We start from the raw sequence: 69,715 nt of genomic DNA, 5'->3' as shown, positions 1-69,715 counted from the left end.
CTGGCTCTAAGAAGGGGGAATTTGCCACTGGCCTAAAGTTGTTAAGGCAGGGAACCCCAAACTAAGGCCCAGGGGCCGGATGCGGCCCAATCGCCTTCTCAGTCTGGCCCGCGGATGGTCCGGGAATCAGCATCGTTTTTACATGAGTAGAATGTGTCCTTTTATTTAAAATGCATCTCTGGGTTATTTGTGGGCCCGCCTGGTGTTTTTTACATGAGTAGAATGTGTCCTTTTATTTACAATGCATCTCTGGGTTATTTGTGGGGCATAGCAATTCGTTCATATTTTTTTCCAAAATATAGTCCGGCCCCCCACAAGGTCTGAGGGACAGTGGACCCCCTGCTGAAAAAGTTTGCTGACCCCTGTGTTAAGGTCTTCCAGGTCAGATGTTTTTAGCCCAAAGATGGAAAGAAGACAGAGTCCCTACCAGAGAAGAATGGCAGATTATGTTGATGGACTATGCGAAAATTGCAAAAATGACCGAAAGAATCAGAAATCGGGAAGACCAAACTTTTAATAAGGAATGGGGGAAATACATAGCTTACCTTAAAAACCATTGTAAACAATTAGAATTATTAGTAGGATTTGAATAACACTTGTATCTTAGTGTTGATTTTTGGTTATAATGGAGATTTAATAGATTTGGATTAATAGACAAGATGCAGGAGGAAAAGGTTAATACATTATAAGGACCCACAAAGGGGAGGAGGGAAGTCCAGGAGATTCTTTGGGTTTCCTCTCTTTATTTTGGTTGTTTGATGACGGTTTGTCAATTTCAAAATCTGAAAAAAAACTAAAAAAAAATTATTAAAAGGGGGGGAAAGGTCTTCCAGGTCCAGGGAGGGTTTCTTTAGAAGTGGTCTTATCACCTCCCCCTCCCACAAGGAGACACTGAGTCTGCTGGCTCAGCCGCCTGCCCTGTCTTGGCTGGTTGTAATAATCCACAAGAGGCAAGGATCCAGTATACAAGTAACTGCGCAAACCTGACCCAGCACTTCGTCCTTAGGCTTCGCTAATGAAATTCATCCAAGTAAAACCAGAGAGGAGAGAGCGCACTGGATCCCACACCCAACTCTCACCTGTTGAAACAGTGGGGTTCAATTCCCAGCATGCGCAAGCAGTTTTATCCTCAAAATGTATGTCAGGCACGCGGCTCAAAGGTCCAACTGGATGGCTTAAAGAGGATTTAATGGGGGTGGAGGAGAAGGGTTTTTTCCACCACCTCCATTGCTACTGAGCAGACTTGAACATGAGCGCATACCAGTGAATGGTTTTGTTCACAGTGAATTTTCCTCTACCTGAGCTCAGGCTGTTTCCCAACCTGCTTCCTCGCTCTCAGCTCTGGGGCAGATCAAAGAGCTTTCTGAGCATTGCCAGGCAAGGAAAGGATAGCCGCTTCGGAGCAATGGTTTCAACTGCCTCGCAGCTCAGTTCTGCATTCCACAGTTCAGCCAGGGCTTCGGCATTTTCTGCTGGAATAGTTTGCAGGGCCCTCTGGAAACCCATATCCTCTCTCGGAGGAACATAACTGGGCTCCAACCAAAGAGGATGGCCAACTTCTCAAGCAGCAGATCTCCCATCAACTGCAACATCCGAAAAAGGAAGCGGAGGGGGGGGACTCCCAGGAGAGATGTTAATGGGATGGTCTTCATGACACCCTCAAGGGTGAACTGCCCTTTGTCACCCTTTCTGAGGTTGTCATTGCCCAGGTTGGCCAGAAACACCCCCTCCCCTTGAAGAGCCAAGCTCAAAGTAGTGGGATGTTGACTATGTTTTTCTAGTGTCCTCCTCACCTGCAAGGCACAGCATGGCAGAGCAGGACCAGGTGAAGAACAAATGGACCTGCTCTGCAGATTGTCCTGCTGCCGCTATGCCTGCTTGTTCCTGGACTCCTCTTAGCAGCCTGGTGAGACCCCCACCCACCCACCCCCAGGAAGTTCTCCTGACTCTGTTCCAGGCACACTGGAGCAAATCCTTTGGTGGTGGCAACCATGTTAAAAGGTAAAGGGGACCATCAGCCAATGGAAAATCATAATAGATAAACAAGATTTATATGTTTCTGATAAAGGGAAAAAATGGGATTGTTGTATATTGGAAAATGAATGAAAAAAGTTTTTATTTTTAAAATGAATTGGAAGCAGTATACTTTGGGGAAAATAAGGGACTTGGAAAGGAAGGGACGGGGAAGTCGGAATTGGTTATAATTATGAATTATAAAATAGATTGTTTATTTTTTTTCTCTAGTAAAGGTTTTTCCTGTTTTTCTTGTTTTTTCTTTTTTATTGAGTTTTTCTTCTTTTTCTTTTTTTGTATTGTTGCTTTTTTATCTGTATTGGCTATGTAAAATTGTGTTTTTTTCCTATTTTGTATGAAAAAATCTTCCAATAAATATATTATGAAAAAAAAAGAGAGGAGACCATCAGGTCCAGTCGTGCCTGACTCTGGGGTTGCGGCGCTCATCTCGCTCTATAGGCCGAGGGAGCCGGTGTTTGTCCGCAGACAAGTGGCCAGCATGACAAAGCTGCTTCTGGCGAACCAGAGCAGCGCACGGAAACGCCGTTTACCTTCCCGCCGGAGCGGTCCCTATTTATCTACTTGCACTTTGATGTGCTTTCGAAGTGCTAGGTGGGCAGGAGCTGGGACCGAGCAACGGGAGCTCACCCCATTGCAGGGATTCGAACCGCCGACCTTCTGATCAGCAAGCCCTAGACTTTGTGGTTTAACCCACAGCGCCACCTGGGTTATAAAGTCAGTTATACTTCACAAAATAGCAAGCAAGCATTCGAGTTACTCAGAACTCTTCATCAAGTTGGATGCTAAACAAAACAGGAAGCTGAGGAGGAAGCAGCTGGGACTGGTGTTGACCTCGTAATCTTCTACTTATCACATCTCTGGAGTTGGAATGCAGGGGAAGTTTTGCAGATGTCGTTGGATCAGGTGCTCAAGGAGCTGCGACTGTAAAAAAGAACCAGGTGCTGATGTGTTTCACCGTTTTTGAGAATATAAAATAATGTTACTGTATTATGGTGACAACAACAGCTGAGTGAAGCCTGCAGGAAGGGAAGCCTAAGAACTCAGAACCTGAGTGGGAAGGAGACTCTGGAAGCAGAGGCCATGGATTGCATGGGCCAAGGGGAGGGGGAAAGGTTTGCTATAAGAAGGTGGCAATTAGGTGAAGTCTTGGGCTGTGAGGCAGGGCTGACCCAGGGCATTTTGCTGCCTGAAGCGAGGGACAATGCACACAACCCATCCCAAAAGCAGAACAGCACTGGCCGTGGCCCTCAGCCACCCATGAGGGCAGACGGCTAGTTTAGGGGTTGCATGACAGGTCTGATCTCTGATAGGGGAGAAGAGGCCACCACTGCCTCTCCACCAGAATTTCCCACTGGAAGTGATTGCCCCATGGTAGGGTTGGCCCTGCTTGTGGGGAGCGAAAGGGGAGCGAAGTGATGGAAGCAGGGAGCTGAAGGAAGAGGGTTTGATGAGAAAGGGTTGAAATCAAAGCAGATCTTAGGCACAGAAAGGGATGTCAGACCCTCCAAGTGTCCCTATTTTCCAGGGACATCCCTGATTTAGTGAAGCCTTTTCTGATTTGATCCCAGAATGTCCCACTTTTCCTTAGAATGTCCCTATTTTCATTGGAGAAATGTTGGAGGGTATGGAGTTATCTAACCCCCAAGCTGTCCAAAGGCAATCTTGTATACGGAAGTTTTTTTTAATGTTTAATGTTTAACATTATATTTTAAAATATGTTGGAAGCTGCCCAGAGTGGCTGGGGCAAGCCAGTAAGATGTGTGGGGTATAAATAGTAACATTATCCTTATGGAATGGGAATGTCCCTGTTTTCATCAGAGAAATGTTGGAGGGTATGGGATGTACACCATAAAATGAGATTTCTTTTTTTGGTGGAGGGGAGGAGAGGAAGACAGGACAAGGGCGAGTCAAACTGAGATGGAAATTTGTTTGTACAGTGCCATCAGTGTGCATGGTATATTGCAGAGTACAGGAGGGCAGTTCCCTGCCCTGAGGAGCTTACAATCTAAATTTTCCACAGGGGAAGCGCGGGGGGTGGGGCGGTAAAGCAGCGAAGCTATATGCAGTTGTTTTAGTTGCAAAGTGCCTCATTACAGGCTGCGTTACAGAAGGGCATGGGAATGAGTAGGTTGTGTGTCAAAAGGGCTTCATGCAAAAGGTGGGGCTTGAGGTTCACAATACGGCTTTGAAACAAACAGGCAAATATTGGGCTGCAGGCTTCTAATCTTTACAGAACCAGGAACTGCCACTTTTCCCAGCCTTACAATGAAAAGATCTGTGAAGCAGGGCTCCGTCAATATTTGCTGACTCCTGTGCCCTCTGCTGGAAATTCGCATGGCGGCACCCTTTCTGTAAACTAGTCAGCAACTAGTTTGGTAAAGGGAGTCTCAGGCCGGTTTCTCCACCCAGAATCCCTCTCCTAGCAGCTTCTGTTGCAGTAGATGCCACTTTTCTCTGTACACCTTTCATTTTGCCTTGTGCTTGGCAAATGGGAGAGGGCCAGGGGGCACTCCTTAGAAGGCTTGGGGGTGGGTCCAGGAGGCTCCAGTTTCCAATTCCTAAAGGATTTGCCTGCAATGCAATCCATCCTGAAGGAAAGTTGCAAGTCTTGTCTGCTGTTGTACCTGACACTTATATTTGTCAGAATGGCAGCCAGTTATAAATAAAGCCTAAAAGGTAAAGGGGTCCCTGACCATCAGGTCCAGTCGTGTCCGACTCTGGGGTTGCAATGCTCATCTCGCTCTATAGGCCGAGGGAGCCAGCGTTTGTTCGCAGACAGCTTCCAGGTCATGTGGCCAGCATGACAAAGCTGCTTCTGGTGAACCAGAGCAGCGCACGGAAACACCGTTTACCTTCCCGCCGGAGCGGTCCCTATTTATCTACTTGCACTTTGATGTGCTTTTAAACTGCTAGGTGGGCAGGAGCTGGGACCGAGCAACGGGAGCTCACCCCTCACAGGGATTCAAACCGCTGACCTTCTGATCAGCAAGCCCTAGACTCTGTGGTTTAACCCACAGCGCCACCTGGGTCCCTTGTAAATAAATAAAGCCTATGCTTGCACAAAAAGGATATCCAGGCGTTGGCAGTAGGGTTTCCTCCCTAATTCTTTGTTGACGGGGTTGGGCGTTCCTATTCTCTGACACCTTCTCTGACACGAACGTTGCCATTGCCAAATAACTCCACTTCTCTGGCACTAATGGGTAATACCTTGGCATTTCCCTGCATGAATCAGGGCTGAAGCCTACAGGTGGTGGGCCTTGAATATGTTATCTGTGAAATTTCAGGTGAAGATTCAGCCTGGGTGTTACCTCCCAGATCTGCGCAAAGAAGAGAGTTGCAGAGGGATGATCTCACAGCAACAGGCCACCACAAAGCAGATCTTTAACCATGATCTATATACACACTTCCAGATTGCTTGCTGGTCTGAGCAACTAGAAACTGGGGCGGGGTGGGGGGTGGGGAGCAAGCAAGCAAGCGATCTGTTCCCAAACCTGGATCTCTGCTACTCCTCCCGAACATATAACCCACGATATCACCAATTTTCTGACTGGGGCTAGATGCACACAGACGTGGGCAACTGTAAGAACTGTGTCCATGGCACCCATTTGGCCTCACTGGATCAGGTCAACTATGGATTCGTAAGGGGGGGGGGGGTAGAGTCATGCAAAAAACTCGTAATTCAAGAGATGGGTTCCTCCTCTGTGGGAGTGGCTTGCCTTGAACCTCACTTATAAGGTAGGTTTCTTGTGTGACCGGACACCAGATGATCGGCAGGTGGGAGGTTCTGCCCACCTGTTAGGAAGGCCTGTGAGGGTGCAGGATTTGGACTCCTGCCCACTGGTCCAGACCCTTCAAGTACAGTATCCCGATTTTCCAGGGACAGTCCCGGAATTATGAAAGCTGTCTCGGCTTCTGATTTGATCCCAGAATGTCCCTATTTCCCCTGCCAACGCCGCCAGCTGTGAGCTCAGGGTGGAGGGTGAGCTGGCCCTTGCCCTGAGCGATGGCAGTAGGGACTGCGAGGGAGCGCCCCGTGTCTGCCACTGCCAGCCTCCTCTCTTGGGCAGCTCGTGGCGGCTGCTGGAGAGCAGGTGAGGAGGGAGAGAGGCTGCAGCCCCGTGTAATGCACTTTCTCTGAGGTACAGTCAGAAGTCGAACGGAATCCATTCTGGAAGTCTGTCCAACTTCCGAAACATTCGGAAACCAAAGCACGGATTCTGATTGGCTGCAGCCAATCGGAAGCCGAGGAAGCCACGTTCAAAAACCAGAACACACACACTTCCGTTTTCTGATCGTTCGGGAACCGGAACGTTTGACTCTCAAGGCATTCGGGAGCCAAGGTAAGACTGTATATATATATAGACAAAGGACAAGGCCGCCCTGAGCAATAAGAAATGGGGAGCGGAGCACAAGGAGTCTTGATTTAAACAAACAAAAAATGCTTTGTGCATCCGCGTCTAATCTTGCCCCTTAAAAAAAAATAATTGGTGGGTGTGTGGTTTTTTGTTTTGTTTTGTTTTTGTAGCTCTAGCAAAAATCAAATTGGGAGTTGGGAGTCGGAACAAAAAAAACAGGGTCGAGGGTGTCAAGTTTTGGGGGAGTGAGAAATGCCCCTATTTTCATCTGATGAATGTTGGGAGGTATGCTGGTCAGATCCTATTCCTAACCCGTTTTAGAACTGGAGCCAATTCTATGCCTGAATATATGGTTTCCTACTTTGGGAGTCAACAGTATATCAATATAGCATAACATAAATGTCTATTTAAAAAAGGAATTGGTGGAGAAGTGAACAGGTGTCACCCGTTATATTACCGTAATTTTTGCTTTTCTCTGACTAAAGTAATCAACTTTAATACAGTGGTGTTAGTGATTTACTGCATTCCCCAACCCCCCACCGCAAAAAATGCTCCACAATTCTGGCCCATTTTCTTAAATTGGAGTCCCCCAAAATAGTGGGAGTGTTATACACGGGGGCATGTTATACCCGGAATAGTACGGTAACTTTGCTCTGCTAAATGTGTATTCTGCAGTTGACCTCCTTTGCAAATGTTTTAAGTTGAAATCTTTAGGATATTTTAATTTCCTGTTAATTGTGTTGCTTTGTATGTTTAATTTTCATTCCCCCCCGGTAATGTTTTATTATGGATTGTTCTATTTGATGTTTTAATTTAGGTTGTAAACCGCTTTGAGATTTTTTCCCCTTAAAAATAAGAGTGGTATGGAAATGAAATTGATGATGATGATGAAGAAGAAGAAGCTTGCCCAGTCTCGTGCCACTACCACCTGCGGAGGCTGCCGGTGGCCTTTAATGCACCTGCCAATTTTTCTTGCCCAGGATGTTGCCTATGCAAGACCTTTTACATGGATTGGTTGGAGTGGGCTCTTCCCCCCCCCCCCCGTGTCATCTTTCCACTGACGCACACACCCAGAAAGCTATTTACGCTGATCTTGGCTTAACAACTTAGGCCAAAACAAACTGTGTGTATAGCAAATTATTGCCGGGGGGGTGGGGGGGAATGGCGCGGGAGGGAAAGGGTTAACCTGGGACTGGGCCAGCTGCAAGCAATGATTTTAAAATGTGCTTGAAGTCACATCTAGTTTGACCCCAGAAGCAGAAAATCCAGTTGGCACTCCTCTAATGCAAACGTGGCCTGTGTATGTAGCAGCATGATCATAGGAAATTTACTCTGCAGCTGGGAGATCACATTTTTCAGTACTTCCTACACAAACACTCGAGGTCAAAGCCGGAAACAGGACAGGGAGCAAGCTGGGCCGCAATTTTCATGTGCTAGGCATTCCCTGCTACTTGTGTGGAATTTAAGAACAAAAAATGGAAGTACCCGTATAGTCCGGCATATAAGACGACTGGGTGTATAAGACGACCCCCAACTTTTCCAGTTAAAATATAGAGTTTGGGATATACTCGCCGTATAAGAAATGACACACCTCCAGCAATCTGAAGTGGTACTCTAAACTGCCATCTCAGGCTGATGCCCATTCACCTTTCTGCTGTTCTTTCCAGACACCGTCCGTGATTTAAAGCTCCGTGTCTGAGCGTGCACCCCCCCCCACACACTTCTGAATATTACTTTTTCAGAATACTGAGGGAAATATTTAGGTTGGCAGGGGCCAATAGGCCTCAGGAAGGCCACGAGTTCTTATGCTTCTTTCCTGTTATGTTTATTTCAGGAGCCTCTTTTGATTCTGGCGTTTGCTGCGACAAGGAATGAAAAAGCAAGAGTCTTCCCTTCTATAGATGTGTGGTAACTTTTGCTTATTTTTAAAAGTTGCGTTTTTTCTCAAAAAAAGAAAAAAAACCCGAGCTCATTATTAGATCATGGCAATACACAGATTTATTTAAATCACCAAAATGATTAGTTTAGAAAGTAGACGGTTAAAATCAACCGAAATCTGAACGTTCTCAGTGGCAGGGTTCCACACTGAAGCATGACCAAAGAATCAAAAGGAGAGCTGTTTTAAGCATGTGCAAAGTGCCTGTCCTCCATCGCAAAGTGTCCACAGTAAGGGTGGTCAGAGGGTTTGGCTTCCAGGCGGCACTAGGGGAAGAAATGAAAGAGGCAAGGAAAGGTACAAGGAATGGAATTGTTGTCCCAGCGGATGCCTCTCCTTCACCCCAGGCTTTCAGCCCATTTCCTCTCATTCGTTCACCAGGTCAGGTTCTTGGGCTGGCAGTTTCTGAAAGGGATATCAACACCCACAGACATCTGGGAACTCACCTGGTCTACTTCAGTTTTCCAACCTAGCAAAAACCACCACCACCACCAAACAGGGGTGCACTAATCGCTTAAAGCAGATCTACAATTCCCCAAGTGGTTTAACAGAGGGCCTTCTCGGTGGTGGCGCCTGCCCTGTGGAACGCCCTCCCAACAGATGTCAAAGAGGAAAACAACTACAGTACCAGACTTTTAGAAGACATCTGAAGGCAGCCCTGTTCAGGGAGGCTTTTAATGTTTAATAGATTACTGTGTTTTATTTTTCTGTTGGAAGGAATATTATTATTATCCCTCTTCCGGTTCCCAGGATTCTTTTGAAGCGTACGGTCCAGATGAGATCCCCATTGTGGTTGAGGAAACAACTAGGGAGTCAGAACTAGATAAGATGCACTGGGGTGGTCATTCTCATGCTTGTCTCCCAAACTGTTCTCCAGAACCCTGGAAGCTTGTTGAGGTCCCTCAAATAAAAAGACAGGCAAGTGGCTGATGAAATTCTTGGAAGGACCGATGGCCATGTCCCGCCCCCCTCGAACTTCCTCAACACAGAACGGGCATTTGCTGCCCAAAAGCTGAGTGTTCGTCACCTAAAAACACCTCCCAGAATCTTCCGAAATGCACAAGGGATGGGGACAAGAGAAGGTCATGCAGCTAGAAGATAAAGGTTCCCTGAACGTAAGGAAATTTGAAAGTCACTAAGACAGGGCCACGGCGATGAGGAACACATATTCTAAAGGAGGGCTGTTGGCTGTTGCTTGAATTAATTTAAACAGATGAAAACTGACCACACAGGGCCAAATTCTATACAAACACAGAATACCCATTTATATATATATATAGTTCTGGAGATGGGGAGGGGGAGATTAACCCCTACGATGCCACCCTTCAGTCTTGCACTCCGCCCACCCCCAGCTCAGTTCATCTTGATCAGGATCTGTTCAGCGAAGAGCTTTTTCAGCTGAGCCACTTCAGCTGAAAGTGATGCCAGCTGGTTTCGCAAGGTGCTGTTTTCCGCCTGGTACTCAGGCCCCAGCGGGGCGGGCAGCTGGGCGCCGGGAGCCTCCACCTCACAGCAATTCTCAAAGGCCATTGTGCCCACAGGGCCGGCGACATTCCTCTGCTCCTCCCGTGCAGCTGGGGCCCTCCAGGTTCCTACCGGTGGAGATGACGTGTAAGGTCCAGATTGCTCCCCGCCTGTCTCCTCTGCCCCCCCGGCCATTTTGAAGCGCAGCTTGTGGGGGAGGCCTTTGACACTCTCCCCGGACTCATAACGGCCAACCCGACCCACGTCAGCTCCCTCGCTCGGGGCATCGGGCACCAGGCAGTGCCCGTCGTAGGCAACCCCTTCCTCTGCCCTGTCGCGCTCCTCGAAAAAGACAGGGCTGCCCATGCTGGAACTGCCTGGCGTGGAGAAGCCAGAATCCTCAGAGCTGGTGGCTGGCTCTGGGCGGAAAGGGCAAGCATAGTGGGGTGCTGCGTCAGGAGCCACAGGGTAGTGCTGGGGTGGGGCTGGTGGGTGGTGGATCTCGGTGGCAAGAGCAATCACGGGCTGGTGAGGCTCAGCCGGATCCCGAATCAAGCCAAAGCGGAACTTGAGGGCCAGGAGCTCCGCCTTGAGGCGGGCGTTCTCCTCCAGCAGCGCCAGCACCCGGCCCTCCAGCGCCAGGTCGCTGACCCGCCGCTTCTCCCGAGAGCGCTTGGCCGCCTCGTTGTTCTTCTTCCTCTTGTCCCAGTAGCCGTCATCTTTCTTGTCGTCCGGGGTGAATTCCCGCTTGCGCCGGGCCGTGCTGGAGGAGCCCCCTGGCTCCCTTTGCTGCGGCCCAGCGTTGCCTCCTGTTCTGAGCAGGGAGTGGCTTAGCAGGCCGTTGACCGAGAGCAGCGAGACAGTCTCCTCAGCAAAGCAAGACACCGCAGTGCGCAGCTCACACACCTGGGCTGGTGGAAGCGGCTGTGGAAGCTCCGGTTGAGGCTGGGCTGGAGGGTCCTCCAGGGGCAGGTCCATTCCCTCAAAGTCTGTGGGGTGGGAAGAAAGGAGAGCAAGTGATTGATTGATTGATTGATTGATTACGGTTCTTGACCAGCACACATAAATATGCAATACATAAAACAATAAAAGAAAAACAGTAATAATCTAAAAAATAGGCAATAAATATAGGCTTTAACAACTGTTTGAAAGAAAACTGATTAAAAGGAGTGTTACTACTTAGGGAGGTAGACTACAGCAATTAATAACACTGGGTCCTCTTTAGCTAGTCCTGAAGATGTTCTGAAGATATTTGGACACTGCTAATTAGATTAGGCCGAATTTTCATGACTCTAGCACAGAATTTGGCTACCTCCGCTGACACATTAGAGTTAGCGTCAGAAAGAAGCCACTCTATATAGAAATTATCCGAGCGTCCAGGTAGCTCTGCCAGTATAGTGTGGATAAGCTCGCCTCGCACCTCCTCGTAGAAGCAGCATCGCAAAAGTATATGGCCGATAGATTCCATTTCTCCTGATCCGCACAGGCAGCATCTCTCACATAAAGGGATCCGTTTGTACTTCCCCTGGAGAACTGTTGAAGGCATTATGCGGTTACAGGCCAAAGTGAATGCTCTTCTATGAGAGGGTATTTCCAGGTGGAATAAATATCTGGCTGGGCGGGCCAAGTATCTCCTTTCCTCCTCAATTAGAAAGTGAGGTTGTTGTTTAGTCGTTTAGTCGTGTCCGACTCTTCGTGACCCCATGGACCATAGCACGCCAGGCACTCCTGTCTTGCACTGCCTCCTGCAGTTTGGTCAAACTCATGTTCGTAGCTTCAAGAACACTGTCCAACCATCTTGTCCTCTGACGTCCCCTTCTCCTAGTGCCCTCAATCTTTCCCAACATCAGGGTCTTTTCCAAGGATTCTTCTCTTCTCATGAGGTGGCCAAAGTATTGGAGCCTCAGCTTCACGATCTGTCCTTCCAGGGAGCACTCAGGGCTGATTTCCTTCAGAATGGATAGGTTTGATCTTCTTGCAGTCCATGGGACTCTCAAGAGTCTCCTCCAGCACCATAATTCAAAAGCATCAATTCTTTGGCGATCAGCCTTCTTTATGGTCCAGCTCTCACTTCCATACATCAATACTGGGAAAACCATAGCTTTAACTATACGGACCTTTGTCGGCAAGGTGATGTCTCTGCTTTTTACAAAGCAGAGAAAGTGAGGTACTTTACTCAAATCCTTCTGTCTTTCTATATCTATAATCCGGAGAGCAAGTGATTGAGAGCTAGCATTGAGGGCTGTTTTCTCTCAGTGTGTGCACCTGGGAAATAAAGAGGACCTCGGGGCAGAAGGAACCTTTTCACAGGTCCAACCATGACCTCTGCAGGTTTCCCTGTGCCCAGAATCACAGCAAGAGTTAACATTGCCAAGAGGTTGCTTAGTGTTCGAACAAACCCACACGTATGTAAGGCAGTGCCAAAGTGGCTGGAAATGTCAATATTATTAGTCATTCCTAAAGCTGTTTTTAGCTACGCATTCCACATTTATCCTTACAACAGTCATGTAATAAGGCAGACTGCTATTTATGATTTGTTTTCAGAGATGGGTCGCTGAGATCCAAAAAAGACTTGAGAAGCAGGAGTTCAAACACACCAATATCTCCTGCGCTGGAGAAATACTTGGCAATACTAAGAGACTGAGCTGCAAAATCAAGACGTCCCCAGTTTGAATCTTGCGCCCGCCAAGAGCTCATCCATCTGCATTCTGGAGATAAAAACCCATGTCTACCTTATGTAGTTGTTAGAAGAACCACAAGGGAACACATGTGACGTGGTCAGAGGGTGCCAATGTAATGTAAGCGCTGAGTATTACTGTTAAAAAAGGGTGAACTTTTAAAGGGCAGAGGCAGAAGCTGATGTTACGCCCAAAATTTGAAGCAAGTCAGTGGCGACTTTGGGGCTCATCCAGACTTCCTTTTGTGCCATGCTTATCACAGGTCTGTGGAAAACCCAATTGTCCTTTGCTCTGATTCAGCAGTAACATGTGGGTTTTCCTGGGGAAAGTGCCGGGACAAACAAAAAACAAAAAACACCACCACTCGGACATGGAGTTTTAAAGCCTGGACGGGTGCCTAGAAATGTGGCACAAAAGGTAGTCTGGATGGGATTTAACAGATTGATTATTTTTTTGGGGGGGGGGGAGCTTGTGTAGTCTCATGGCCACATCATAAGGAGCATCAGACAAATCGGATGATTGCTCCCTGCAGCTCAGAATTAGCAGTTGCTGTCCAGGGTTGCAACCGGCAGGAGTATTCCCCCCCCCCCAGTTCTACCTGGAGATGCTGGGGGGTGGCCTGCAAAACATGAGCTCTCCCACCTAGCTGCAGCCCTTCCCAAATATTTTTAATGGTGTTGCCAGAGTGGATAAAAAAGGTAAAGGGACCCCTGACCATTAGGTCCAGTCGTGACCGACTCTGGGGTTGCGTGCTCATCTCGCATTATTGGCCGAGGGAGCCGGCGTATAGCTTCCAGGTCATGTGGCCAGCATGACAAAGCCGCTTCTGGCAAACCAGAGCAGCACATGGAAGCACCGTTTACCTTCCCGCTGTAGTGGTTCCTATTTATCTACTTGCATTTTGACGTGCTTTCGAACTGCTAGGTTGGCAGGAGCTGGGACCAAGCAACGGGAGCTCACCCCGTCACAGGGATTCGGACCGCTGACCTTCTGATCAGCAAGCCCTATGCTCAGTGGTTTAACCACAGCGCCACCTGGGTCCCCAGAGTGGATAGGGAGTTATAATTGGCATTTGGCTTTATTGCTGGGTCTGGTCCCTGTTTTTTGTTACGTGGCCTGTAGTTGTTTTAGATCAAGGCTGTTTGTAAGCAAGGACAATCCAGCGTCTGAGACCTACAGGAGAGAAATGCCATTTTTCCAGGTGGATGATACATGGAAGACAGGAAACTGCCCTTATATAGAGTCAGACCATGGCTCCATCTGGCACAATACTGTCTACACTGACTGGCAGCAGCTTCCCAAGGTTTGAGCCAGGAATCTTTTCCCAATCCAACCTGGAAATGCTAGGGATGGGCCTGGGGTCTTTGTGCCTGCAAAGGACGTGCTCTGCCACTGAGCTACAGCTCTTCCTCCTTTTATAGAAACTTTGCCCTGGCCCACACATACCTATTTTTTGGGGGGGGGTACCACATACAAGGCAGTACCACCAACATACATGGGAGTGTCTAATGTTTAACCATTCTTATGCGCTGTAAGCCACCCAGAGTGGCTGGGGAAATGCAGCCAGATGGGTGGGGTATAAATAATAAAATTATTATTAATTATCTGGGCAGAACCTCATTGTTAAGGTGATTTATTTTCTAACCATCCATCTCCACAGAAGTAGCTGGATATTAGTGAGTGAGCCTGCTGTGCCCTAAAACCCTCTATGTTTTACTCCTTCTTCCATGGTCATCCTCAAAATAGTGGTATTAGATCAGGGCCGGCCCTACGTGTAGGCTGGGTGGCGCAGGGCACCATGGCGCCGGCCTGCCAGGAGGGCGCCGCGAGCTGCGCCCGCCCGCTGCCCGGCTGGTTCGCTGCGCAGCTGCGCCCACCCGCCCACCGTGCTGGGAAACGGGCGGCGCCAGGGGCGCTTAAGACGGCCCTGTATTAGATCAGGCATCCCCAAACTGCGGCCCTCCAGAGGTTTTGGCCTACAACTCCCATGATCCCTAGCTAACAGGACCAATGGTCGGGAAAGATGGGAATTGTAGTCCAAAACTTATGGAGGGCCGAAGTTTGGGGGTGCTTGTATTAGATGGATAGGTTACATCGGTGTTCCCCAACTTTGGGGCTCCAGCTCTTTTTGGACTACCACTCCCATAATCCCTAGCTAGCAGGACCAGTAGTCAGGGATGATGGGAATTGTAAACAGCTGGAGACTCAAGGCTGGGAAACACTGAATTACATGCAGTGATTTTTTTAAAAGGAAAAGGGTGCCGTATTCACCATGAACTTGTTACAGTAAGTGCCACACTTTTAACATTTGGGGGTGAAAGGAGCAAGTACTGGGTACCCTTGAGTAACCCTATGAAAAAAAGCCCTTGGGCATGGATAATGTGCCTGTGCATCTGACTCAAGGTGTCCCGGTGAATTTCATGACCATTTTGAACCCAGGTCTCCTCCTATGCCCCAAATGCTAGGCACTACATCACACTGAACATACTGTATATAAGGGTACCTTTTACCATATGTGGTGGGAATGTAAGAAAGTGAAGGACTTCTGGGAAATGATTTGTAATGAGATAGAAAATTTTTTGAAATATACATTTGTTAAAAAAAACCAGAAGCCCTTCTATTGGGTATGGTGGGTACAGAAATTCATAAGAATGATAAAAAATGGTTTGTATATGCGTTAACTGCAGCAAGGATACTATTAGCCCAAAGATGGAAACAAGAAGAAATACCAACTAAAGAAGAGTGACAAGAGAAACTGATGAACTATGCTGAGATGGCGAGACTAACAGGGAAAATTCGGAACCAGCAGGACCAGACTTTCCTAAAGGAAAGTTTTCGATTTATTTGGAAAGCAATTGTAACCAATTGACATCACTTGTAGGGTTAAAATAAGTTTTTGTAAGGAGTAATTTATAAATTATTGTGAATAGATGTATTGGAAATTTGAGTTTATAGCAATAATTATAGTAACAAAATGCATAATTAGAAAGACTTTAGAAAACCATCAGTCGAAGTTGAAGGAAGTCTTAGGCTGTGATAGCCAAAAATTTCGAAAGGATGTTTAAAACGATGTTATGCAGGAAAATATGTGTAAAAACCAATAAAAAATTATTTTTAAAAAAGAAAAGAACATACTGTATATAAAAATACAGGAAACAACCCCCACCACAGATTACAATTGTTATAGGTGGAGATCAGATTCTAAAACAATCAAGAAGTAATCCGTCTCCAGCCCCTCCTCCTCAAGATTAAGTCCCACTGAGCTCAAATGGGGCTTACTTCTAAGCAGACATGCATAGGATTTCATTGTATTTCTCTTCCTGGGCTGAAGGAGTGAGCCAGTGACCTCAAATCCCTTCTTCCTTCTGCCCCTCTTCTAGGTACTGCTGTTAACTAGGTCACTCCGCCATAATAGTTCCCTCCCTCCCAAAGAACTCCCATTTACCCGATTTGCTGGGAACATTCCAGTCCGCGGTCAGGACTGCATGTGCCGTCCTGCCAAAGGAGGAAGGCTGGGAAGAATGCGCAGTTTGTTCCAAGAAAAAAAAAACCAGGAAAACTCCCACAACAACAAAGCTCACCCACAGCTACTACACAACTACTATACAAGATGCACAAAAAGCACACTTTTGGGTTATGTAAGATACACCTCTCTTTGACAGGTAAAAGGTTGCTGTGAGGTGTCAACACTTCCCTGTCGAGGTGAGGCTGAAACCAGAGTTTTGTTTGAGCACGTTAAAGAGAAGAAGCAGTTTTGAAATCGGATGAAAGGAAAAGGAAGAAATCAAGCTAGCTGTGCCAGAGTTATTGGGGGGAATAGTGCTGTTTAAAGTCATGTGTCAGTTTAATTAAATAATTAATACAATAATTAGCACAGCTCTCTTTATCTTCACAAATTGCCAGATCTGTAACAGGTGGCTCTGAAACTTCCTAACACTTGGAGATACAAGGAGTATGCAAGCTTTTGAACTACACAGAGTTCTGCGCAAGGTCAGGAATATAACTGCAGAGCAAACAGAAAGATATTTCTTACATCCCCCTATATTAGGTCTGTTATGTGGAACAAACAGAGCTGAGCAACTACTTACTGCCAGCCTTCCTCAAAGACTTGCACATCCATAGCTGACAATTCTAACCTCGCCTACCTGGGAGTAAGCCCCAATGAACTCAACAGGACTTATTTCTGAGCAGACATGGTTAGGACCGTGCTGATAATCTCACCCATGTATGTAGGTGCAACACCCTACTAAGGCCAACAACCCCGGATTTTTTTGCTGCCCCACATAATTCAAGGTGTGCCCCAGAATCCCTTGCCATGTCATGTGGGAGGCTGGGGAGCACCCAGTGGGGAAAGTAGGCAAGTTGAGACTCAGGACTGTAATTGTCTCTTGCATGTGCATACCCTTTGGATGGAAATGTACATTGCTTCACTTACTTCAAAATGTGCTAAGGGACGCCGTCCCCTGTTCACTCTGTTCAGTCCTGCCCCACATACCTGTCCTGATGGTACCCTAGCTGCCCATTGGCAACACCTGTTGCACTACAGCAACAGGGCCCATCTGAAAGGAAGTTTTTGATGTTTTATTGTGTTTTTAATATTTGTTTGATGTCTGATGTTTTATTGTGTTTTTAATATTCTGTTGGGAGCTGCCCAGTGTCTAGGACAGCCCAGTCAGACAGGCAACTAACAACAACAACAACAACATTGTACCCAAATACAATATTGCTTGTGCAGCCGCAACAATACACACTATTATTATTATTATTATTTGTTTATACCCCGCCCATCTGGCTGGGTTTCCCCGGCCACTCTGCATGTTTACATTGGGGGTGGACCCTCCAAAGCCCTACAGGATTACAACAATCTTATATACAGTTTCAGAAATATTCATTGTGTACCCTGCATAGATCAAAAATTCCATTTTTTTTGAAGAAGAAAAAATGTGTGCGTGAAATACGGAGCATGTGTGATGGCTGATCTCCAGTCTGCGTGCAAGCCCTCGCCTCTCCTGACCTGGGAAACCCTTTCCCCGCAGATTACAGGTGGGAGGAGTACAGTAGTTGATCGTTCAGGGAGGTGGAGGCGAAGTGCACTCTGCACGTGCTCAGAGGCTCCCCGTGATGACGGCACCTAAAACCACCACTGAGAGCGGCTGGGGTGATGCAGGCCCTGCGCGGAGAGACGCCCCGCAAAAAAGCCACCTTCGCGTCAAGGCGCGTGAAAAAGAGCTGGGTTAAAGAATTGGTGCAGCGGGCCGGGGGGGACGGGCCGGGGACGTCTCTCGCACAAGCCCAGGACCCCCCCCCCCTCCGCGCACCGCCACCCCCTTTGTCTCAGTGTATTGACCTACCCCCCCGCCCCCGCCGCCTGCCAAACCTCCCCCGCGCCCCCCCTCCAGCCTCACCTCGACGCAGCCGGGAGGGTCGGGCGGAGAGACGCGCGCAACCGGGGCGAGGTGCAGGAACGTCCCCCTGGGGCCTTCGCGTGGCTCCCCGGCCTGCTCGCTTCTGCTCGTGCGCTGGAGGGAGCGTCCCGCGCCGGTGTCTGGAGCAGCGGCGGCCGCAGCAGCAGCAGCTCCGGCCCGAGTCGCGAGGCGCCTCCCCTCGGCGCGCCAGAGCCGCCCTCGCCCGAACCCGGGTCAGCCGAGGACGCCGCCTCGCCTGGCTTCACCCCGGCGGCCGCGAAGGAAAGCAGGAGAAGGGGCCGCCGTCAGGCCCGCTGAGGCCAGGAGGGAGGCATCGCTGCTCTTCGCTCTCGGAGAACGAGAAGGGCCCCGAAGAGCCGAGCTGGCGCCAGGCAGCCGGGCCCGCGGTGTTGCGCGCTGCTGCTCGGCCTGCCTGGGGCTGGGGCTCGTCCGGCCTGGCGCGCCCTTGGTGCTTTGCGTAGCGAAGGTGCCAGTCTTGCCCGGGTGCCAGTCTTGCAGCCAGGTGGGCTGCCGGCCGAAGTTGGCCCTCTCGTGCCGCTGCCTGTCTTGCATTGTAGGATGCGTCGCTTCATCCCGTTCTTGTGCGGTCTCCTAATCTGAAGCAAGAGAGCTGTGTCACGCACACACCCAGCGAGAAGGCCAGAGACGGCGCTAAAATGGCTTGACTCCCTTTGGATGAGTGACGTGCGGTACCCTAGTCAGAATTTGCCTTATTTTCAAATATACAAGCAAGCAGGTCACAGCAGAGGCAAACAAACCCCTTCAACAAGATCTCAAGGAGAGCCACTGGCACTATAAGGATGATTCAGATTCAGGCAGTTCCCTCCACAGCTCTTGTGTTTTGTCTGATTCTTCTTTATACATGGCAAACTGCGTGAAAACTATTTCTCTGCCGTCTCCCAGGACAGAGGGTGTTGCGTTTGCAAACTCTGCTAGGTATTTCATTCTAAAAACTAGAGAGATATCCTCAGCTATCCTATCAAGATAACCTCACCTATCACTAATGCCCATTGCTAAAATCACAGCCAATCATCCTGGACAAAGCCATCAGAATAGCAAAGGATGGCCAGCCACCCTCTGGGCAGTGCTTTAAAACAAGATTGAAGTACTGCCGTCATGTCTGGTTTGGCCCTTACTAGTACATTTAGACTCTGTAAAAAACATGGACTCTTAGAAAGATTGCGATAAATAAGGCACAAGACAGGCAAGAGTGTGCGTAAAGAATTGCTCCCAAGAAAGCAGAAGAGAAGATAGAGAAGACAGGAACCGCTTGCAGCAAAAACAAAAACCCTCAACAGTGGAATACTCTTCCTCTGAAGACTTTCTGAAATGACTGGCCTGGGGTGGCCAAACAGATGATAATTTAAGGCCAATGTTGTTTTATATATTTTATTCCAACTTGTTAAGTTACACATTCCTAGTATATTGTTACCTGCCTGGAGCCTTTTGGATGAGGGACATTTGTTGCAAGAAAAATACTTGATGGTCTGCAAGAATTATTGCCTATTTCACAGCAACACAATTCATATGCATAACTCTCCAAGGCACATCACCATTATTTCCATTTTATATATGAAAAAACTGCAGTTGGGAGAGAGAGAGAGAATTATTTGTCCAGAGCTATCTAGTATTTCCATAACTGAACTTGGATTTGAGACTGAGGTTATAACATCCTTGATCCTTCCTGTTACAGTTTGTGGGGAGGATCCCCTCTAAATCCTGGAAATTAATAAATGGTAGGATTTTGATTAACTGGGATGAAGGGAGAGATTCAAACTGCAGATGAATTTCTAGGCTAGCCTATGCATAAGGACTCCCTTGATCTAAATTCAAGTGTAAATAATGTGAATAAATCATATTTCTTAGAGCTACAACAGTCTCTGCAGTGTATTCAATTCTCCATGACAGCTGGAATCCTGTGCACAGCTTGGCAGGGACTGGGACGGCTTGTAACAATCTGCAAATAAGGGGAGGTCATTGTATACTAGGAGGCCCCTACCAACTATGTCTCCCGAATCTATGTGCACACTGACCAGGAAGCAAGTTTAAATTAATTTTGTAGAGCATACTCTAAAATACGAGTGTATAAGATTACACCCATCACCTGCTCCTGAACCAGCAACGGTTATAGATTGTTGTAATTGCACTGGAGGCCATGAACTGTAGTCAGCTCATTGACTCCTGTAATAAAAGATTATACATTTTAATTTCCAAGTGTATCTTTTAAAGCTGCTACGTTAAGGCCAAGGATCAAGAGTCTTCTTACCTTAGGTCACTAGAAGATAATCTTGGTCTGCGTATAGCTATGACTCGCTTCATAAAACCTAATTGTTTTATGAAGAGGTTTGTGTAACAAAACTTGGCCCAGTTAAAGTTATCAGCACCATGCTCTTACCATCTGTATCATCATATCTGTTTTCTTATTTTCTCTCTCTGATCAGCACAGTAACAAATATCTACCAATAACTTGTCCCCCCCCCAATGTAGCATCCTTGTATTAAAAGGAATGGGTAGGGGACTGCTGCTTGATGCTCACATGTTTGCATTGGGTGGAAAGAATAATAGAAACAGAATTGTAGAGATGGAAGATCTAGTCCAACCCCCCTACTATAGCTCTTCTTCTTCTTCTTCTTCTTCTTCTTCTTCTTCTTCTTCTTCTTCTTCTTCTTCTTCTTCTTCTTCCTCTTCCTCTTCCTCTTCTTCCTCTTCTTCCTCTTCTTCCTCTTCTTCTGCGATCATTCATAGCTGAGTAAGATTGTCTTCCATAAACACGGTTTTAACAATGGGTCCGTAAGTGACTGTGGAGGCCAATTCTGGATCCACACGTCCTTCCACATTGTGGGGGCATTGGTTTCCAGGCAGGAGTTGATCACGGTGTGGATTTGCCAAGCGTGCCTTCCTCTTAGCACGTTTCTCCCTTGCGTCCTGAGATCGAGTGTCTTCAAAGCCCATGACACCTTTGGTAAAGGCTGTTCTCCAACTGGAGCGCTCGCAGGCCAGTGTTTCCCAGTTGTCAGTGTTTATACTACATTTTTGTAAGATTTGCCTTGAGACAGTCTTTAAACCTTTTTTGTTGACCACCAGCATTACGCTTTCCATTTTTAAGTTCGGAATAGAGTAGTATACTATAGCTAAGGAATCCCCGACAGGTGGCCATCCAACCTGTGTTGAAAAAGCTATTGCCAAACAAAAAACAAAACAAAAATGAAAACACACACCTCTGAATCCATAAAGGAAGGGACAAACAGATCTTAATCTGTGGCAGGGCTTGGCAATGAAACCTGGTTTCGTTAACAGGGCTTTTATTTCACAACAGCTGAGACTTTCTCCCTATACAGTGGTACCTTTGCGAACTTTTTTTGGAAGCCAAACGTGCTCCTTTTTGAGTGTTATGCATCCAATTTGAGTGCCACACTTCCGTTAGGATTGCCACACTTCTGTTTTGAGTGTTACGCTGAGGTTTGTCTGTTTTTGCTATTTATTTTGCGTTTTTGTTTTTGCAGCTTTGCTGTTTTGTTTTTGTGACTGTGTGGAACCCAGTTCAGCTACTGATTGATTGATTGTGAGACTGCAGAACATTGTTTATTGCTTTCATTTTATGGATCAATGGTCTCGTTAGATAGTAAAATTCATGTTAAATTGCTGTCTTAGGCGTTGTTTTATAAAGTCTGGGACAGATTGATCTATTTTAATCTATTTTGCATTACTTTCTATAGGAAAGCGCACCTTGGTTTTGGAACACTTTGGTTTTGAAATGGACTTCCGGAACGGATTAAGTTTGAGAACCAAGATACCACTGTTACTCTGGTCTGCTTAGAGAGGAGAGTACTTCTGAACATCTGCAGAGGTTTTCCCCGCATCCCCCAGTGAATAACCACTGTTCTGTCAGTACCAGCACAGGTTCTGGGCCTGCTTGAGTTCAGTGACTTAGCTTGTCTCTCTCTCTCGCTACAAATTAATAACTGGGAACAGCATTTATTGGGAAATGCTTTTGGCAGACGATGCATTGCATACATTCCAACAATGTTCTAAATACTTATTTTTGACTGTTCTTTACTGACAATGTTATTGTTTTTTTCTTTCTGCAAACCTCTTTTAGGTTTTATCACAAACCCGGTTCCCCAGATTATGAGTCTACCACTCTTAACCACTACACCACACTGAAGCCTATTAACTATCTCAGACTCTGGGCTTGGGATTGCTCTACCTGTTGGCAAGCCTGGTTTTGATTCTCTCCCAACTCTGACTTGCTCTCTGGTAGTGTTACCTCGGCCCTCTCCTTTTCCTGTACTGTTGCTTCGCCTCCTCCACTTGGTCAGCTGGCAGCGTTCCTGTGAGGTAATAATTTACTCTGACCTTCTAGGAAATTGTTGTAACAGACAAGCACATGTGCGAGCAAAGTGCAACGAGGGAGGCAAAACAAGATGGGGCAGGTCTAGGGCAGCGCTGAAGTTACTGCTGTTCACCTCGGGTGGCCTTGGGGGCATATCAGGGCATCTTATGTGGCTGAATCACTTTCTCCAGAATAAATCTTGGTTTTGTTTAAATGTTTTCCCCTCTAGCCTGGGGGCATGATGCAACCAAAAGCGAGGCACTTCTAAGTGGCCACTGTGTCCTTGTTCAGAAAAACTCTGGCCCACAAAAGCTTGCCTTAAGGGCATGCTGTTATTGCAAATTCACTAAAGTAATCACACATTACATGCCACTTTTCCATCTTCCTGGGCACAACCTGACGGTACCTTGCTGTAACATCAATTTGGTGGTGGTGCCTCAAAAAGAATATAATTTTGAAATCCAGAGCGACAAATGCTTTGACAAAGAATGAATTCGAGAGTATTTGGACTGAAATTGTGTGTGTGTGTGTGTGTGTGTGTGTGTGTGTACAGCAAATGCATCTCCACCCTTCTCCAAGACCACTACTGTATATATTTCTATCCTAACATGGCCCAGGTTTGTATTTGTTTTGGTAGTGTGGTTCCAGTGAAGCTCCCTGCTTCAGAATTGCACCAAAGATGTTGATTCTGCTGCCTTATCTTATCACAATTATATGAACCCTAAGTACGGTGAGACAAAGCGAGGTTTTGCCAGGTGGGAAGTACTACGAAGCAGGGTGCAGGTGCACTTGACATAACCTCCCTCTTTCCCAGCATCCAGTGTTCTTCATCCACGCACACACTACACAAGCCACTCACTGCTGTTATGTAAGGGGCTGGCATCAAGCCAGGCTATCTTGGTGCTCAGCCCAGAGATCCCTCTTACGCCAGCCAGGCAGGATCAACAAACCCAGCAAGGACGATAAGGTGGGGAGCAGCCAGATAGGACAAAGCTTAGTGCATGTGTAGTACCTTTGTCTGGGCAAAACATGAGGTGGGGCAGTGGGAAGATGGCTCTGTGGCTGCTCCAGGGGCCTTAGTTTCTCTGGAGCCCAGGACCCACACCTCCTATTGTCCTCTGATTTGACCCTTCATATCCTCTGGCTCTGTGTGAATGTAAAAAGGGACCCAGGTGGCGCTGTGGGTTAAACCACAGAGCCTAGGGCTTGCTGATCAGAAGGTTGGCGGTTCGAATCCCTGCAATGGGGCGAGCTCCTGTTGTTCGGTCCCAGCTCCTGCCCACCTAGCAGTTCGAAAGCACATCAAAGTGCGAGTAGATAAATAGGTACCGCTCCGGCGGGAAGGTAAACAGTGTTTCCGTGCGCTGCTCTGGTTCGCCCGAAGCAGCTTTGTCATGCTGGCCACATGACCCGGAAGCTGTCTGCAGACAAACGCCGGCTCCCTCGGCCTATAGAGCGAGATGAGCGTCGCAACCCCAGAGTCGGACACGACTGGACCTGATGGTCAGGGGCCCCTTTACCATTACCTTTATCCTCTGGCTCTGTGTGAATGTGGTAGCCCTAGCTCATTCTAGGAAACCCCCTATGGATTCACATCTTTATCTCTGGTGACTACTCCACAGCTAAGGAAATATGTATGAGATGGGAATAATCCTTTCTGTGATAGTAAATCCTTAAACTGAACCTGCCACTAATCTGGAAGGCAGGAAGAGGAGCCCTGCTTTGAATTGCAGCAAGGAGTCAGTGTATAATGTTTTGGATGGGGGGGCAGGTAGACAGGTAGTAGAAGAGACAAATGTGGCAGCTTTGGGGCCTCATACTGAGCAAGGAGCCAGACCAGTCTGACCCCCCCCTTTTTTCGCACATATAAACCAGGAAATACTCCCAGCACAAGGCCCATTGAAATGAAGAGCATTTCAGCACAATAACTTCCTTGCATGTGCAAGGCGACAGCTGGTTCTGTTTTCTGCCTCAGGCATCAATATGTCATAGATCAGTTTTGGAAAGAGAAGTTGAAAGGAATAAGCACGCAGATAAGGAAGGAGAGCAAGGAGGCATAGAAGCACAAAGGGAGAGGGAATTAAGTGCAAGGGGTGGGTGTGGGTGTGTGCTGGGCCGGGGTCGCTGTGTATTAGTTGTGCAACATGCGTCAGCAGAGCACTCAATGTTCCCAGATGGTTATTTATAGCGCTTGTTGCCACTGCTCACGGCCTGCCCCCTCTTCCCTGTGCTGAAATCAGTTGTTCATGGCCAGCACAGCTGGGAAGAGAGGGGGACTGGATCCCAGGTTCTAGTTGCAAGCTTGGGAAGGATTTAGTGGTCTATGCAGCACAAAAGAGGTAGTTTGGGCACATTTATATAGACACAGGGGTCCATGCCTTTTATAACTGAAATTCCAAAATCTGTAGTTGGGCAGTATCTTTATTAGGTAAATTAAAATGTCACAAAATAGGCAGCCATCCTTTGGGTTCCTCCAGAACTCTTCACCAGGCTCAGCATGAAAGACAGTGTAGAGGGGGAAAGCTGCCTCATGTTGAAGACAGGGAGCCTGCCTTTGGTCATGGTCTGAAGATTGAATGTGAGAGGTAACAGACACTGCCTTACTAGATGCTACGCAAGTTTAAGGTGGCACATAAGACTGCTCCAAGGATGAAGAAAATACCATTGCAGTGGTGTAGCGGGGTGTGTGTGTGTGCTTGTGGCCCCGGGCACATATTGAATGAATGAATCTTTATTTGTATCAGCCACCAGCCATAATAGCAATAAAACAAGCAGAATGCAGTATACAGAGGATAAAGGTAAAAAATCAATTATATAAAATACTGTACATTTTGGGGGGTTGGATCGATAGTCAAATAATGGGTCTTATTCTAATTGCCCCGGTTAAAAACTTTGCAACCTTTGCTGTCATCTTGCTGTAACAGTGGTTGGGTGACCCAGCATGGACAATAATAGAGGGGTGATAACCTCATTCCTCAAATCTTTATATAGAGTGCAAGCCAGAAGGACATGAGCCACCGATTCAGTACGGCCATCTCCACAGGCACATAACCATTTTTCAAGTGGAATTTTTTGGAATCGTCCCTCGAGTACAGCCGAAGGCAGTATATTCAATCTTGTGATAGTAAAAGCACGTCTATATTTTGGAATTACTAAGTTATACAAATACGGAACACTGTCCAACACTGTCCAACCAGTGGACAGTGTTCTCGAAGCTACGAACATGAGTTTGACCAAACTGCGGGAGGCAGTGCAAGACAGGAGTGCCTGGCGTGCTATGGTCCATGGGGTCACGAAGAGTCAGACATGACTGAACAACTAAACAACAACAAATACATTTTATAATTATAATTTAACCACATAAATTTATTCATAGCTCCCAGGCACTGATTGAGCACCAAGGCCAATCTGTTTGAGTCAGATGAAAAGGAGCAGAGCCAGGTGCCAACATTGTACTTACCACATCTCAGCCCACATCCCCTTACAATCTCAGACAGTGGTTTCCTACAGATGTCAAACAGCACAAGGAAAAGCCACAATCATGGGCTGAATAGAAACCCCCTAGCACCACCTTCTGGAATCTAGCATAACATACTGTGCATCATTATGATCTCAGCGTATTGTATTGTACCGCCTCCCCCTTTCAAATAATATATAGCAGCTTTGGAGGGATACATAGAAAAATGGCACAGGGAAAAGGGTTAAACCCCTCTTCCTTAGTTGTGCAATCTTAATCTAAATATCTCCCTTGCTATTTACTCTTTTAAAAAATGCGGGAAATCCCACTTATGCATTTCCTGTATCAGGTCTTGTTTAGGCCTTGAGATAGACCATTTTACTCAGTTCCTATCTCTGTTGTCATGGGGTCACCTCATGTTCATGTAGGGATAGATTACTGCAGCTGTCATCATGCCCCTCACCACTGTATACCCCAGCCTCCACTGAGAGACCTGGGGAATGACACCATACAGTAATATATTATGACCCTCCAGATCCTTGCCTTCTCTCTACCCAGTTTCTTCCCCCATCATATTGAGCATCTTATCTAATACAAGCACATTTCTGTCACCTTTAGTGTGACAAAGAGGCAGAATGCAAGACTAACCTGAGGCCTCCCCATCTAGCCTACAGCATCCCCTCCGCTTCTTCCCTACTTTAATTAGGCAGCTGGAGCAGTGGCAGGTATAGTAGTATAGAGGAAATTAGGAGATTCCCTTACTGGTTTGGCCACCCCAAAGATGATCCTTATATAGCTGTTAAGTTTCATGTAAATCTGGAGGCCTCAGAACGACTAAACAACAATCCTCCCAGTACAGTACTGCACAGTCTCAACCTCTAGAGGGCATGCACACAATGCTGCTTTTTCTTTCCTCCATAGAAGTGAATAGCAATGACCCGAGTCCGTATTTATGTGAAATGCTTCCACTTAAATTGTCTCTAATACTGTATTAGCCTATTTTCCCCAAGGAGGGAGCTGCAGCTCAAGACAGGAAAAAAGGTGGTAAGGGAACACCAAGCTTTGTTGTTGTTTAGTCATTTAGTCGTGTCCGACTCTTCGTGACCCGATGGACCAGAGCACATCTGGCATTCCTGTCTTCCACTGCCTCCCCCAGTTTGGTCAGACTCATGTTGGTAGCTTCGAGAACACTGTCCAACCATCTCGTCCTCTGTCGTCCCCTTCTCCTAGTGCCCTCCATCTTTCCCAACATCAGGGTTTTTTCCAGGGAGTCTTCTCTTCTCATGAGGTGGCCAAAGTATTGGAGCCTCAGCTTCAGGATCTATCCTTCCAGTGAGCACTCAGGGCTGATTTCCTTCAGAATGGACAGGTTTGATCTTCGTGCAGTCCATGGGACTCTCAAGAATCTCCTCCAGCACCATAATTCAAAAGCATCAATTCTTCAGCGATCAGCCTTCTTTATGGTCCAGCTCTCACTTCCATACATCACTACTGGGAAAACCATAGCTTTAACTATACAGACCTTTGTCGGCAAGGTGATGTCTCTGCTTTTTAAGATGCTGTCTAGGTTCGTCATTGCTTTTCTCCCAAGAAGCAGGCGTCTTTTAATTTCGTGATTGCTGTCACATCTTTAGTGATCATGAAGCCCAACAAAGTAAAATCTCTCATCCCCTTCTATTTGCCAGGAGATGATGGGACCAGTGGCCATGATCTTAGTTCTTTTGATGTTGAGCTTCAGACCAAGCTACTTTAAATGAATTCAAATATTGAGGGCCTGATGAGCTGCACCCAAGGAACAAAGGGAGCTTGCACCCATCTGTCATGGATGCTTTAGTTGACATTCCTGCATTGCAGGGAGTTGGGCAAGATGACCCACGGGGGGTCCCTTCCAACTCTACAATTCTATGATTCTATGTAAACTCAGAGCCTCCTGTCTATAATCTTTGGTATTTTTTTGAGGTGGGTAAATGCTGTCCACCAAAGAGTTCCTCATCACATATTCTCCAACACTCATCTGATGAAAATAGGGACATCCCATTTCATAAGAATATTTTACTATTTATATATACCCCACACATCTTACTGGGTTGCCCAGCCACCCTGGGCAGCTTCCAACATATACTGTATAAATACATAATAAAACATTAAACATTTTTTTAAAACTTCCCTATACAGGTTTGCCTTCAGATGGCTCAGGGGTCGGATAATTCCATCCCCTCCAACATTTCTCCAATGGAAATAGGGACATCTTAAGGAAAAGTGGGAGATTCCGGGATCAAATCAGAAACCGGGGCAGCTTCTCTAATTCAGGGACGCCCCTGGAAAATAGGGATGCTTAAGAGGGTCTGTCATCATCCTGAAAAAACAAGGCATGTGGGATGTTGCAGGGTTCTATCCTGGCCCCTGCTGGTGTCAAATGCTTGCGCCAATGGGTGTGCTGACAGACGTGCACATCCCTTCCACGTACACAGTCCCAGCATGAAAATTTGTGGGGCATGTGATGGGGGCTGGGTGCCCCCCCCAGTGCCTATGCCCCCTATTTTTTTTTCTTTCAGAAATTTAACAACGCTTGCCCCCTCAACAGAATATGTCCCCCTATTTATTTTTTTGCCCTGGCCTTCATGTATTACTGTACAATACTGCCTATGTGTCAAGAGTCATGTATTTCTGCTCTGGGTAGCAAAGCACAGACAGATCTATCTATAAATTCATGTGTATGTGTGCATACGTGTGGCAAATTACAGAGGGGCCATCCGGTTCGGCTGCAGTAGACTGTAATGGGTTGCTTTGAAGTTATTTCAGCACCAGTGGGGGTGTCGTTTCCTAACACCCCCCCCCCCGCCATCGCCTGCCTGCCTGCCGCCCTCCTGTTCTGTATTTTGCCAGGTCAAAGGATACGAGTGAATCCGCCCGTTTCGATTTATCTTAAGTTTCTGTTTCCCAGTCTTAAATTCAGTTCCTCGCATTTCCACGTCATTTTCGATTTTGATTTCATGAGTTGCAACTTTCTGAGGAGAGGCAGTGTGTTTTTTGAGAGGCGAAATACGCTTCGCACGTGCTTTAAAGACAGCGCTTTTTATTATTTCATCTGAAGGGAAAGCGGGCCTTGTATACAGTATACGTGGCACTTCATGCATTAGCCTGACTCGTCAGTCGGCGCTTAAGTGAAGTTGCCACGGCAACAAGCTGCCGGCGGCGGATGAGACGCTGTCATGGCGGAAGCTGAGCGGACCCATTGAGACAGGCAAAAAAAAAAAAAAGTAGGGGTGACAGACAGCCTGAGCCTCCACTGAGAGCCGAGAGCTGGAATTGACAGTCGCGTCAAGCGGACGCAGAGGAACGTTTCTCTGACCTTTGACCCTGGAGGCAAGGGCGGGAAAAGTCGACTGCTGTAAATGCCGGAGCTCTGATTGTAACAGGCGCCTTGTCGGCCACCGTAGCAATCGCTGCCTTAAATCGCATGGCGATCTGGAGGAGGGGTTGGGAAAGAAGCTGGCTCGGCCTGCGGTTGGTTGAGCTCAGGCACCGCCCACTCACTCGTGGAGCCCCTCAGGAAAGCGGGGAGGGGGGCAGGGGGCAGGGAGAAAGAGAAGGCGCGCGCGCGTGGCCGAGCCTCGCTTCAGCGGACCATGGCGCCCAGCGGCGATGTAATGGGGGCGGCCGAAGACCTGGCCGATCAGGTGAGTTCCTCCCCTCCCTTCCTCGGATGGAATTCCGCGGCGCGGCCGGCCTAATGAGCCGCCTGATTGGGGCCGTACCATCTTTGCCTGAGAGGAGGGGAGGGCGAGCTGGAGGAAGGTACCATTTCCCTCGCTCTTTAGTCCCTTCCCGTTCGCCTGCCTTTCGCGAGCGGGGAGATGGCGGCGGTGAGGAGGAGCAGCGTTTCAGCCCGAGGGAGGGGCGCCCTCCTGAGAGAAGGAGGCCGGCAGCCCTGTGAGCCGCTCGCCGCCTTTTTCGGGAGAAGCCAGGAGGCCGGAACGCTTCTCCTCGGGCACGGCCGCTTTCACTTCTCCTCGCTGGTCCGACCCTGCCGTGAGGCAGCGCGAGGCAGCTGCCTCAGGCGGCAAATTCCGAGGGGTGGAAAGCGGCTGGAAAGCGTGCCTAGGGGCCTGCCCTGCATCCCCTTAGTTAGCTTGCTGCCCTAGCATGGCCCACGCACGAGTGAGGTGACGTGAGCCTGCATCTGGGGCGGTGAGAAGATCGTGTGGCCGGTCTTGCCTCAGACGTGCCTGATCTGGATCCTAAGGCATGAGGGGGGGGGGGGATGGGCGAATTGACTCTGGGTGGGAAAACTAAAAGGATTGGATTGGTTGGTTGAGTTTACTTATATGCCACTTTTCTACCACAAAGAGCTGTGCAAACATTCCAAAAATTTGCCAGCAAATAAAGAGCATGCCAGTTATTCAGAAATGACAACAGAATCAATTCGGTATTGCGAAATAACCACAAGCGAGGCTTAAAGACAAAGTGAAACAAGTTAACTGACAGTGAAGTTTCTGACACTGGTCTTCCTGCCCTCAAGGAGCCTGGTTTAAAATGCAGTTTACAGGGAAAAGGGTCCTCTCTTCAGGCTAGGTGACATACGGTACAACTGGCCCCCATATCCTTACTCCAGAGGAGGCAAAAGGCCGGTGCTGGGAAGGGCCATGGCGGTCAATCGTTCCCCCAGCCTCCTGGAGTACCAAGAGCTGGTGCAAAGTTGGCTTCATGCTGCACCAGCCCTGTGTGACATGGTTTTTTGTATATCAAGGATGTGGAATCTAATCCTCCCAGATGTTGCTTAATTCCAAGCACTTTTGGTCACATCCAGCATGGTGACGGGTGGTAGGAGTTCATAGAATCACAGAATTGTAGAGCTGGAAGTTACCCCGAGGATCATTTAGTCCAACTCCCTGCAATGTAGGAATCGCAACTAAATCTAACCTGACAGATGGCTACCCAACCTCTGCTTCAAAACCTCCCAGGAAGGAGAGTCCACCACCTCCCTAGGGAGTCAATTCCACTGTTGAAACAGGTCTTACTATCACAAAGTTATTCCTGATGTTTAGTCAGAATCTCCTTTCCTGTAACTTGAAGCGATTGGTCCAGGTCCTAGCTCAGGTATCGGCAACTTACGGCCCATGGAGGCCATTTATCCAGCTCATGGGCTGCCCGTGAACCAAGCCGCCCACTCGGCAAGTCCCCCGCACGCTGCGGTAAACCAGCGTGGCGTGGGGACTCGCTGAGCAGCGCCAGAAATCGCGCCTACGAAGCCGCAGAAGCGATTTCTGGCACTGCAGACATTTTGGAAATGGGTAGCCAGCACCGGAAATCGCTTCTGCGCAGCCACGGACATGCGCAAAAGCGATTTCTGGTGCTGCACTGCCCATTTCCAAAATGTCTGCAGTGCCAGAAATCGCTTCTGCGCAGCTGCGGACATACCCAGAAGCCATTTCTGGTGTTTGGGACATGGGCAGCGTGGCACTGGAAATCACTTCTGCGCCTGTGTGGCCCATGTCCGGCCCACGGGCAGAAAACGTTGCTGACGTCTGTCCTAGCTTCTGGAGCATGAGAAAACAAGTTTGCTTTATCCTCTCTGTGACAGCCATTTAGGTATTTAAAGATGGCTATTTTACCTCCTCTGAATCTCCTCTTTACCAGGCTAAACATACCCAATTCCCTTAAACATTCCTAATCAGGCTTGGATTCCATATCATCTTGGTCGCCCTTCTCTGCACACGTTCCAGCTTGTCAACCTCCTTAAATTGTGCCCAGAACTGGACACAGTCAGTGTTAGAAACTTAATATAAGCTAAGAGCCAAATGGCACCTTAAACCTAGGTTACGGTCTCCACAATGGAATGTATGTTTGCCCAGGGAGTTGGACGAGATGACTCTCAGATCCCTTCCAATGCTACAATTCTATAATTCTATTATCTCAACTATATGTAAAGGTAAAGGTACCCCTGACCGTTTGGTTCAGTCGCAGACAACTCTGGGTGGGGTTGCACACTCATATCGCTGTATAGGCCGAGGGAGCCGGCGTTTGTCCACAGACAGCTTCCGGGTCATGAGGCCAACATGACTAAGCCGCTTCTGGCGAACCAGAGCAGCGCACGGAAACGCCGTTTACCTTCCCACCGGAGTGATACCTATTTATCTACTTGCACTTGACATACTTTCAAACTGCTAGGTGGGCAGGAGCTGAGACCGAACAACAGTAGCTCACCCGGTTGTGCGGATTCGAACCTCTGACCTTCTGATCGGCAAGCCCTAGGCTCTGTGGTTTAGACCACAGTGCCACCCGGGTCCCTTTCAACTATATGTAGCTTGCTCTTATTCATTTGCCCAGTATGCAAGGAGACACACAGTGGAAATGGAAATAGTATTAACAATGGAGTAAGGTTTTTAAACTGTAGCCCATGAGTTCCATTTAGGTAGCCTGTGGAAAGTCTGCAACACAGTCAAATATATATGTATTCAGCCTTGCACTTAGTTTATTTGATGTGATGATGGAGGACTCTGTGCAAATCAGCTGGCTTGATGGAGATGTCAGTTGCCAAAATGGTGCCCAGAAATCGCAATGTGGTTGCAATTGGACCTGCACCAGTAGCAAAACACACATGGAGAAATTTAGATACTGGAAACAGTACTTCAGCTGTGGTCTAACCAAGGCAGAATAGAGCAGTGCTATTACTTCCCCAGGAACCCAGGTGGCGCTGTGGTTAAACCACTGAGCCTAGGGCTTGCTGATCAGAAGGTCGGCGGTTCGAATCCCTGTGACGGGGTGAGCTCCCATTGCTTGGTCCCAGCCAACCTAGCAGTTCGAAAGCACGTCAAAAATGCAAGTAGATAAATAGGAACCGCTACAGCGGGAAGGTAAACGGCGTTTCCATGTGCTGCTCTGGTTTGCCAGAAGCGGCTTTGTCATGCTGGCCACATGACCTGGGAGCTATACGCCGGCTCCCTCGGCCAATAATGCGAGATGAGCGCGCAACCCCAGAGTCGGTCACGACTGGACCTAATGGTCAGGGGTCCCTTTACCTTTATTACTTCCCTTGATCTGGACACTATACTACTTTTGATGCATCACAACATTGACTCACATTAAGCTTGTGGTCCAACAACATAGGAAAAGCCACAAGTTCCACATTTAACTGTATATTGACATTACTGGTTTGGAATCCAACTAGGTGGAAGTGATTTCAGCATTTTTGGCCACGAGGAACAACACTTAAGTGTTGTGGTTATTTTCATACATCAAATAACTGTGTGTAATATACCTACATAAAATTGGCCATTGTGCTTTGTCCACAGCTGCAATTACAATAAGTACAGTCATACCTCGGTTTAAGTATGCTTCGGTTTGAGTACTTTCAGTTTAAGTACTCCGCGGACCTGTCTGGAATGGATTAATCCACTTTCCATTACTTTCAATGGGAAAGTACGCTTAAGGTTAAGTACGGACTTCCAGAACCAATTACACTCATACTTCGGGTTAAGTACGCTTCAGTTTAAGTACTCCACGGACCATCTGGAACGGATTAATCCACTTTCCATTACTTTCAATGGGAAAGTTTGCTTCAGTTTAAGTACAGACTTCCGGAACCAATTGTGTACTTAAACCGAGGTACCACTGTACTGGAGTGTAAAACAATGCATATGTAGGCTTAGAATGGGTTTCTGATTTGTGTCAATGATTATGTGCATTGAGTTATGAAAGGTGAAGACAATTCTTCCAGGTTAATCTGGAATGAAAAGGTGTGATTATTTGTGTGCACTCTGATATTAAATGGGATTTATCAACTCTTTGCCATCAAGTGCATTTTTTAATATGTTATTAAAGAGCTTCCTTGTACATGTACAGGTTATAACATAATACCTGTTTTTCTTTAACCTTTTTGGCAAATTCACCCAGTCACGTGGTATGGAATGCAAGTCTATTAGTCAGCCAAAATGAACAAAACATTTTTTATTTTTGTTGCCTTGACTATCTTTGTGCCTTGATTATCTTTCTGGCAATCAAGGCATTTTGGATAAGAGGATTTATTTTTTGCATGATACATTCAGGTATATAATGCAGACAACATTATATTGGTGAGAAACAGGTTTATCAGTGTCCTGTATTTGAAAGTTGTTCCCATGTTCAGTATACCATATTCCTAGACAAATGCATAGGATTGCAGCCTTGTGGCCCATTCTTAAGCATAACTGATCATGAGTTTTATCTACAGGTAAACATCAACATAATTTGTAAACTGGAGGTTTACAAACATTGAGTTTGTAAACTCAATTGCATGTAATTGGAATGGTAAGCATAAATGTTGTGACGTGTACCAAGGGAGAATGGGTGGGCCTCATTGAGGGCAACTTTCTGAAGTTACAAGTTGCCTGAGGAATATGAAGTGACTTGCACTTCCTGTTCTCCACATAAAGCACCACCAGAATTTGCTCTTAAGACTGTGAACTATATATCACTTAGAACTGGTAAAGAAAAGAAAACTTCAATTACCCTATATACTCTAGTATAAGCCGAGTTTTTCAGCACATTTTTTATGCTGAAAAAGCCCCCCTCAGCATATACTCGAGTGAGGCGGCGGTAGAGGGATGAGCAGCCCGAAAGGAGCCCTTTCTCGCCGCTGGTCCCGCCGCCCGCCTCTTGCAAGGGCAGGCACAGGAGCCGCAGTTGGGAGCTGCGCTGCGCTGTGCCTCTCCCAACCACAGCTCCTACCGGTATGCCTCCTCTTGCGAGTGGCAGAGGTGGCGGCGGAGGAACGAGCAGCCCGAAAGCAGCCCTTTTGGGCTGCTCCTTCCTCCTCTGCCTTTGCCACTGTCGGTGGAGGAATGAGCAGCCTGAAAGCAGCCCTTTCCGGCTTCTCCTTCCTCCTCTTACTCGAGTCAATAAGATTTCCCTGTTTTGGGGGGTAAAATTAGGTGCCTCAGCTTATATCCGGGTCAGCTTATACTCTAGTATATACGTAATCATAGTTTTTAATTAAAAGAAGTATTCACCAATCATATGGTGTTTTATTAAATAGTTAAATCTGCATATGTTCTTCATTTGAATAACAAATGTTTGAGAATGGGAAGGGAAGGTTACTTAATTGATAAATACAGTGGTACCTCGACTTATGAAGACGATCCGTTCTGCGGTCGTCTTCGTAAGTCGAGGTTTTCGGTTGTCGAAGCATTACAGTGCATGCACCGACTGCGCAGGTGCAGAACGCACGTGCCGGATGGACTTCCGGAGGCTTCGACTTTGGAAGTCAAAGCCTTCAGATGTCGAGGTATGACTGCAAGCCTGTTTGTGTCCTGTCTGGTTCCATCTTAGGAGAAGCATTCCTTCTTATGTGAGAGATGCCTCTTCTAAAGTGGTGCCTACCATCCACAGTTTTGGTTAAGGACTTGAATGAAAAATAATTCAAAACTTCATCACTGACTTGCCTTTCCTTGAAATCAATTAAAAGTTTTAATTCATCAACCAAATGTTGGCAGCTATAGCCTTGTGCTTGCTTACCTGGGAGTAAAGCCATTTGAATTCAGTAGTTGAATTCTAAATTAGTATGCATAAGATTGCAATTTAAATGACACAGCCCTACTATTGCTCCTTTATTGTTGAAGTTTGCAGGGCCATGGGGGTAGGAGAGGGTCTCTAACAAGACTAATGATCCTTGCATAAAAATAGTGGGGCCAGTGTTGTGCTAGTATGCTAACCTCATGCTGCCATGGAATGTGCTGTACTGTCTGGGGCTTGTCAACTGTTGAAGCATTTTGTCCTGGTGCATCCTTTTAAGGATTGCTGTGGAATGGGGGGCGGCTGGTGGCCCCCTTGGATTTTTTTTTGGGGGGGCTGGCCCCACAGCCCCCTGTAGATGGTGCTCCTGATTCAGGCGGTCTGTGGGAATAATGCAGAACAGTTGGGAATATCTGTATTTGCCCTGCATTTGATTTCCTCCCCTGCCCCTGCAAGGCCATTTTGATCGAGGCTGAACAGGTTAACAAGGCCCTGGCCTAGGTCCCATGATTTTCATTATATGTGAGAAACTCCTTTGTCACTTGAGACAGATGGATGCCAACATCAACAGGAATGGGTTTTGATGTTGCTGGTGATGAAGGGGGGAAAGTTTATTAAGTAGTCCATCAAGGCCACTAGCCATTTTAAGTTATCTTTGCAAAAAAGAAAAAGCTTGCAAACTGCTGCTTGAAAGGAATTTTGTGTGTGAGAGGGGAGGTTGGGAGCAGAGAAAATGACTAAGTCGGGAGCCACTATGTCTTCAAACAGATAAGATTTAGCATTTGGATTTACCTCAAGCAGCAGAATGTATATGTATTGTTGTTTTGTCTCCTGATATGAGGGAAAATGATAAGTAGTACCGTACCAGACTCAGACTCTGTAAGAGATTAGTTTCACTTGTCTACATGTTTCATTCAGGAGCAGGTCTGAAAACGAAAGTGTTTGGAGCAACCTACACTTGACCAATACACCAAGTTATAACGTCAGTAGCTTGTTCTTGCATGTATAAATTGGCCAGATACATTTGCCTTCCAGATGTTGAACGTATGTAGTATATATTTGCCACCTTGTGGAGCAGAAGAACCCAGAGATCATTTGGACAAAGTTGGTATTAAGTCTAGGCAAGGCTGACCTTCATTTCTGCAGCCATTTAGGGGCACTGTCCTGTCTCTCATGTTGTCTTTCTTTCGCCCCAGTTCCTGCGTGTGACAAAGCACTACCTACCTCATCTGGCTCACCTCTGCCTGATTAGCACCTTCTTGGAGGATGGCATCAGGATGTGGTTCCAGTGGAATGAACAACGAGACTACATCAACATGTCATGGGGAAGCGGTGCACTCTTAGCCACACTTTTTGTATTAATCAACATGTGTGGGCAGCTAGGTAAGGGCTTCTTCCTTTGGTGACAGGGTGAAGAATGATCTGGTATCCTCCATTGGTATTGCTGCCAAAGGTGGGACACAAGTACATGGTTGCATTCTTTCTAGAACTTTCAGTGAGTGATTTGCCTTGAGGGCCAAATTTAGAATGCAGACTAGGGACTAGGTTTTATGTTTACATCAAACAGCATTAGTTTTCATAGAATTTGTCAAAGCCCTGCTCTTTGAAACTAGACACACTAAGATAGTACTGTATACGGTAGTAACCTCAAATGTTTACAGCTCCAGAATAAAAAATTAAAACCTAACAGTTTAAACTAAAAAGGCTGGGCAAATAAAAAAAATCCACCCAGTGCCAGAGAAGCTTCCTTGTGGAAAGTATTCCCAGCCAGGCACCACAGCAGAGTAGCATTCTCCATCTGCCTCACTTCAGAAGACAGGAATTCAGGAATTGTCCTCCAAAGAAGAGCTTAATATTTGGGCATGCTCATGCAGAATAAGGTGGCTTTACATATGTTAAAATATTTATATCTCACCCTGTATCAAATTTATCTCAGGGCAGGGTACAAAACAATAATTCAAAATAGCAATTTCATTAGTAAAACAAGAAGCATATGAAACAGTAAATAACTGTAATCGTAAAACACAGAGCAGCCAACTACTATAATAGTAACTTGCAAAATTAACAGTTTATAAACGCCTGAGAAAATTACCAGGTCTTAACCTGGCACCAGAATGAGACTGACATTGGCACCAGACGGACCAAAGAGGGGAGCATATTCCACAATCCGGGTGCCAACACTCTTCATTTAAAGCTGCTTCAGGACAAGTGTAGGAAACAGGCATGTGGAAAACACTTTCTGTATTTTGTTTCCTTGCTGCAATTCTTCTGTCGTCCCTGAAGCACCTTCTCTCTTGTTCTTTTAGCTGGGTGTGTGCTTGTTCTCGCCAGAAAGTTTGTCCCTTACGCATGCTTTGGCCTGTTTGGAATCATTTTCATGCAGGTGAGTTGAAAGTGTAAGGAACAAGATCTAGATCCCAGAGTGAAAAGATATGCTCGGATCCAGTCAAGCTGCTTCAGGGTAGGAGGATCATGTTTTCATTTCTTTACAATTATTTACATGCCTCTGTTCCTTCCTAGAGTTCAGATCAACAAACACCATAAAATATAAACAGAATAGAAAGCAGTAAAATTCACAGCAGTCCAAATAAGCAGGAGGTTTGATTAAACAGAATCTGCCCTCCAAAACAGTAGTAGTGATGGAGCCATATAGGAATAAAATGTTAAGGTTTGAGGTATGCTGAAATTATATGAAGTTCTGTATCTATTGCCGAATGTCAATTGTAAAAGACTTTGAATGATAGCAATTCAATGTTTATTGCCAATAAGCTTCAATAAAACAATGCTTATTAACTATATTATCAGTCTTAAATTATCAAACATGTTTTGACCCAATATTCTTCCTCAATGGCTTCTCTTTGCAAAACATTTTTTTCATCTTTAAGGCAAAATACAGAATTCCTTGAGTCCAGTGCAGCATTTGGCAAGTCTTGAGCTTGTGAGCAAGTTGTTCAAAGTATTATTCTACTTTCTGGTTGTTTACAGCAAAGTAGGTGTGCCAAGTCTAGCAGATTGATTGTGATACCTACTTTCCTGGAGTACAGTCCACTTCATTAGATGCCTAAAGTGTTATTCCACTGGATATAATAAACAAAAAGAAAAACATATATATATAAGCAAAAAGACAGCAATAATTGTCCAGTATTTCTTTGTAAAGTTCAATTGCATAGAATAGGGGTAGCTGCCCTTCGAATGTTGATGAACTTCAAACTCCCATTAGCCACAGCCAACTTCTCCAGTAGTCAGGGTGATGGGAGTTCTTGTCCAGCAACATTTGGAGAGTCACAGGTTAGTCTCCCCTAGTTTACAAGATAAGAAGAGACTGATTTAGTCACAACAGCAACCACAGACTAGAAAGATGGTAGTAATTGTCATTGTGAATGGACAACTCTCTTCTTAGCTTGTACGCATTTGGGCTGTGCCTGGAACAGGGAAATGTCTTCTGCTGTTTCTTGCATTCAATTATTCCCTGGCCTCAGTGTCTGTAAACCTCTTATCTCTGTACCTGTGTGTGTACACATCTGGTGGAGAACTCTTCATACTTCTGATAAAATGAGCAATAGTCCGCAAAAGCTTCTGCGCCAATAAATCCCAGTCTTTAGAGTGGCTGAAGACTCTTCATTGTTTCAGCAGAAAAACACGGCTACCGCTCTCATTGTACATTAGTGATAATTTTTTGTACTGCACTAAGAACATAAGACAAGCCCTGCTGGATCAGGGCAAGGGTCCATCTGGTCCAGCATCTTGTTCTCACAGTGCAGAAGCAGAACGTGAGCATAGCAGCACTCTGCCCACCTGTGATTCCCAGCAACCAGTATTCAGAGGCTGACAGTGGAGGCAGAACACGGACATTGTGGCTAGTCGCCAGTGACAGCCTTATACTCCATTAATTTGTCCAATCCTCTTTTAAAGCCCTCCAAATTGATGGCCATCACTACCTTGGGTGGGGGGGATTTAGTTTAACTGCACTGTGTGAAGAAACAACTTCTTTTGTCTGTCCTAAGTCTTCCAACATTCAGTTTCATTGGATTTCCCCAATATGTGAAATTTAGAATTATTTTGTTTGCCTCAATGTGCATCATTTTTCATTTGCTCACATTAAATTGCATTCCTCATTTTAATGCCTATTCGCACACTCTTGAGAATCTTCCTGAAAACTAAGTGAACGTTAGTCTCACACACCAGCTCCCAATGAAAGGCGGCTCCTGCCCCCAAAGCTGTTTTCTAGGAACTCTCAACAACTGTTCACGGCTGCTGCCAAGGAAATCATTCCTATCCCAGGAAATCTGGAGATTATGTAGAGCCCTTGAGCTAAACTAATGATGGTGTCCTCATCACTACCTACTGCTTTCTTGTTTTTCAGACAATTGCCTACAGTATTTTATGGGACCTCAAGTTCTTGATGAGGTGAGTTAAAACCAGAAGGCACGTTGTGTTGTAACTCCACAGAGGATTCATGATGGGGTATTTTGATGTACTTCACCTTTAGTATGGGAAATATTTCTCTCATTCTCTCACACCCACATACCTTCATGTAAGCTTATGCAAGTTAGAGAGGGTTGACTCGTGTGCCTGAGAAGAGGCTGGTTGCTAGTTTGATGGTGGAAACAAGTTACTTATAAAGGGGGAAAGGAAGCTGTATTGCACATAATCCCACCTCTAAGATTACTGGCCAGTGATGCTATGCTCAGCAACATAGTGCAACTTGATAATGTCATGGTGACCAACCGGATTATAGGCAGTCCCTTTCATAAGCATTCAACTGTGCTCTGTCTCAAGCTCCTTTCACTCAGAACTCTCACAGTGTTGTCACCAGTCCATATAGATTGAAAAAGTGACCGTAGTAATTCTTGTATAAAGACAAAAAGTATACAGGGTCTGCAAGTGGCCTCCTCTAGCTGCCCCTCCTTAAGTGCTTGGAAGGCTGGAAGAGGTTTCTCGCCATAAAAAAATAATCCAAAGAGAGGTCCTTGTTCCTTATTGCATAAAGATGCTGTCTTGATTGTGCCAAAAGCCAAGCAGGTTTTATTTTAAATAAACCTCTGTTTCACACTCTCAGATAGTTGCTTCCACTGGTCCCAATGGTAACTAATTTATAATAATTAATTCAGATATTTCTTATTTTCTAGGCATTTGGAGGTGCCCCAGCTTCTCTGATAAAGACAAAACAGTAATTTATAAAAACAAAACATAACTGTTTAGGCTCACAAAAGCTTCAACTTTAGACACAGATTAGTTCAATAGATGGTAAATACTCTTCTTAGGAAATGGGGTTCTGAGAATCCAAAATCTAAAATAAAATATCTTTATAAACATTTCTGTACCCCTATGCGGATAGGGTTCACACTTGCCCTATATTCATGGCCTAGGGGGGCAGACACTGAGTCTTTGCTTACTGTCTCTAAGCACATGTCGGGAGACAAAACAACAGGCTCTCTAATCTCTTGAGGAAAATTAGAGTCCTGCGATGGAGGAAAAATGCCAGCATTGGGGAAAGGATGACTCAGCCCTTTGGGCTGTGGACTATTCAATATTTTACAAGTCCTAGAGTGGGGCGTCTTAACGTTATAAGGCCAAGTAGCGCATCTAGAAATATAGAACTTACAAGCACCAAAAATACCCATCTCAAAAAAGAAAACATGGTAAAGCTCAGAATGCTCCCCCCAAAGGCAAAACATGTAACCCCAAACAAATAAAACACAGAAGAAGCAGGATCCCTCTCCCCACAAAGAACCCAGCAGCCTCTTTCCAACCATAAAAACCGAAGGCAAAGCAGGACCCACGTCCTGGCAAGAGTTAAGAGGCAAGGCTTTAAAAATTAAACTGGAGGAGGAGCCCAGAATGGAGAGCTTTCTCATTGTCTATGCTAAATCACAGAAGCTGTTGCAGGAAGAATATCTAATCCTCACCTCCTTGGGTTATGTGGCCATGGTTATCTTGGAACACTGAGTGAATGGGCAGCCATCTACCAGAAAGATACTGTAATCTAGGTTAAAGAAAAATACATGTATCAAGTAAGGTAAACTAGGTTTGCTGACTCTCAGAAGGGGGTTTTAAGTGGTAGTAATTAAGTCAAGCAGGCCAGAGTTGCCATAGGTGTCATTTAGAGGTGTGAAAAAAGAGCACCAGGTGCATCCCAGCAGTTAGGAAGGCAAAAATTGTGGGGTTAGGGAAGCAGCAGAATCATGAGAAGGCCCAGGTGCTGAGTGCTACTGTGTTACAGAATATGCCGTTTGATACCTCCATTGCAGACCCCAGGGCCAAATTGTCTGAGCCCCTTATGTTTTTTCTCCCTCATAGGAATTTGGCTCTCGGAGGTGGACTGCTCCTGCTACTTGCAGAATCTCGTTCTGAGGGGAAGTCCATGTTTGCTGGAGTCCCTACCATGGACGATATCTCACCACGGCAGTACATGCAGCTTGGTGGGCGCTTGCTCCTGGTTCTCATGTTCATGACGCTCCTTCACTTCGAAATTGGCGCCTTCACTGTGAGTGGCATCCACCATTACAAGATTTGGTTGGGTTTTCTCTGTCTGCAAAATTGGCTGGTATTCAATTGAAATGAGCGCAAACTCAGTTGGGCCATTGTGTGCTACCTCACCACTGGATAGTAAATAGACCAGGCCCTTGAAATTTAAGACATTATCCTGACTAATAAAGGAAACTACTCAGTTTGGCTTTTGCTGCAGCCTTGTCACTTACCAAAGACCCAGGGATGGAGAATCTGCTAGGCTTGACTTCTCTCCTACTCTGGTGTCTTTTTCAAACGCCACTGGGCTGAATAGGCCAGCAAATATTCAGAGAGTGCTGTTGCATCACCTTAGATAACAGCTTGTCTGTTCTTAGCAATCACAGAGCTAGAACAAATTAAGTTAAATAAGAAAATACATACGCATTTTCATAATGTATTGAGGAGGTCACAACATTTGTTTTACTTGGGTGCATGCCTGCTCTCTGTGGTTGATAACAAGTTGGGGACACCAGCCACTGAAGCAAAGAATGCATTAAATTGAAGTGTGGTATTTGTCTTCCTCCCTAGATTTTCCAGGACATCTTTGGCATGGCGCTTATCATTTTGGTAGCCGTTGGCTTCAAGACCAAGCTTGCTGCTCTTACCCTAGTCATCTGGCTTTTCATCATCAACCTGATCCAGAATGCCTTCTGGAGCGTCCCCACTTACAGGCCTCTCCACGATTTTCTCAAATATGACTTTTTCCAGACTATGTCTGTCATAGGTGGCCTGCTGCTTGTTGTGGCTTTGGGACCTGGGGGGGTTTCCATGGATGAACACAAGAAAAAGTGGTAAAGATGGACTCTAAACAGAGCTCAGTGTGTGGGCGGGAAAGGGAGGGGAGGGAGGGAAGGGGACAAAGTACAGCTTTTACAAACCTGTGTAGAATTTTCTTCTCCCTTGATTGATTCTCTTGCGGTTTATCATAGTTCACGGTTGCCTTATCAGGGTAGAAAAGCCTTTGCCTTCTATCCTGTTTGAGACATGTAAATTAAAGTCAAATTATATATATATATGTATGTATGTATATTGATTTACTGAACTTTTATACTTATCCTTTGAGACCCCGTGGTTTTCTGGGGCACTGTGACATATTGCCTTGTGAGAGGCCAGGATTAAAAAGTGGTTTTCTGGTAGAGTATGCAGGAGTATTCTAGGTAATGAGGTAGTCCCATTGCCAGATTCGCTCTGCCTAATGTCTAGAAATCAAAACCTATGCTGGGTTTCTAAGGTCCACAAGTGTTTGTGATTATAAAGTATTTCCACCACTTTTCTCCTCTAACCTCTTCGCGCGCACACACACAGACACACACACACACTAGCCTGGACACCTCTTAGTAGAACTCAGGGTGTACACATGGTGCAGTTTTTGCCTCTCTACCAAGCTGGGACTTGCTGGAACAGATGAAGCCTGAATTGCCCTGGAAGTAACACAATGGCAGAACCTCCCAACACCTAGACATGAGCATAAATGTTGGAAGAATCTGGAAGGGAAAGACTGCTCTAAGGTAGGTTTGGGGAACATTTGGCCCTCATGTTGCTGAACTACACCTCCCAGTATCCATGGCTACTTGTCATGTTAGCTGAGGCTGCTGGGAGGTATAGTTCAGCAGTATCAAAACAGCCATAGGTTCCCTACACCTGCTCTGAGGACAAAGAGTGCCTTTCAGGATGTTCTTCAAGACGAAGTATCCAACTTAGGGGAGGAATAGGAGAAGCAATGGATTTAAACCAAGGTGAGGAACCTGTTTGGGGCTGAGGCATTAACCCAGTTGAAAGCTCTCAAGGGCTGCATTCTGGTAGTGGGCAAGCCCAGAACTATACAAACAAAAGGTTTTTTCTCATGAGAAAAGCGACATATATTGAAGTCTCAGTAACTCCACTCTAGGTTCACTTCCAATTTCCTAGATTTCTTTTGGGACAAAGTATGTATTTTCAAAAAAAGCTCCTGCAAGTGTGAAAGGCAAAAAGAGCTTGATAATCACAGCAGAAGAATGCAACAGTCAGTACACACTGAATGAAAAGCTGCCTTACAGCTATTCAGCCTCAAATACAAAATGCATAGACACAAAATAGCAAGGAAAGAAGTTTGAGCTTTGCTGATGCATTTTCCTCTGCTTTGAAGAGGGAGGAAAATACAAAAGCCCTTTGTATTATAAGTGTGACTGAAGTTTTTCTTACTTCCTGCAGCAGATCTGCTTGCAGAAGAAGGAGCTATTGCACTCGAGATCTGTTGGTGCATTTTAATATTGAAATAAACCGATTAGTCACGTCTCTTCTCAACATTTTGTTCATATTCTGCAGTAGGTGTTTCCTGCTAATCATTGACAGGATTTATATTTTCTTCTAATTGCTGCCGTAGGCAGTAGCACCATCAATATGCATAGTGCTTTACCCAGTGACATAAACAAAAACACATTATAAACTTAGTTTTTTAATGCTCAGTATATAAATCATAGGTATGGTAGGGACCCAGGTGGCGCTGTGGTTTAAACCACTGAGCCTAGGGCTTGCTGATCAGAAGGTCGGCGGTTCGAATCCCTGTGATGGGGTGAGCTCCCGTTGCTTGGTCCCAGCTCCTGCCAACCTAGCAGTTCGAAAGCACGTCAAAATGCAAGTAGATAAATAGGAACCGCTACAGCGGGAAGGTAAATGGCGTTTCCGTGTGCTGCTCTGGTTTGCCAGAAGCGGCTTTGTCATGCTGGCCACATGACCTGGAAGCTATACGCCGGCTCCCTCGGCCAATAATGCGAGATGAGCGCGCAAACCCAGAGTCGGTCACGACTGGACCTAATGGTCAGGGGTACCTTTACCTTTACCTTTATATAAATCATACACATAAATAATTTAAAAAGCACCAATAAGCCTTGAGGAAAGCCAGCTATGTTAACTGCCTCAGATGAAATCGTTTTGTTGTTAACTTGTTAAACAATAATATTGCTGGTCTACTGCAGATCACCTTGAGATCTAGAAGATCCCAGTCTTGCCTTTTTGTCTGCTCCTGCCTCTGCAGTCCCATCAAGAGTTGTGGGACTTTGCATTGGCTTTGAAGGGCATTTCCTCTTTTATTTCTTTTGGACTGCTGTAAAAGTAGCTGCTCTGACAACTTCTTCTCAAGTAATTACAGTACCTCAGATGAACTACTTTTAATTTTTCGTCTCGGTGGAATAGGCAGCAATTACTGCATAATGGGAGTGTTTGCTGAGAGACTGAGGTACTAAGTTCAACCAGAAAGCACTGGAGATTGCATTTCTTGAGATGCAAGGAAGCCCGGCGGTCTGTCGCTTGAACTTACCTCTCAGTCAACACTAATGACACCCCTTTGGGTGCCTGACCCTTCCTGTACCACCTCCTTCAGACCCAACATGCTTGAATCTTCAGCCTTTCCTCTCGTTCCTCTTGAGTGGGCTGGCCTGCTCCCAGCGCCAATAGTTTTCTTTTCTTGGACTTATGACACAAGCTTTCCCACATACCCTTTAGCTGCTTGCAAAATCTGAAACCAGCCCTGAAGATCTGCCAACTTAAATCATGCTCTTCAGGGGCAAAGGTTTAAATAGGCAGCTACTACTGATCTTCAGTTACTGCTGCTACAATAAAGGACAGCAACGCCCATCAAGTTGTTAGCAGGTTGGGGGGTGGCTGAAACGGATGTAACTGGACTTTTATTAACTTGCCTCTCTCTCCCTAACTACCACCTCTGACTTGTCCACTTCATGCGCTGCCCACATGACAGCTTGCGCCATAATAAACCAGTTAGTCTCTTAAGAAGCCACAGCAATTTGTCTTGATTTTACCATATGACCCATTCAGCAGTTTCTTAAATAGGAGTCGTAGTTTGAACTAAGTTGGGGTTGAAGCGCCAGCAATGTTGGCTCCAGCCACTGGCTCACTCCTATGTGTATCAAGAGGCTCAGGCAAAGGATCCCTTAACCATCTCCTCTGCAAGGTGAATAGTAACAGCGCCTTAAGTAGAGTCAGCCTTTTACACACCTCAGTTCACATTTGCCTCTGCCTTGGTCCCTGAAACCTTACCACAATTCAAGGTGGATAATAAAGGATGTATTAATTTTTTAAAAAAACTTTGCTTGCGTCTTGTAATGAGTAGCTGAGGATGTGTTTGTATCTACTCGGTTGAACAAAAGTAGCTGTTCCCAGGCACAAGTTAAGGTGGTAGTTTTGTCCTTTAAAGCCTTATATGCTTTGGGACCACAAACCTTTGGGATCTGCTTTTGCTTGCATCCTATAGCAATAATGCAACAGGAATTTACACAATATAAAAGGGACCTGCCCAGCATCACAGTAAAAAACATACTACCCATCGGAGCTGTCTCTTATGAGGTGTTAGAATACATACAATGATGGGCCAGGTGGGGGCTCCCCTGTAAAGGGCAGGCCATAACAAGGGAAATGCCATTCCTACAGCCACCCAGTGTGGGACCTTGGATGTAGACTTGTGTTGCATGGACAGGAACACGTGAGAGAAGATGGTCCTCACATTATCTATGGCAGGGGTCAGCAAACTTTTTCAGCAGGGGGCCGGTCCACTGTCCCTCAGACCTTGTGGGGGGCCGGACTGTATTTTGAAAAAAAATATGAACGAATTCCTATGCCCCACAAATAACCCAGAGATGCATTTTAAATAAAAGGACACATTCTACTCATGTAAAAACACCAGGCAGGCCCCACAAATAACCCAGAGATGCATGTTAAATAAAAGGACACATTCTACTAATGTAAAAACACCAGGCAGGCCCCACAAATAACCCAGAGATGCATGTTAAGGACACATTCTACTCATGTAAAAACATGCTGATTCCCGGACCATCCGCGGGCCGGGTTTAGAAGACGATTGGGCCGCATCCGGCCTCCGGGCCTTAGTTTTGGGACCCCTGATCTATGGGGTGTGTGTGGAGAGTGGTGAAGACGGAACAGCAATCCGTAGGCTGAGGATTCCCATCTGGACTGTAGGATCTATTCTCCTTGCCTACACCTTGTTCCTTAATTCCCACATGGACTGTGCAGGAGGGCACTTTTCATTCTCCACAGACCAAAGCAAGCAGGGAAGCGGAAGCGGAAGCTGCGGGTGGGAGGACCCAATCCAGATAAGGACCCTGGCATAGGGGCTATGGGAGATTTAATCCCTTTATTTCCCTTTCTCAGCTGCAGTTCCAAACTGCACTTGTACTTTGCATTTGGGAAAGGGACACCCCATTTGTTCCAATGCCACATCTACAATTCTACTTGCAATGCAGATTCAACTGATTCAAACAAGCTCCCTCGGTTAGCTCACGTCTACATTTGTGACTTAAATCTTTTTAGCGGCAACTCAAGACCTGTCGAGTCTCGAGTTACGGAAGCAGATTGTTCCTACCTGAGGGAAGAGAGTTGAGCAACTCAGGATCCTCTTAACAATGCAGAAGGCGGCTTTCCCAGTACTGCTAATCTCTCCTGTCAAATGTCTCATAATCTGTTCACACACCACTGCCATCAGCAGTCTTGCACAAAATTGTCACTGGAGCCGTCAGACTGGTTTGATGTGCTCTTACAACACATCCCCTAGAGAAGGCCATGACCTAATATCCTCATTTTGTGTTTCCTAGAGCCAAACAGTTTAGGGCAAAGTGCAAGCCATACCAGGAGATAGCCTTGAAAGATCAAATTTCATTCAAAAGTCACTCCAGCTTTTTTCTTGCTGCAGAGGGATTTGGGATAAACATGTTTTGAATTAATGGCACAAATTAGAGTGTGGTCCCACCTGCCCAAAATATTTAAAGCAGTGACACACACCACTTTGAACAGGCATGGCTTCTCCCAAAGCAACCTGTGAACTGTTTGTTAAGGGTGCTGAGAGTTAGGAAACCTCTATTTCCCCCCTAGAGCTACAATTCCCGGAGTTCCCTGGGAAGAAGAATTGGCTGCCAAGCCACTCTGATAATTCTGAGCATGTCCGGAGCTGAGCCGGAAGCTGGAGTCAGGAGGATCAATTCTGGCACTTGAGGAACTCTGATTTAAAAACAGCATCATTTTTTATTTTGGAGACGAGAGAACAAATATCCTTGGATTCAAGCAGAGGCAATAGCTTCCAGGCTGGTCTATAGATTGCACAGATAATCCCACGAGAAAGCTTGTTGGCTTCTGCACTCCTTCAGATACTATATATACTGTACACAAAATGCTATCTTTGTGTGCACTACCTATGAAACCTAGTGGTCTGCATTTGCAGAATGTCTGTTTTGCAGAGAACTGTAGCAAGCAAAGAAAAGAAAAGAGAAAAAAAAACAGGAAAAGGAAAAGGCAGAAGAAAAGGTGCATTTGCAGCGAAAGCTGCAGCAGAAAAGGGGGCGTCTTTTGCCTCAGTGCTGGCAGCCGGAGAAGCTGGCAGCACCTCGAGCAAAATCTCGCCTAAAATTTCTCCCGGCGCCGGCCTGAGAGAGGAGAGCTTCCTGGGCTCCATTCGCAAGTAAGAACTTGAGGGAAAACGGATTTTGCATTTCCCAGCTCGGACAGTTCCGAGGCGGCCGGGCGGCTTGCCGTGGGGCTTCGGCGGCGAAGGAGGAGGCCGAGGCCCGGCTCAGGGAGCTCCGCAAGCGCAGGAAGGAGAGCCCCCTTTCGTCCCCAGGCCGACCTCCCTTCCTCAGCCTCCGGTACTTGGGGAAGGGAAAGGCAGCCGGCCAGCCAGGCAGGCAGACTCCTCCCCGGGGAAGAGGGCAGGATCCGGCGCCAGGCGCGCGCTGATGAGGCAGCCCGGAGGAGGCGGAGCAGGCGGCGGGAGAAGGAAGCCGGAGAGGCGGCGAGGTTGGTTGGGGGGAGGGGGTTCGGCCGCCCGCTTCCCCCGGCGCCCCAGAGCCTCAGGGAGGGCCGGGCACGGGGCGGCAGATACCATTATTGTTGTTGTTGTTGTTATTGGCCGGGCACGGGGCGGCAGATACCATTGTTGTTGTTGTTGTGGCAGATACCATTGTTGTTGTTGTTGTTGTTACAGTATTATTATTATTCACTTATTTATACCCCGCCTTTTCCCCTGACTGGGTCTCGAGGCGGCTTGCAAATAAGAGCAGGTTAAAAGCATACGTGGCGCAAAAAGGGGCGCGTGGGTGAAAGTGGGGGGCAGGCCCTTTGAGCGAGGTCCTGGCAGAGCCGGCCCACCCCTGAGGCAAGGTGAGGCGACGGCCTCAGACGGCAGGATCCCCAGGGGCAGCAGCAGATCCCCGATGCAGATCTTTATTCCCCATTGTTTTTCCCCGATAGAGATCTTCCCTCGCCCCTTCTTCCCTGGTAGGAAAGGGGGGGGTGCCCTTTTGTGGTCGGACTCAGGTGCCCGAAATGTCTTGGGCAGGACCTGTATCTGTGCATGTCTCTGCGTGGGTTTATTTCCTAACGTTTTATATACTGCTTGATGTTTTAGAAAAAGAAGGAGAAATAGGAATCCTAGCCACCCTCGAAGCAGTATAATATGCCCACTCAAGATGTATTTCAGCACGTTGTCACTTGTCAGGCCCAGGCGGCAACAGTCTGTGGTTAAGAAATATTTATAAGCACTTTCTTAAGAAAAAGAGAGAGGTGTGCTGTAATACCATGGCAGGACTCTTTGGTGGTGTGTGCCCACATATAGCCTATTTTATAGCCAGTGGTTTATTTCTGAAAAAGCAATCAATCTTGGCAAGAAGAATGTGGCCTAGAAGTGCTTAGCGGAGAGAGGCACTTTGCACACACTCAGAGGCACACTGCTACTACTGGGCATGGAGGAAATGGGGTGTTAGAGAGAACAAAGAGGGTACCCTGCCCACCTTGGGATCTGGCCCCGCCCCATGCTGGCATGCGCCCCCGATAGTACCCAGGAGGAAATGTGCCCTTTGACAGAAGCCAGGTCTCTCTAGCCCTGCTTTCAGAGGCTGTGACTTTCTGTTGTTTCTGCGCATTATGTGGCAGAAGTTCTAGCATCACAAGCAGGTTCTGGAGCTTGAGAGCAGGTGGCTGCTGCTTTGGGCACTCCAAAGAGTGATGCTGCTTGTGCCCCCCCATCTCTGGGAATATCCTAGAAATAACTTTCTCCTGCTCTTCTCTTAGGCCATTCCAACCGTTCAGCTAGACTTCTTTCATCATGGTGAGTACATGGAGTGTAATGTAGCACACCCACAAAGTTGTTTGCCCCCCAAACACAGTGCTTGAACTTCAACAGGGTAAGCACAACACTTTCATGAGATGCTGCAGTTGTGTGCTTTTCAGCACCATGTATCTAGCCTCCCATAGAGACACCAGCTCACACAAACATGCTTCTGTAGGAGGCTGACCTGACTACAGTACAAACTTATGTATGGCCATGTGTTCTCCTGGGACTGGTGGTGCTGTGTTTGTTTGGTTTGTTTTTAACCAAAAAAAAGGCCAATTATTTTGTTTGAACAAAATGTACATACCGTAGGTGCTCAAATTAATGTTTCCCACAACATCAGCCTGGAAATCCATCCTCCTGCCAAACATCCAATTAGAGAGAATGCTTTTCTTGCCCTATAGTCTCATCAATCTGCTACTTCTTACCAGATTTCTTAATCCCACCTACAGTAAGTGGGCCCTTTCCAGCTTCTTTTGCCTTCAACTCATCCAGTTTCAGCTGCTTCTCCTTCTGTTTTTGCTTGAACACTTTGTCTCCCTCATCCATTTCCTTTACTTGCTTCTTGGGCTGTTTCAAGGGTTCCTTCTTGCCACCAACCCGTTCTGACATGATGCTGCTGCCTTGCTTGCTTCTCCCCGACCCCACGGGTGCTGCTGTTAAATGTGAACTGGTCCTTAACCCACAAGGGTAACTTGAAGCTTATGTCCTGTGGTAGTTCTCCATACACTGGTCTTTTGGTCAACAAAAAAGAAGTTTAAATGCAATAATTACCAATGGGGGCTGGTTCACATTTGCCTGCAACTTCCCTGCTAGCACCTTGGGACAGCATAAGGCTGTGTTTCTATGGAGCTGCTGTTAGTTTGAATATTTGGACACAATGGCATCCCTGTGTATGCCTACACACACATACACACCTCCTGCGGGCATGCTGATGGAACAGTTGGTTTTGGCCTGGCTTAGATGGCTCCTGACATTCCCAAGGTGCCTACGTGTGGACTGTCATCAAATGAGAACTGGCCTGAACCAACAGCTGTTGCTTGAACAACATGACTGCTTGGATAAGGCCACTGAAATGGGGCGGGGGCGGCGGGGTTTGCTGAAAGGGTAGCTTAGCTATTATGATAGCAAAATGGAACCTCCATGTTAGTAGATGGGACAACTCTGTATACCAGTTGTCGGGTAAGAAGACAATGTGGTAAATCTGTTAACCTTCATGCCCGACTTGCGGAACCCCACGCATCCCCATAGGCATCTGTTTGGTCAGCAGGGTGTTGGTCCAAATAGACTTTGAATCCGACAAAGGAGAGGGTTCTCTTTGAGTTCTTCTGCAGTGTGCGGAAGAAATGAGCCAACTGCTTTGCTTATTGGAACTTTGGCCATGCTGTGACTCTTACCTGACAGCCACCTTCCCATATGTGACCCCTTGAGCTGAGCAGAAGGGGACCTGTGCTCTGAGCTAGGAGGAAGCAAGCAGGCAAAACTAGTATACAGGGTCTGGTTCAAAACACCTGCATCCCCACCTCCTGCTGCCGCTAAAAAAAACAAAAAACCTGCTTGTGTTTGCAGAGTTTTCTTTTTTTTAAAATCATCTTTATTCATTTTCACATAAAGAGAGAACCATACAAAAATACCAAAAAATAATAATAATAAGAAAAAAACATGAGAAAAAACAAAACAAGCACACAGTGAAAAAAGCAAAAAAGAAAAAATTGTCTAATAATCTTATATCAACATCAAATCATTTAGACTCCCCCGGTTCCCCCCCCATTGATTCCCCATTTCGAAGTCTTTGTAAAACAGTTTTCACATACCTGTACTACCAATTATTTTCCAATTAATTACAATTTCCTCTCTAATTATCTCCTTTCAATTTTATCTATTAACTCAATTTTTATATACATACATTTCCAATTAAAAAATTCCCCAACTTAAAAGTTTTCATCAAAAAAGAATTCCCTTTTAACACTTCATTCTTCCCCGGACCCCGGTACCCCAGAAAAGCCAGCAAACTCCATAATTCATACCAGTGTCAGACTTTCCAATCAATCCAACCTTAAATCACGTAAATAAACTTTTTAACCCACCCCCACCCTTTCCACAAACTTCCCACAATATATTGTGAACCCAGCCTGTTGTTTCCCCATTTTTCTTGCTGCTTCCCAGCACCCTCCTCCCATCCCAGTTTCCCAGTGGTTTCCCAGCACTCCCTCTCTCACTGGGAGTGCAAGGATCCTCTCTGGTTCACAGTTGAGGGGTTCTTTAATCAAGTCCAAAGTCTGACCCACATCTCTCACTTGTGGGTCATTTTGCCATCCTTTTTCCTCCTCTTCTTTGTATCTTTGAAATTCTTCATGAGTGTCGTTGTTATCTATCTTTTGTAGTTCTTCCTCTCTTGTCTCAGAGCTGGTCTGTTCTCTTTCCTTGTCTTTTCCCATGTTGTCCCTTGGTTCCTCAAATCTTTTATTAATTTGTCTCAATTGGTTATTATTCTTGCCCAGCTCATCTTTAATGCACAAAAGTTCTAGGTAGATCTTTTGGTAATAGAAATCCTGTATTAGTGTTGGAACTTCCATCGTCATTACTCTTAAGTCCCGTGGGAAAACAGCAGATAGTGAAGCCGGATGTGGCAGGAATCAAATTACATAGTGGAATCCATTTTAAGTCCTGTCCTGGCTATTCCATTAGTCCAAATAAAACTCATCATCCCATCATATTATTAACACAATTTTGAGTCCATTTGCTGGTCTCTCCAGGGACCAAGGTCCAACCTTCTGGAGGGTTTAAAAGTCTTATTTTTGACGAATTGGTTGCTCCTCTCCCTTCCCCGTCAGGGATCGAATTACTGTATCTTAAAATACTCAATGTGGGAGACCGACTTCCGTTTTTTAAAGTCTCCCAACATGTCCATCTTTAATCAAAATTTTGCCACTCAGGGTTTTTACTCACGTGGAGTTCTTTTTCCAATCCTTTAAATTACGGAAGGCATCCACTGCTAACTGGCTGAAGGATCAGGGCTTCGTTTCTGGAGGTGATGAAGGTGCCCAAGATGGCTCCCGCAGCTACCACCCCGCTGACTCTCGAGAGCTCTGCGGCTTCTCGGGCAGCGGAGGAGCTGCGTTTTGGAGCTCCGCCGGGCCAAAAAGCCCCCGGGAAGCACGACCCGGGGTTTGTGGGGGTCCGCGCGCCCCCGCGGGAATCCCCCCCTCCTCTAAAGCCAGAAGCCTCGGAGCTCGAGGCTTCTGCGCCCTCACGCCAGCGCAGCAGACCGGAAGTGTGTTTGCAGAGTTTTCATACACATTTAATTGCTTGAGGTGTTACTGAGCAACAGGACTCTAATGCTGTCATTGGTTACTTACAGGGGGAAAGAAAAGGAGTCAATAAGTATTACCCACCCGATTTTGATCCAGCCAAGGTAAGAGAGCAATTGTGGGTTCTAAGGGAAGTTCAGTGCTTCAAGTTGTGTGCTGACTGTGTGCATTTTTGTTTTCTGTATTACAAGGAAATAATAAATGTTGGACTTTGGCAAGATAAGTTCCATGGAGAGGGGGTTTGTGTACCTAGTGGTTATAGCAAGGAATCAGTTTTTGAATTGCCTGGAAGGGTGTTACTGAGCTGAAACAGGCACAAGTCTGCAAGCCAGGTTTTCTGGGTGCTGCCTTCACTGAGTGGACCTGCCTCCATTGAGTGGTCTTGTCTGCATGTGAGAATGGTTAAGGATCTCACATGTTTGAGAGATCTGGCCTCACTGGAAATCCTGTTCCCCACACCATGTCTACTCTAGGTACCCAATGTAATTTGCTGCTCTTGCCTGCTTCATAAATAAGCATTGAGATGGCAGTAATATATTCATTGTAAACCGAAGAATGTATTTCTAAAAAAGCAATTAGATTTCTGCAGAATTATTTTTCTATTGATAAATGGAAAACTTGAATAAGAACAAAGGATACAAATAAAATGTGATAAAAGACCACACAAAAGTGATAATTAATCCTAGAACAGGCCCATTCACCTGACAATCATCCACTTGAACCCTGGCAAATTATTTCCTATGTTTCTGAGCTCAAACAGCAAATTTGACCGTTTCGGCTAGGAATTAAAAACTGAAATCTTGTCCACATAATCAGCTTTCCTGACACAAGTTGGCAATTTCCCATATGTTTTCTTTCTTGGCATATTGGCAAGACAACATAGTAGAGAGTGAAAAACATCTTCAAGTTAAGTCACATGTCTTGAGTATCCTGCTGTCACTCGTCTAGAAACTGAGTAAGCAGAATTTAAAGCTGTATGTCTGGATGCCCAATGGAAAAGGGACTTCCAAATCAAACAGATGTTTTTTGGGATACACTTGTAACTTGAAGCCGTTGGCTTGTGTCCTTCCCTCCGGAGCAGGAGAAAACAAGCTTGTTTCATCTTCCATGTGACAGCCCTTTAGGTATTTGAAGATGGCTTTCATATCACCTCTCAGTCTCATTTTTTCCAGGCTAAACACTCCCAACTCCCTCAACCTTTCCTCATAATGCTTGATTTCCAGCTTGTCAACATCCTTCTTAAATTGTGGCACCCAGAACTTGATACATTATTCCAGATGTGGTCTGACCAAAGCAGAATAGAGTGGTACTATTATTTCCCTTGGACTGAACACTAGACTTCTGTTGATGCAGCCTAGAATAGCAATAGCTTTTTTTTTTTTTTTTGCTGCTGCTGCTGCTGCAGCTGCATCACACTGTTGACTCATGTTAAGCTTGTGGCCTGCTAAGACCCGTATATCCTTTTCACATCTTGTATTTGTGTATCTGGTTATTCCATGCACCCCCAAACTTCGATCCTCCAGATGTTTTGGCCTACAACTCCCATGATCCCTAACTAACAGGACCAGTGGTCAGGGATGATGGGAATTGTAGTCCAAAACATCTGGAGGGCCGAAGTTTGGGGATGCCTGGGATATTCCTTCCTAGGTGCAGGTCAGTTTTAAAAAATCCTGGTTTTCCCTGGAATGGACAATGTCATAGGGGTACATAAATTGTCATCGGATGAAGGCTGTAGAGTCATGACTGACACTGGACTTTGTATATAACAAGTTGAGAATCTTCTTGTCTCATTTTTTGCAGCATGGCTCCCTTAATAAGTACCGCAACAGCCATCCGCTACGGGAAAGAGCCCGTAAACTCTCCCAAGGTATCCTCATCATCAGGTAAGGAAACTTAGATGCAATCCTTAGCAGGCCAGGGCACCTTGGAGTTGAGTCCTTATTATGGGGTGCTCTTTGTAGGGGGGAATAGGAAACTGTCTGGGGCCTGCACATCAGGGGAAGCCAGCTCTATGCTAGGCAAGTTGCATGTGGACATCAAACAGGGCTTGTTTTCCTGCTAGCTGAAGTGGTCGGATGCCTCTGCTGCCTATGGTGAATGTCCCTTGGCTGTTCTTTCCTAGGTTTGAGATGCCTTATAATATCTGGTGTGACGGCTGCCAGAACCACATTGGCATGGGTAAGTGTGGAAGGTGGCTGGTGTTGAGGGCATCCCTTAGATAAATAGACAGCTAATAGGAGCTTGAGTGTGGTGAGAGGGGCTTGTTTGAAGGTAGTGGAATTTTGCGGCAAGAGCTATGTACTGCAAAGAGGAACCTTGTTTGTTGAATCTCCATTTGGTATTTCTGAAAGCCTCCTGTTTCGTCTTGCTTTTTTTGCTGCTAGGTGTGATTGAGTACTTCTCACCTCTTGGGGACTAGTGCTTAAGGGTAGGTCAGGAAGAAACCAGAGAAGGAAGGCTTGCACACCAGGAGGCCAGTAGGAGTCATACGGTCAACTGTTGCTAGTTAGAATAAGAGATAATTGGATTTTTATATCTCTTGAAGTCTGTTCTCAGCACTGAGAAGATGGGAGTGATGGGTCTAATAGATAAAATAAGGAGATAGAAGTCCTAGAAGCTGGAACAGAAGCTGCATTCTGATTATGTGCCACTACAGCTTACACGTAGATCAGGGATGGAGAACCTGTGACCTGTGTGTCGTTAGACTATGTCTAGACTGCCATCAGCCTCAGCCAGCACAGCCGATGGTCAATTATGATGAGAGTTGAACATTTGGAGTGCCACAAGCTCTCAGCTCCTAGTCTAGTAAATAAAACGGGGGTTAGGGATTCTGGAAGTCAAAATACCTGGGACACTTTCGTTGTCCCGGTGTTGTCCTGCCATTTTGGTAATTAAGGTAAAGGTTTCTCAAAGGGCGTGGCATAAATGTTTAAAATGAATAAATCAGTCATTGTTGGTAATTATAAGATTCCAGGGTGGGGTTGAGTGATCAATAAAATCTGAGGCAGGATTGTACAAATTCTACTCTTCCCTCTGCTGGCTGCAGGTGTTCGCTACAATGCTGAGAAGAAGAAGGTTGGCAACTACTACACAACCCCCATCTACAGGTGGGTGCTGTGAGGGCTCTTGTTGTCTTTACTGGTGCTCTTGGCCAGGACGAGTTGGGCAGTGTGCGCATCAAGTGGAAGTTCAGGTCTGGCAAAGGGAAGAGGCAACTGGCTGGTGCTTAGGTAATCTGTACCCACATTTCCCACCTCCACTTTCAGTGGAAGATCAAGAAAAACAGCATGCTGTGTGTACTGTCTGATTTGTGTAACTGCACATGCATGCTTGTGGCGTGTGAATCGTAGAGTGGAGGGGCTTTTCCTGTAGGCCCAACCCCCTGTTGGTGGAAGAAATCCAGAGTGGTTGTCCTGCTAGAAAACATCCAAGTTGAGACAGAATCCACTACCACTGTATATTTAGCTGCATCAACCTTTCTTCATGTGGACTTCTTTACCATAATGCTGGTCGTCCTTGTTGCCCTCCTCTGCACCCATTCTGATTAGTCCAAGTCTGCTAGCCACGGGGCGGGACCAGAAGCTCTGTGGCGCTATTCATTTAGCTGGGTGCCCTTCTCATTCGTCTTCTGCTTCCTGCTTGTAGCCATGAAAAAATAAACACAACCACAGCAAGAGACTTGCTTATCTGTACCGTGGCTTCCACAAACCCCACAAACAATAAAAATAAATTTAGTAATCATAATCAGACACAATAGATTCAGCTGCTTAGCTCTGCTCAGCAGCCATTGGCCTTTTGAAAGAGGCATGCTTTTCATCCTCTAAAACACTGCAGCACCAGAAAACAGAGTTGCCTCATGTGTTGCAGGGACCAACCACCATACAGAACATGTCCCCCTACAGGGACACAGGAATTGTAGGGGAAAAGGTGGAAGGTCGGTATAGGGTTCTGTGTGACAGTAGGAGGCCTTTTTTCTGAACGTCTTCCATTCATGGCCACAACATCTGGTATCCCCCTCACCATCCCTTCTTGCTGAACTTGCCTTCTAGGTTCCGTATGAAATGTCACCTTTGCCCCAACCACATTGAGATGCAAACGGACCCAGCCAACTGTGATTATGTCATCGTCAGCGGTGCCCGGCGCAAGGAAGAGCGCTGGGACGTGGAAGCGAATGAGCAGATAGTGGCCACAGGTGAGCCTAGGGAGCTGTGCCCATCCTGCTGTTGGGGTGCTTGAGGATTCATCCAGTCTGGCCTGGCCAGGCCTAATGTTTGTATCTGCCTCTCAGCCCATGAGGAGAAGCAGAAGCTGGAGACAGATGCCATGTATCGGCTGGAGCATGGCTCAAAGGATCAGAGCAAGCTACAGCGAGCCCTCCCCACCCTGCAGAACATCCAAGAGGCTCAGAGCGCCTGGAAAGATGACTTTGCGCTCAACAGCCGCCTTCGCCGGAAATTCAGGGTAAGCAGATGTTGAGGTGGGAGAGTTCCTCTTCGTGGCCCTAGAACAAATTAATCTGTGGCCCTGAACAGGGTGAGATTTCAACTGTGTCAGCCACATAATAACTCTTAGAGGTTTAACCACATGCCTTTCAACTAATTAATTAATTAAGTTTAATTTAATTTAAAGTGCATATGATGAAATTTAGGTACATTTCTGAAATTTGTTTCATAATAAAAAGTCCCATGAAAAGATGAATGGATTCAAACTGTGGTGCAACAGCCACTTACTCAGGTGTAAGCTCCATTGAACTGGGTGGGACTTACTTCTGAGGAGACGTGCATAGAATTGCTCTGTAAAAAAATAATAATAGCTTGCATACTTGCATGTTTATCTTAGTCATTTGCATTTTAGTGTGCTATCTTTATGGACATTTGGGTTTCTTTTAAAATTATTTTTAATGTAAGCGATACCAAATCAAATAAGCGTAGGCAGAACAAGAATGACTCAAAGGAGAAACGCAATTTGTATTGTAGAATGAATTTCCATAAAGCTTCCCTGTCTGGTATCCTGGAGTTATTTTTTATTGATTACTGACAACCAGGCAGGAGGATATTTATACTGCTGGATTCAAGTTTGTATTCCTATTTTTATTTTGTTTATTTACTCAGCTCCTCCAGGACAACTGGATACAGTGGATTTAAAAATATTTATTCCTGTCTTTGCTAGTCCTTCGCTTGTGTTTTAGTTTTGCCCCTCCCCAAACTTTCTGATGTGGATTTCTCTTTTTTTTGTCTCTGTGTCTCCCTTTCCTATCCCATAGGAAGAAAAGAAAGTCCTGCAAGAGGAGGAGAAGAAAGATCTTGCCCTGCAGTCAAAAGCAAGCCTGAGCATCCCACTTGTGAGAGAGTCTGACGAAGACCGCCATCTGGCGGCGCTTCTCAAGTACCAGAGCCTTGGCTGTACGTGAAGCCTTAGCTGTTGGGGTTTTTTGGGGGGCTGGAAGATGCAAGGAGGAAGGATAGGGCTTCTCCAGCCTGAAGTGTGCTGTGCAAAGGCCCAACACGGTTGTTGGCAGCACAAAACAGATGGCCACCTGTTGAAAACAGGATTCAAGGAGAACGCTCACATCGCTGCCCCACTCGTGTCCTTGCACACCCCTTCCTCCCCAAAGCCCTTAGAGCTCCAGGTCTTGCAGCACAAGCCATCTGACTCCTTTCCTGATTGATTCTTTGACTAAGGTTTCAGAAGAAATGACTGGCAAGCCCTCACAATGAAGCTAGGTTGCTAGGCTACGGTATTCGTTATGTACCAAAACAAGAGACAGTGATGTCATGTGCATTTTATAATTTACGTTCGTTTTTCACATGTGCAGACTTTGTCTCACCTGCCATTGCCCCACAACTGCTGTAGTTGTCAGAAACCCACCTTTCCCTGTTTTTTGGTGACTCCTAGATCCTGGTTGGAGAACCGCTGAACTTGGGCCACAATACAAAGATACTGTCGCTCATAACGGTGCGGGCACTGGGCTGTCAGACAGACCAGTCTCAAAACATCATAGCTGCGCCAGATTATTTTATGCTTCAAAATCCCCTGTAGCATTGGAGAGGGTGCTGAGATGCCAGCTATCCATAGCCCAGTGGTAGAGCACATGCTCAATGTGCAAGAGGTCCAAGGTAGGTTCATTTTCCCAACCTCCAACATCTCTTAGTTAAAAAACAGGATCAAGTTGCAGTTGGTGGGAAAGACTCCCCCTCCCCCTATCCTCAGCTAGATCGACCAATAATCTGATTTGGTGTAACACAGCTTCCAATATTCCTGTTGCAATGCACACAGTACCATTTCCAGTTATGTAATAGTCCCCTTATAATATTCCTGTTGGCGGCAGCTTACATGGAAATTGCTTTTCAATGGAAAGCAGCAGGTGATTTGATGTTGAATCGTTGGCTTGGCGGTGTGCAATGTGGCATTAACTGAGAGGTTGGTGCAAATTGTCCCAGACAGACAATTTTGACTGCTGGGTTCCCTTTTCTATTGTACATAAATGGGACTTTGCCAGTTTGTCCTTTCCCCAATCAACAGGTTTCTCAATGGAGAGGCTGGCTTACACAGAGGACAAATTATTCATAGAACCATAGAACTGTAGAGTTGGAAGGGACACAAAGGGTCATCTAGTCCAGCCCCCTGCAATGCAGGAATCTCAACTAAAGCATGCATGACATCATTATTATGTAGCATGCAATTCAGTTGGTTATATGTATCTTGTTTTTTGCTTGCTTTTTTGCATTGCAGTGTCTTACTATGTACTAATTCCCCACCCCTTTTAACTTGGTTTCTTGTATGTTCTTCTGTAAACTTTATTAATATTAATATATTAATAAAATTAATAAATTATAATTTGAAATAAAAACAAAAATGGTAACGATAACCCATTCTCTCTCCATCCAGCTTACGAAGACAAACAGAAGCAAAAACGCAGTGAGATCGTTGACCGCCCATGGTTCTCATCTGCCCAGGTCTCGAGCCCCAAAGCCAATGACACCCTGAAAAAGCTGGCACTCTCGGGGAAATCCCCAGCTGGCAAGCCGCCTGTAGCGATGAACGACCTGGGTGTTGTGCGTCGGAAATCCAGGGATAGGGAACGAGCTTCGACCGAGGAGGAGAGTGAGGCTTCAGATTCCACATCATGTGCTAACAGGCAGGACCAGGACAGTGCAATGAGGAAAGTGTCCCTTGACTCTCTCACAGGGCCTGAAGTGGGCTCCCAAAAGGCTGAAGAAAACCCCCTATCCCATTTTGCTACCTCTCTTGTCGCAGATTATTCTGACTCTGCATCTGATCCTGAAGCTGAACTGTGAAGAGAGTTTTGTGGCACTGTATATAATGTGACTGGACCTGATGTACAAATTGTCATCCCCCCCAAACCAACAAAAGACTCTGCAGTTGTTATGCCTATCAGTTGAATGTCTGAATAGGTGTGTGTGTGTGTGTGTGTGTCCGCCCTTGGGAGTTCCATTTTGCTGCCTTTCCTTGAGCTGGTTATTTAAGCATGAACCCTTCCTTGTTTTGTCCAACATACCACAAAATAAACACAGCTATCCCTATAGCCCTGCCTCTTTTGTCCTGACCATAGTCTTGACAGCTGCTTACATAGAATCAGAGAATTGTAGAGCTGGAAGGGACCGCGAGGCTCATCTAGTCCAACCCCCCTGCAGTGCAGGAATCTTTTGCCCAACATGGGGCTTGAACACATGACCCCGAGATTAAGACTCTTGTGCTTTTCTGACTCAGCTATCCATTAGTTGAATGCAGAGGTCACCAACCTGGGTTTGCAGGGAAAGGAAAGAAGCTGAAATCAGGCATCTTTGTATACGTGTAAAGCATAAAAGCCTTTTGAACTCATATTTCTAAAACAGAGATTCCACACATGGTACCACACATGGTAGACTCTGTGGCACTCCCAGATACCTCCCATTCTTGTTTGAATGATGGGTTTCTTTTCTTTTTCTCTTTGGAGGGGTTGCCTTCCTGCTATTGGGGGAGGGGGTTGAACATTGTCAACTTATCTGTCAAAAGGGTATTTTGGGGTGTCTGATTTTCCAAATATGCTCCAGGCCTGAAAAAATCGGGGACTCTTCTCCAAAATTGGTCAAGAGACCAATTATTTTGATAATATGTCATTGGTATCATCAAAAATACTGAGTAACATCAATTTTGGACAACAAACAATAGTTTCTCTAGTAATATTTATCATTTCTGTGAAAATTAAATTCCAAAAATTGTGCACCAGCTGTCATTCCCACCATGACCGATATGTACCAGATGCATTGCAGCCCCTCCAACAATAGGTAGGTGCTTTGGAAGAAAACATTTTTGACATTTGCAAAGGAGTGTGATAACATCAGTGTAGCAATGTTAAGGAGATTTTCCTAAGAAAACTGGAAACAGATTTTAAGGGTCGTGATTTCCAAATTTTATTCCAATCCTTGGGAATAATATGTTTACCAATTTCTAGTTCACATATTTTTAAGGAGTGTCCATGGATCCATAATTTACATTAAGCAACATTGCATACAATTTAAGGGGGGGGGGGAATGTTGTCAAATATCTAGAACCATTTGCTCCATCCACTTAGATCAGAGTTTCCCAAACTTTCCATGTTGGTGACACACATTTTAGACATGCATCATTTCATCACACAGTAATTCAGTTTTCCTAACAAACCTGAGGTTAAACTAACCCTTTTTTTATCTCCTGGAGGAGCGTGGGGAGCATTTGTTGTGACACGCAGTTTGGAAAGCTTTTAGATTTTCGCTTGTGGAAAAGGCTATGGCGTATTATTATTATTTTTATTATTAATAATATCAATAATAATATCAATAATAATAATAGAATTTATATACCGCTCTATACCCGGAGGTCTCAGGGCAGTTCACAGAAAATTAAAATATAAAACCACAAAATATATAATGAAAATAAAAACAACCCAATAACACCCCCCCCAAAAAACCACATTTTAAAATGGCATAGGATGTCAATCAAATCAACCAAAGGCCTGTATCCATCCAGCCCTCTCAAGCTACATGCACACGCAGCACTACTGTCCTGACTTGGGTGGCTAGATGGGAAGGATGCCAGCTTGTATGTTTATTAGCTGAGCAGCGAAAACAATTTTGGCAAGCGTGCAACTTGTATAGAACTAAAACAACCACCATGCAATATGTTCACTTTTAGGCTATTGACTTGCTGTGCGGTTTTTATTGTTGTTGTTTAGTCGTTTAGTCGTGTCCGACTCTTCATGACCCCATGGATAAGAGCACGCCAGGCACTCCTGTCTTCCACTGCCTCCCGCAGTTTGGTCAGACTCATGTTTGTAGCTTCGAGAACACTGTCCAACCATCTCATCCTCTGTCGTCCCCTTCTCCTAGTGCCCTCAATCTTTCCCAACATCAGGGTCTTTTCCAGGGAGTCTTCTCTTCTCGTGAGGTGGCCAAAGTATTGAAGCCTCAGCTTCAGGATCTGCCCTTCCAGCGAGCACTCGGGGCTGATTTCCTTCAAAATGGACAAGTTTGATCTTCTTGCAGTCTATATATTCTTAATAGATTTTTTATATACAGTATAGTTCTTATTCTACTAATGTTTAACTGGTTTTTAATTAATGCTTCTGCTCCTTAAATGGTTTTAACTGCTCCTATCTTATCTGAAAGCTGCCTTGAGTACCTGCCAGGGGAAAAGGTGGGGTATACTGTATAGGGTTGCCATACATCTGGAATGTCTTAAGGCTGCCAATTTTGGCGAATTTTTATTTTGAGAATTTGCAAAAAAAAAAAAAGAAGAAGCTCCGGATTTACATTTAATGAAATAATAACAATAACAATATCGCTTGTGGCTTGAGCCAGGATCCTGCCAAAAAAGCTGGCCTATTTCGCAGCCTGCGCATGAGGAGGCGCGCGCCCTGCCGACCTTTTCCGGGTCGCGCGCCGCTCGAGCCCTTTCGCATCCCTGCAGGAGCGCCTGCACTTCCGGGTTCGAGTCCTCCCTTCCTCCGACTGCCAGGGCGCGTGGAAGTAAGCCGGGCAGGCAAGGCAGGGCGGCCGAGAGCGATGGCTCAGGGGAAGCGCAAGTTCCAGGCGCGCAAGGCGGGGAAGAAAGCGAACGCGGCGGCGGCGGCGGCCCGGGGGCCTCGCAAAGGAGGTAGGGCCGAGGGACGGACAGAGGCCGCCCGGGCGCTGGCTTTGCTCGCAACTTTGCCTCCGGCTCCGGAGACTTTTGTGCGCGCTCGGAAGAATTCCGGGTGCGTGAAAAAAAACAACCCTCCTCTCCAGGAACGCGATGAGAAATAATTATTATTCTTTATTTAAAAAATTTAGTCGCTTTCTTTTGCCCAAGGCAATCCCAAGCGAATTAAAACCAAATTAGGAGGCCCACCCCCTTATTTTCTTTATTTGTGATCCACGAAGCCGGTGCCAGAGCGCCCTCCGCCCTCCTCATTTTACGCGCGCCTGTAGCAATTTCCAGGCGAGTCTCCAGAGCAGAGCAACAAACACACTGTCCCGTGCAGCTGTGCATGATTTTTGTAACTCTCCTGAAGCAGCTTCTGCATTATTTATTATTATTATTATTATTATTATTATTATTATTATTATTATTATTATTATTATACAAATTATGTACTTTGAATATTTTGAGTAGTGGCAGTGGGTTACATACAAATCTAGCCCAAGAGAAGATTGCCCATCTAGTAAGAGACAATGATATTTGGTAGGCAAATTCTTTTCTGCATATTTGTATATCCTGCACAGCTTCTGCCTAGGAGATGTAGCAGTGCAGAAGCGAAAAAGAATTTATTTATTTCCTTTGTGTTGTTGGGTTCCTCTCCTAGGCCGCATAATTGCTCCCAAGAAGGCTCGGGTGATCCAGCAGCAGAAACTGAAAAAGGTGAGATGCTCCCACCCTCCTCCATGCCAAACGGATAATCTGGAAGCAGCAACGGCAGAGACCACCTTTTGAGGCTTGTGTTATGTGGGCGCAAGTTTTCAACCCACGTGCCAATCATCAATTGTCTTCAGTGGCACAGAGCACTTTTCCACTGACTTAGCCTAAGACACGACGTGTAGCTTCTTCTGGACAGGGGTAGCCTGGCCACCATGCTGCTCTATGCTCAAGTAGCTTCTGGGTTAGACTCCTGCAATGCAATGCACTTGGTGTTGCCCTTGGAGACAGTTTAGAAACTATAGCTAGTACAGATTCAGCTGTCGTGCTTTTAGCTGAGATGGCTCATCTGAATTTTAAAAACTTCCCTGGTTTTCTGTTTGTTTCTGAGCCTAATTGACAGCACAAGCACTGACTTTTAAGGCCCTTGGCTCTCATGGGTATCTAAAGGAATGCCCATTCACACATTGACCCGCCATCTACCAATGCTTTCTGTCATGAGTGAGGTTGGTGGTGACCATGGGGAGAGCTTTATGTTTTAGACTCCAGCCAAAACCTTTTTTCGTTTCTCCTAGGCCAGGGGTTGGCAACCTGTGGCCTATGGGCCACAAGCAGCCCATGGGGGTCATTTAATGGCCCACAAGCCGCCCCTGAACTGAGCCGCTTGCTCGGCGAGGCCCCGCATGATGCACTAAACTGGCTCAGCGCAGAGCGGGGACTCGCTTCCGCGACACCGGAAATCGCATCTGTGCAGATGCCAGAAATTGCGATCCAGCTCACAGAGCGATCTCTGCAGGAGTGAACTGGCCCAGGCGAGGTAAACCTTGCCGACCCCTGTCCTAGGCCTTCTACGTATGTTAGAACTCATCCTAAGGTAAAGGCAAAGGGCCCTTGACCATTAGGTCCAGTCACGGATGACTCTAGGGTTGCAGCGCTCATCTCGCTTTATTTGCCGAGGGAGCCGGCGTTTGTCCGCATTCAGCTTTTCGGGTCATGTGGCAACATGACTAAGCCGCGCACGGAAACGCCATTTACCTTCCCGTCAGAGCAGTACCTATTTATCTACTTGCACTTTGACGTGCTTTCGAACTGCTCGGTTGGCAGGAGCAGGGACCGAACAACGGGAGCTCACCCCGTCGCAGGGATTCAAACCACCGACCTTCTGATCAGCAAGCCCTAGGCTCTGTGGTTTAACCCACAGCGCCACCCACGTCCCTAAGAACTCACCCTACTGTTCTTTTAATTAGAATGTTTTTCATCGTTGTTTCATGTGGATTGTATTGTATGTGCTTTTATTGTAAACCAGCCTGAGGTCATATCTGATCAAGGGTAGTATATAAATTCCCTAAAAAAACAGAAATACCCTCCCATTAGCAAACCTCAGTGGCACACCATAAGATTGGGACGTTTCAGGTGCATAGTTGCTTAGTTGTCATCATATAAACCTCTTTCTCTGCAGAACCTGGAGGTGGGCATCCGTAAGAAGATTGAGCACGAAGTGGTGATGAAGGCCAGCGCTAAACTACCCAAGAAACTGAGTGTGCTGAAGGCCCCCAAAGTGGACACCACAAAAGAGCCAGGCCACTCCAGCAAGTCTTAGCTATGTCCTGCATACCTGAGTGGGTAGCAGAGAGCAGCCGTATACGGCTGGACAACTGCACCCACGACACCCACCTTCTAGTCTTGGATGAGCCTGCAGATTAATAATGTAGCACCATTTCAGTTGGTGGTGAAAGCTTCCCTTCACACGAGAAACCGGGTGGGCTGTTCTGTGGCTAGGTGAAGAGGTGGGCTTTGTTTTTCAGCTATATTGTATGTAATATTGGTTCAAGCCCCAGCGTTTCCCCTGTTTTATATTTGGACTTGCCTCTCATTAATGACTTCAGTGGAAGCCATTCTTTCAAAGCTAGCCTGGACTGGGTAGAGTTTGTAGGAGCGACTGGAGCTGTTGCCCATTGCTGTTTCAGCAGCATCAAGTTATCAGAATCAGACAAGGCACACTGTGTTCATACGGGTCTACAGACATGGCATGTATGGCACCTATATAACATATTGGTATTTACACATGTGGGTGTCTTTGCAAACATGGGAGTCCAGTGTGTGAATGTTGGGCAGGACCCAGCAGGCTAGGATGAATCTCAATCCACTATTTTCTATAGGGCTTGGATGTCTACATGAGACTTGATCCACCCCGTATGAAGAAGCAGAAATTCCCAACTGAGCTTTGAGGTTTTTAGCTGTTCCTGGAACCAAGTGTGATTTACTCACGTGTGTATTGTGGTTTGAGTAAAAAGGATCTCTTCTGCCATCTGTCCCCTTTCTGCTGCCTTCTGAGGGTCCATATAACACACTAATTCTATTTTGCTGCCCGTTTCAACCTTGCCCCTTTTGCAAAGCTTCTGACATAATCTGTGATGATTGCTTTCGTAACCCAGAAGGTTCCTTATGGCTTCCTCATATCTTTCCACGGTACCTTGGTAAAACCAAGGTATATGTTCTCAGATCAGGAATCCCAAATCTAAAGTAATTTTTAAACGTTGAAATCCCTGTTCCTGTAACTACTGCAGATGTTTGCTTATTACTATAGTATCTCCACCACATTTAATAAATATGTTATCTAAAAAGTGCATTCTTAACTCAGAGCATTTCATCCTGCAGTTTTGTGAGTTGTGCAGGGATGAAAGATTTACTTGGAAATGTCCTGGAGTGGAGGCGAGAAGTTGGTGAACACAGAGGGCACGATCTGGCTAAACACAACCACTTTATCCTTTACTTATTTATTGCAAAATAAAAAAAATTCCTTCAGTAGCACCTTAAAGACCAACTAAGTTTTTATTTTGGTATGAGCTTTCGTGTGCATGCACACTTCTTCAGATACACTGAAACAGAAGAGCCAGACCCTTATGTATATTCAGAGGGTGGGGGTGGGGGTGGGAATGGGTGATGGGCTGATAGGAGTGGTAAACTCCTTATTTATTGCATTTATAGATCCCTCCTTTTATTCCCATGAGCTCACGGTGGTGTACATGCTGCTCCCCCTCCTCATTTCATTGCCACTGTGAGGTAGGTTAGGCTGCAAGGCAGTGACAGGCCCAAGGTCGCCGGGGAGCATTTTGGAGAAGCAGCCCATGATCTGGGACCAGGCACTGTCCTTTGGGTGAGGGGCAGGATACTTGCAACCACAAATTTTAAGATTTGCCACCTAGGCTAGGCAAAATGTGTGGACTCCTGATGGCAACATGCTTTATTAAATGTGCTAAAATGTAAAATTCATATTTAAAAGATCTGATCAGAAAAAAAAATTGGGAATTCTGAAGTGTATAACAAGAGAAGCTGGATTCTGCAACGTGTATAAATTATGCATACTAAGCAAATTTGCAGGATTTCTCTTATTTTGAATAATCTATACTGCAGTTTTTGCATGATTTATTCTGGTTATGCGGGTCTTTTAGGATGGACAAGGAACTGTGCAGGGCACTTAAACTAGGGTTGCCATATTTCAAAAAGTAAAAACCAGGACACCCTGAAAACTGTTGAGCATTTTTTTAGGAAGGACTCGAATTTTTTGAGCTTTTTCTTAGGCAAACCCGAAAGTTGTTGAGCGTTTACAAAAACACAAAACAAACTTGACTTGCCTCAGATCCAGGAAAAGGCGCCACATTTTGGAAATCCCCCATTTGATGCGCTTTCGAACTGCTAGGTGGGCAGGAGCTGAAATCTGTCGGGTCCTTTACCTTTGCCTTCATGTACACCTAAGAAAGGGAAAATGCACCAGTGGGAGGGATGGCTGGGTCACCCACTCTGCAAGCTGAGCAAACACGGCAGGGTACACCACAAAGGAGGTTTGTACCCTTTCTGTATGGGGTATATTGTGTGTGTGTGCACGCACTCCTGAACCGGGCAATGGGAGTCTGAAATAGAAACGAAGTCCTGCCAAACCTTAACCCTGCAGAGAAATTCACAGGTGAAAGTTGACATCACTAAACCAGAGTTCACAGAACTACTGGTAACCGAAGTTAAAAATTTAAATTAGTGGCATGCTTAGAAAGTTACCTTATTGCACATCGGACTGTTTGTCCATCTAGTCCAGTATTGTCTACTCTGACTGGGAGTGGCTCTGCAGCAGTGACGGAGAACCTGTGGCTCTCACAATGTTGGCCTCCAGCGCCTGTCAGCCCTACTAGCATGTCCAGATGTCAGGGGTGATGGGAATTTTAGTGCAACCATGTTGTTGTTGTTTAGTCGTGTCCGACTCTTCGTGACCCCATGGACCAGAGCACGCCAGGCACTCCTGTCTTGCACTGCCTCCCGCAGTTTGGTCAAACTCATGTTCGTAGCTTTGAGAACACTGTCCAACCATCTCGTCCTCTGTCGTCCCCTTCTCCTTGTGCCCTCCATCTTTCCCAACATCAGGGTCTTTTCCAAGGATTCTTCTCTTCTCATGAGGTGGCCAAAGTATTGGAGCCTCAGCTTCACGATCTGTCCTTCCAATGAGCACTCAGGGCTGATTTCCTTCAGAATGGATAGGTTTGATCTTCTTGCAGTCCATGGGACTCTCAAGAGTCTCCTCCAGCACCATAATTCAACCATACCTGGAGGGAAACAGGTTCTCCGCCCTGCTTCAAGGGGTCTCAGCAGAGTCCTAAGAGCCTCTTAATTGGAGGCACCAGGAACTGCGCCTGGAAAAACTGGAAGAGCGATCTGAAGTGTACAGCATGTTATTCAATGAAGGATAACTACCTGAAAATGACTTGCAGGTGGTATTTCACTCGGAGTAGACTTGCTAAGATGTATAAGACTGAATCAGTATGTGCTGGAGATGCAATAAGGCTGAGGGTACGTTCCTTTCATATGCGGTGGACCTGTAAAGGGGTAAAAAAAGTATTGGGAAATAATTCATAATGAATTGAAAAAAATGTCTAAAAGTACCGTACTTTCCCCCAAAAAGCCAGAATCCTTTTGGTTGGGGATAATTCAGATGGAAATTCCCAGGTGTCCAAAAAAGTTATTTATGTATGCTACTACTGCGGCCCGTGTTTTCTTAGCCCCAAAATGGAAAATGAGCAAGGTCCCAACCAAAGTAGAATGGCAACTTAAACTGAGGGAATATGCGCAGCTTGCGGACCTAGCATAGAATAAGAGAATAAGAGCATACATTTAAAGAAGATTGGGAAATGTTTATTGAATATATGGGGGGAAATTGTGTACACTTGAAAACGTTGGCAACATTCAGATAAATTCAACAGTGTAAATATATTAGTATATCATGAGAAGAGAAGACTCCCTGGAAAAGACCCTGATGTTGGGAAAGATGGAGGGCACTAGGAGAAGGGGACGACAGAGGACGAGATGGTTGGACAGTGTTCTCGAAGCTACGAACATGAGTTTGACCAAACTGCAGGAGGCAGTGGAAGACAGGAGTGCCTGGCGTGCTATGCTCCATGGGGTCACGAAGAGTCAGACACGACTAAACAACAACAAATAAGTTTTGATGGACGTAATAATGGAATACTGGATGGTTTAGTTTATGTAAAATATGCAGGGATTTATGTTATGCAAAAAGAAAAGTCATTGATATTTTAAGGTTGTTTAAATGAATATTCTAAAATATAAAACAGATAATTTCATGATGGGAGGGGGGGAACTGAACAACTGAGCATGGAACCTGCAGGTGTAGCATTTACTCTTTCACTGAGCTATAATGTGCCACACAAGTGCAGGAGTTCAGGAGGAGTAAGAA

General features: G+C 46.1%; 5 protein-coding genes across 7 annotated transcripts; 3 read left to right on the top strand and 2 right to left on the bottom strand.

Moving 5' to 3' along the window:
• Nucleotides 1-8,084: 8,084 nt before the first annotated feature.
• Nucleotides 8,085-18,060, bottom strand: LOC118075448 (nuclear factor interleukin-3-regulated protein-like). Its single transcript, XM_035097426.2, has 2 exons — nt 17,873-18,060; nt 8,085-10,778 (listed from the first exon to the last, which is right to left on the bottom strand). The coding sequence occupies exon 2, from the start codon at nt 10,765-10,767 to the stop codon at nt 9,679-9,681; it is 1,089 nt and encodes a 362-aa protein (XP_034953317.1). The 5' UTR covers nt 10,768-10,778; nt 17,873-18,060; the 3' UTR covers nt 8,085-9,678.
• An 11,151-nt stretch (nt 18,061-29,211) lies between these two features.
• On the top strand, nt 29,212-43,963 carry LOC118097839 (surfeit locus protein 4). Of its 2 annotated transcripts, XR_004694087.2 has the most exons (7): nt 29,212-29,363; nt 36,372-36,558; nt 37,482-37,558; nt 39,539-39,582; nt 41,476-41,662; nt 42,214-43,193; nt 43,285-43,963. XR_004694087.2 is itself a non-coding variant. In XM_035141099.2 (6 exons), exons 1-6 carry the CDS (start codon nt 29,313-29,315, stop codon nt 42,478-42,480), a joined length of 813 nt encoding a protein of 270 aa, XP_034996990.1. In that variant the 5' UTR covers nt 29,212-29,312; the 3' UTR covers nt 42,481-43,963. The 2 variants fall into 2 exon arrangements, 1 of the variants encoding a protein (XP_034996990.1); XM_035141099.2 differs by having other exon boundaries at nt 42,214-43,963.
• A 4,431-nt stretch (nt 43,964-48,394) lies between these two features.
• On the top strand, nt 48,395-61,870 carry YJU2B (YJU2 splicing factor homolog B). 2 transcript variants are annotated; one of them, XM_035097309.2, is made up of 10 exons: nt 48,395-48,480; nt 49,753-49,789; nt 53,154-53,207; nt 54,904-54,986; nt 55,226-55,281; nt 56,150-56,210; nt 57,153-57,295; nt 57,392-57,564; nt 58,367-58,505; nt 59,992-61,870. In XM_035097309.2, the coding sequence occupies exons 2-10, from the start codon at nt 49,787-49,789 to the stop codon at nt 60,399-60,401; spliced, it is 1,122 nt and encodes a 373-aa protein (XP_034953200.1). In that variant the 5' UTR covers nt 48,395-48,480; nt 49,753-49,786; the 3' UTR covers nt 60,402-61,870. The 2 variants fall into 2 exon arrangements, with proteins under 2 accessions (XP_034953200.1, XP_034953201.1); XM_035097310.2 differs by lacking the exon at nt 48,395-48,480 and having other exon boundaries at nt 48,491-49,789.
• Nucleotides 50,210-50,404, bottom strand: TMA7 (translation machinery associated 7 homolog). The gene has a single exon (XM_035097311.2). The coding sequence runs from the start codon at nt 50,402-50,404 to the stop codon at nt 50,210-50,212; it is 195 nt and encodes a 64-aa protein (XP_034953202.2).
• Nucleotides 61,871-63,102: 1,232 nt separating the features above from the next.
• Nucleotides 63,103-66,878, top strand: C16H19orf53 (chromosome 16 C19orf53 homolog). Its single transcript, XM_035097476.2, has 3 exons — nt 63,103-63,237; nt 63,926-63,981; nt 65,435-66,878. The coding sequence occupies exons 1-3, from the start codon at nt 63,147-63,149 to the stop codon at nt 65,573-65,575; spliced, it is 288 nt and encodes a 95-aa protein (XP_034953367.1). The 5' UTR covers nt 63,103-63,146; the 3' UTR covers nt 65,576-66,878.
• The last annotated feature ends 2,837 nt before the right edge of the window (nt 66,879-69,715 follow it).

The sequence above is a fragment of the Zootoca vivipara genome, chromosome 16 (genome assembly GCF_963506605.1).
Source record: "Zootoca vivipara chromosome 16, rZooViv1.1, whole genome shotgun sequence".
Taxonomy (NCBI): Eukaryota; Metazoa; Chordata; class Lepidosauria; order Squamata; family Lacertidae; genus Zootoca; species Zootoca vivipara.
This window is presented reverse-complemented; position numbering and strand designations above follow the sequence as displayed.

Coding starts and splice junctions, on each gene's coding strand:
- C16H19orf53 (XM_035097476.2), top strand. CDS start 63,147: ATGGCTCAGGGGAAGCGCAAGTTCCAGGCGCGCAAGGCGGGGAAGAAA. Junction 63,238..63,925: donor CCGGGGGCCTCGCAAAGGAG/GTAGGGCCGAGG, acceptor TTCCTCTCCTAG/GCCGCATAATTGCTCCCAAG. Junction 63,982..65,434: donor AGCAGCAGAAACTGAAAAAG/GTGAGATGCTCC, acceptor CTTTCTCTGCAG/AACCTGGAGGTGGGCATCCG.
- LOC118097839 (XM_035141099.2), top strand. CDS start 29,313: ATGGCGCCCAGCGGCGATGTAATGGGGGCGGCCGAAGACCTGGCCGAT. Junction 36,559..37,481: donor CAACATGTGTGGGCAGCTAG/GTAAGGGCTTCT, acceptor TTGTTCTTTTAG/CTGGGTGTGTGCTTGTTCTC. Junction 37,559..39,538: donor TTGGAATCATTTTCATGCAG/GTGAGTTGAAAG, acceptor CTTGTTTTTCAG/ACAATTGCCTACAGTATTTT.
- TMA7 (XM_035097311.2), bottom strand. CDS start 50,404: ATGTCAGAACGGGTTGGTGGCAAGAAGGAACCCTTGAAACAGCCCAAG.
- LOC118075448 (XM_035097426.2), bottom strand. CDS start 10,767: ATGGACCTGCCCCTGGAGGACCCTCCAGCCCAGCCTCAACCGGAGCTT.
- YJU2B (XM_035097309.2), top strand. Junction 53,208..54,903: donor CCGATTTTGATCCAGCCAAG/GTAAGAGAGCAA, acceptor CATTTTTTGCAG/CATGGCTCCCTTAATAAGTA. Junction 55,282..56,149: donor CCAGAACCACATTGGCATGG/GTAAGTGTGGAA, acceptor TGCTGGCTGCAG/GTGTTCGCTACAATGCTGAG.